At 43.3% G+C, this 71,922-nt stretch overlaps 1 protein-coding gene and 1 long non-coding RNA gene across 4 annotated transcripts in view; both read right to left on the reverse strand.

Annotated features, from left to right (window-relative positions):
• The window catches only part of LOC138716829 (uncharacterized), a 4,862-nt gene extending 148 nt beyond the window's left edge, over positions 1-4,714 (reverse strand). The window contains exons 1-4 of one of the 2 annotated variants that reach the window (XR_011336749.1): positions 4,617-4,714; positions 3,892-4,030; positions 743-2,492; positions 1-464 (exon numbers count right to left, since the gene is read on the reverse strand). The exon at positions 1-464 is cut by the window's left edge and continues 148 nt beyond it. This is a non-coding gene — a long non-coding RNA (uncharacterized lncRNA). Of the gene's footprint in view, positions 2,493-3,891; positions 4,031-4,616 lie in introns of both variants that reach the window. The other variant, XR_011336748.1, reaches the window with a different exon arrangement.
• A 28,713-nt stretch (positions 4,715-33,427) lies between these two features.
• RUBCNL (rubicon like autophagy enhancer) lies at positions 33,428-59,076 on the reverse strand. 2 transcript variants are annotated; one of them, XM_069881123.1, is made up of 16 exons: positions 59,012-59,076; positions 57,556-57,665; positions 55,239-55,347; positions 52,222-52,887; positions 47,088-47,173; positions 44,234-44,441; positions 43,223-43,327; positions 40,898-40,940; positions 40,400-40,532; positions 39,866-40,011; positions 38,993-39,057; positions 37,507-37,745; positions 36,493-36,554; positions 35,118-35,271; positions 34,910-35,000; positions 33,428-34,403 (listed from the first exon to the last, which is right to left on the reverse strand). In XM_069881123.1, exons 2-16 carry the CDS (start codon positions 57,625-57,627, stop codon positions 34,267-34,269), a joined length of 2,316 nt encoding a protein of 771 aa, XP_069737224.1. In that variant the 5' UTR covers positions 57,628-57,665; positions 59,012-59,076; the 3' UTR covers positions 33,428-34,266. The 2 variants fall into 2 exon arrangements, with proteins under 2 accessions (XP_069737224.1, XP_069737233.1); XM_069881132.1 differs by lacking the exon at positions 59,012-59,076 and having other exon boundaries at positions 57,556-58,118.
• Between the last annotated feature and the right edge of the window lie 12,846 nt (positions 59,077-71,922).

The following is a 71,922-nucleotide window of genomic DNA, read 5'->3' on the forward strand; positions in this document are numbered from 1 at the left end:
TTGCGATATATGATATATATTATTTATTTTCTTGTAAATGCAAAGAAGCATTTGTCTGTAGGATACACTGAAATCACATCTTTTGAGCTCTTTCCATAAGCAATAGAAGAAAAATTATATCAACAGCTTTCGAGACAATAATTCGGAGACTTGTTTATGTTAGAGAATGTTCTCATGTATCTTTACATAATCACGAAACAAAGAAGTTGTTTCTAAAATATACTATTCTTAGGTATGTCTTCAGTGATTCAACTTGAGACTTCTGCTTAAGAGCAGACAGTGGGGATGCATTTTTCCTTGTTATTTAACATGATGACCATGTGAAACTACTATAAGAAAAAAAAGAAAAAAAAAGAGGCAGTAACTCGGGTTTTTTCAGATTTTTTTTTCAGTCCATTGCACTCTAACCCAGCACACTGGTTCTCTTTTATTGGTACACACAAGAAAACGAAACTTTTTCTGCCCTGAAAGACACAATCCAACATATTAACAAGCACTTTTAAAAAGTTAACAAAACTGCTTTCATTTCAAGGTTAAGCAACATAACAGCACGGTGACAGGAACTATAATGATGAAAGAATTCCACTTTGCTAAGAAATACAGCTATTTCTTCTCACAGGAACAAAAACATTTTGTAAAATACTCAGGTCTCTGAAACAAATGTTTTCTTACTGCAGTTTTATAGTGCTTTGTCTTTAGGGAAATCAATTCCAGAATGATGCTGACCTACTTTTCCAAAAACTTTCGGACTCACGAATTTAAGTGTGATGTGAAAAGCATGTGCTGCCACTCTGCTGTCCCAAATACTTCAACACTAGAGTTTTAACCATGATTTTTCATCCTGTGCTACTGAAGTTTAAACAGACTGAGAAGAAAGGACTGTGGATATGTTGATTGAAGGGACCTCCAGAATCAATCTACCCAAATCTCATGCTCAGTGAGTTACATTAAAATGCAACGCTACGAGGAAAGAAAATTTTCTGACGTAAAAGCATATATGCTTACCTAGCTCATATGAATGACTGTTCCCAGCTAAAACAGCCCCCTTTCTGCAGGGTAAGGGCTTGCAAGAGCAAAATGAAATGTCTTGACCTTCTTCTGAGATATTCTTTAAAGAAAAAACCCTACAAAACAAATTCAGTGACTTCCTGAAACAGTATTAGTCAAGGGTGTATATTCACAATCTACTTAATAAAGGTCAACTAGTTCTAAAGTATCACAAGAGGAAAGGAAAAATATTGAAGGTTCCATAATGAAAACAAACAAAGATAAATTTTGAACTAGGGAAATGTTAACTGGGTATATTTGTTAAATATTGATTCAGAATAAAACCCCAAAAAAGAAAGTATAAGGACGATCACAATAGAAACAGATTAAATATGACTAAAGCAGATTAAAAAATAAATAAGGTTTATTTAAAATGATTAAGTGTACTAGCAATCTTCCCATAAAAGAATGAAACCGAACTAGTTGTCTTCTCACAAGTGAGGAGGAAATGAATGCACTGTAAATACTAAGGGTCACCAAGTCGCTAAGTATGGCAGGAAGGAAAAGAGGAAGCCTCCAGACATGGGGAATATCCCCCTCCCTAACACTGGGCATCTGACTCAGGCTTCTAAGTCTGCAGCAGGACCAACTTCAGCGCTCCCAAGAGCTGGCTGGGCCAGGGGCTCTGCTCAGGCACTCTCCAGAGGGTCTCTGCCCAGAAGCAGCACAGAGAGAGCCTGAAAAAAGCAAAATACTGAGGGGAAAGAATCAGATGCTTTCTTTGCAGAGTCCACCATCAATTTAGAAATCCATCAGTCAAGTCCACCTTGTACTGCTATTACCAATTTGTGAATATTCCAGCTGTGTGCTCCCTTTGCAGCCAATACCAAAGGTCAGTAGGAGGACTAGCAGCATGGTCCTAGCTTCTTCTTGATGAAATCATTCCATTTTGGCAACCCACACTGTTACAACAGTACTTATTTCATTCAGCCCTCAAAACTGAAACATAGATTCTCTAATAACAAGGGACAGACTATAATTTCTGATGAAAAATTGTATTTTCATGAGAAAAAACTGCAGGTTGTCTGTAAAATCAATAAATATATAAACATATCAGTCTGGTTAGCAATCACACAGGTTACATGTGTGCTTCCAGATGAACAGAAGATATTTATCTCTGAGTTCCTCCTGATCTCCCAGCATGTGGCCCAAATACAACCCTGCCTATGGTTCCTACCTACTCCTTTCTCTGATTTTGCTTGGATGATCAGAAGGTATGAGTTGTCTCAGGACTTATTTTTTAACAAGAGCTACCTGAAGTGTGCATTGAGCATGGAAAAATCCAGGAATTGCAGGTCTGTGATACAGACGGTGATGGAATGAAAGACAAAGCATTAATGGTTAGGAAGCACTGTGTGATGTACTGGTGTGAGAAAGGGAGTTTCATCTGAATTTCATCTCCACCCAGCTGCTGTCACAGCCTCTGTCATTGCTGTGGGAGGGGTCTGGAACAGAAAATGGAAAAGGTTCTTTCCCCACCAGAGAAAACTCACACAAGCCTTTGAGTGAGGTAACAGTGCTAAAGGCACAGCTCTTATAACTCTTATGCTGAAACAAAAAAAGATAGGCTTTGATCTTGCAAACACAAAGGCCACCTTATTCCTCTCATCTGAAAGGAGAAAATGCTCAGTTCCACTGAAGCTGGGAAAAGTTTAGCCAGGAGCTCCCATAACAGCAAAATTCCATCCCACTAGCAGAATACAGAATGTGAAACTTCCTTAGAAGAGGAAGCCTAAATCACACTCTGCTATTTGACGAGTAGGGGTTTCAGTGTGGGGTCCACTTACTATCAAGCACTGGCCCATACAGACAGACTCTGCTGTAGAGCCAGGAGACAGCACTACCAGAGGATACCTGGTAGACGGGATCTGGCCAAGCCCATGTGCAGTATCGTCATCTGCTGTCCCTGTGCCATCCCAGCATTCCACTTGCCAAATCTTTGGCTTTGTCTCTATTCGTGAAACTCCTAATCCTGCTGAAGTCAGTGCTCCAGTGATGAAAATGTAACAATTTTGGCAAGGATTTGTTGGATTATACCTAATGCCCATCACAAAATTCCACATTTACCTCCAAGGGAAGACTACAACCCAATATTTTACTGTAAACAACATGAACACATGCAAAATATTTCAGTAGGAGGATTCTAGTACCCTTCAGGTATCCTTCTAGCCTTCCTCAAGGTGTCATCTTCAGCATACACACCTATACCTGACCCAGGTACTCAGGAGTGTGTGGGGTTCCCAGGTCTGGATGCTCGCCTCAGTTGTACCTTAACTCCAAACCCAAAGTCAAGCATGAACACCCCCATTCTGCCTCCCACAGAAAGGGGTACTGGGGTGGGAAATGGGGTGTCCTGCCAGCCCTGAGCACCACGCAGCGGGTGGCCACACCACAGTGGAAATGCAACCTCTGTTACTGTGCAGAGATGGAGACACCAGTGTCCAAATGATCTTACAGCCTCATGGGGGAGAGCTCACGATTTCGCATGGCGAGCATGTAGCATGTACTTCTTCATTGTGACTTTTTGCTTTGAATCTCACACTGCTAAGCACAAGAGCCAATGATAAAGTAAATCACTTGGGTACAGTATTGATTGTTGAATGATGATTACATAAAAAAAATGTAAATGCCTTGGTGTGTTACATAAATAATTCCCCTCTGGCAGCTGTTACGCACATTGTGGCCATACCTTTAATTTCATTTAGGCAGTATCTTTTGTAGGAAGACATCCAAATTTTTTCCTCAGCCTAGTCCACTCACTACACGCAACGGAATATGTGCAAAGGAAAAGCAGAAGCAGGAGAGGAAAATTGATTGCTGCCAGACTGGTAGGGAAACGTTAACCTTGCAGGCAGGGGACAAACAGCAGAGTCATCTGCAACATGCAAACCAGCTTCTTCACTTCCATAGTGAGTCAAGGGAAATGCCCTTCAGAAATTCTCAAAACTATTACTGCTATAAAGAAGTTGTCTTTAGTGGGACCCTGTGGACACAAAAAAGGAATTTAAAAAACAAATACTACGATTAAATGTACCAGCGAAGCAATTTTTGACGCGGAAAACGATGGTGGGTGGTCAGTGTTCACGTAACACGTATGCAGACTACTCATCAGTCCCTAAATGCAAGCTCACAAGATCATTTTCACCTAACAGAGACGCTAAAGCTGCCTCAGCTCCTGTGTCCCACCCCTCCCAGCCCTCAATTGCCCTTTTCCACATTTCTAAGCCAGTCGCAACAGACTTTACACCCAGCCAAGGTCTCCGCCACTTGATCAAAAGGGCTTTGCTTGAACCGGGACTGCAGCGCCGGGACTATTTCAGCGACTCATGACATCGCCGAGGTTAATTTGAAGAGGTTTGGCTGAGCTCGACCCCGTCTGCAGCCCGAAACGCCAGGTTAACGCCTGCTCTGCCACCCACCCGCGGGGCAGAGGGGCACGGGGGGACCCCCCGCAGCAGCCGAGCCCCGCGCGGCTCCGCGCCCGGACCCCGGCGCCCCCGCCGCCCGTCCCGCTTCAACTTAAGAGGCGATAAATTAGCTGTGAATTAGAATCGTGAGAGAATAGTTACCAGCGAGGCGCGGCGCTGCAACAGGCGATGCCGGCGCGACGCCGCAGACCCCGTCAGGGCTGTCACCGCGCCGGGCGGCACCGCCTGGACACGCCCACAGAGGGCAGGACACGCCCCCTTTGGCTGTGCCACGCCCACTGACGGAGGCCACGCCCCCGCTCTCAGGGTGGCTCTGACTGGTCACGCCTCCTCCCTGGAGGCCACGCCCCCTTCATAGAACCATAGAGTCAGAATCGCCAGGCTGGAAAAGACCCACTGGACCATCGAGTCCAACCATTCCTATCAAACACTCAACCATGCCCCTTAGCACCTCGTCCACCTGTGCCTTAAACACCTCCAGGGAAGGTGACTCAACCACCTCCCTGGGCAGCCTGTTCCAGTGCCCAATGACCCTTTCTGTGAAAAATTTTTTCCTAATGTTCAGCCTAAACCTCCCCCGGTGGAGCTTGAGGCCATTCCCTCTTGTCCTGTCCCCTGTCACTTGGGAGAAGAGGCCAGCACCCTCCTCTCTACAACCTCCTTTCAGGTAGTTGTAGAGAGCAATGAGGTCTCCCCTCAGCCTCCTCTTCTCCAGGCTCAACAACCCCAGCTCTCTCAGCCGTTCCTCATAAGGCCTGTTCTCCAGCCCCTTCACCAGCTTCATTGCTTTTCTCTGTTCACGCTCCAGAGCCTCAACATCCTTCTTGTGGTGAGGGGCCCAGAGCTGAACACAGTATTCGAGCAGCGGTCTCACCAGTTCCGAGTACAGAGGGAGAATAACCTCCCTGGACCTGCTGGTCACACCGTTTCTGATACAAGCCAAGATACCCTTGGCCTTCTTGGCCACCTGGGCACACTGCTGGCTCATGTTCAGTCGCTGTCAACCAACACCCCCAGGTCCCTCTCCTCCAGGCAGCTTTCTAGACAGACTTCCCCTAGTCTGTAGCACTGCACAGGGTTGTTGTGCCCCAAGTGCAGGACCCGGCATTTGGCCTTGTTAAACCTTCGCCTGTTCCACGGCCCAGTCTGATCCACGGCCCAGTGTGACCCGCAGCCACCCCTGCCCACTCCCATGACCCCGCCCCAATGAGCCACACCCACTGATCAGGAGGCCACGCCCCATTCAATCCCCATAGGCCACGCCCCATCGGGAGTCACCGCCCCTGCCCAGTCCAGGGGATCCTAGAGGAGTGTTGGTGCAGGGCTTAGGGAAAGGCTGTAGTGGTGGACTTGGCAGTGCTAAATTAACACTTGGACTTTGTAATATCTTCATCAATGATACAGACGGTGAGATTGAGTGCACCCTCAGCAAGGCTGCAGATGACACCAAGCTGGGTGGTGGAGTTGCCACACCAGAAGGACGGGATGCCATCCAGAGGGACCCGGACAGGCTGAAGAAGTGGGCCTGTGAGAACCTTATGTGGTTCAACATGGCCAAGTGCAAGGTCCTACACCTGGGTTGGGGCAATCCACAATTTCAGTACACGATGGGGTATGATGTGATTGAGAGCTGCCCTGCAGAGAAGGTCTCAGGGTTGCTGATTGAGAAGAAGCTTGACATCAGCCAGCAATGTGTGCTCACAGACCAGAAAGCCAACAATGTCCAGGGCTGCATCAAAAGAAGTGTGGCCAGCAGGGCGAGGGAGGTGATCCTGCCATTCAGCTCCTCTCTCACGAGACCTCACCTGGAGTACCGTGTCTAGTATAAGAAGGATATGGAGCTGTTGTAATGGGTCTAGAGGAGGGCTACAAAGATGATCAGAGGGCTGGAGCACCTCCCATAGGAAGACAGGCTGATAGTTGGACTTGTTCAGTCTAGAGAAGAGAAGGCTCCAAAGAGACCCTATAGTGAACTTCCAGCATCTGAAGGGGCTACAGGAAAGCTGGGGAGGGACTTTTTACAAAGGCTTGTGGTGATAGGACAAGGGGGGATAGGTATAAACTGGAGAGGAGCAGATTTAGACTAGATATAAGGAGGAATTTCTTCGCAATGGGGGTGGTGAGGCACTGGCACAGGTTGCCCAGGGAAGCTGTGTCGACCCCATCCCTGGAGGTGTTCAAGGCGAGGGTGGATGAGGCCTTGGGCAGCCTGGTCTAGTGGGATGTCCCTGCCCATGGCAGTGGGTGTGGAATTAGGTGATCTTTAAGGTCCCTTCCAAACAAAACCGTTCTATGATTCTGTGATTCTATGATTTTAAACATCTTTTGCAATCTAAATTATTCTACAATTCTGTGAATGGATGAACCATAATGAGAAATCCCAGTTGTGTGGACAGCATTCAGAGATGTGTCTCTGATGAGGTGGAGCTGCCCTGTCTGATACCAGAGGCAGGAACTAAGTCTGGTCTAGGTGTCAGACTGTGCTGTGCAAGGCACCTTTTAAACGAGGATGTAAGAATGATGATAAGAAAATTTCCGCTTGAAGGTGGAGAAGATTCAGGGTGAAGAACAAAACCAAGCACGGTGCTGTATATTAGTAGTATTGTGTAGTACACTGTACTGTTGCTATATTGCCCAAGAAAATTAATTTTTAAAAGGGTACATCTGTAAAGATTTTTGTTCTAAGCTGATACACCAAACAGATGCCTTTACCTGTTCAACATTAACCTGGTCTTGATACCATGCAGCTGAAAGTTTCTGATATTTAGCCATCCTTTGAGCAGAATGCAACTGTATCAAGGTTTCTTTTGATCCACATCTGAATTCACTTTGTGCCTCTCTCCCTCTTCATGACGTGTGTTGTAAATTATTTCCTCCCACTCCTTCTGCCCCGGCTTTTACTCTTCTCACATAGCAAGGTCTCTGCCTGGCAAGGTTCATCACTGACACCTCCTTCCTTTACTCCTGCGTCCTTCAGTCTTTGTATTCTCCCAAACTGTTCTGCCCCCAGGTAATTTGCAAAGTTTTCTTCTTAACCAGACCTGTGAACATTTCTCAGCATCCTTGATCAGTCAGCCAATTTCAATGCAGGTTACCTGGAAATCAGAGAAAACAAGAACATTTATCTATCTTTAGATGTGTGCCCTAACCAGATGTGCACTCTATGTCTCGATTTTTTATACAAGGAGGCTCAGAGGTTGCCCAGAAATGTTGAGGGGTCTCCATCCTTGGGTAAAGCTCCGAGTAATCAGCTCAGACCTCACAGTCAACCCTATTGTGAGCAGGAAGTTGGACTAGAGACCTTCTGAGGTATCTTCTAACCTGAATTATTATGCTATGCCCCTGAATTATTATGCTATGCCATGATCTATATGGCAGGTGCCAGAAAACTTTGTCCTGAATAGTAGAAGACTGGAATGATAAGATGCAGTGTATTCAAGGAAGCCCAGGCATAGCTATGGAGTGTTTTGTTCCTGTTCTTGAAACTCATCTTCTTTGGCTTTCTAAGAAGTCCTGCATTGAGGGTGGGGTTTGTTTTGTTCTTGGGTTGTTGTTTTGGGTTTTTTTTCTTAGCATTATTAATATATTCTGTCTTCCTGTGCCTCTATTTTTTTTTTGCAAGGATGCTGTCCCCAGCCTCTGGTTATCATGAACAATTCCAGATTTCAGTTATTTTTGTGTGGTGGTGGCTCATCTTGTTGTGATGTTTGACCATTTATTCAAACTCAGCACAGTTATAATTGAACTCCAGGCTTAATTTTCAATCTTCCCCTGCTTCTTCCTTTCTCTACCCCCTTGTTTAACTGTCATTTAAGGCCACTAGCTAAGTGTCAAATATGAACTCAGTCCTACTTATACACTTCAGGATTGTGTTCATTCTTTACATCACGGTACTTTTTTTCTTTTCATCACAGTTTTATCTTATGCTGCACTTCATTTAAATTAACCCTGTCCACATGTAAAATTACACTGAAATTTCAAGTTTATCTACTTGTCAATTAAATTATTGAAATATTTTTTTCCCTTAGAGATGTCCTTGCCTCTAGCTGTATGTGACAATTTTCTTAATCTTCGTAAATCTTCCTATGATCCATTAGTTTCCTGATGGCACATTCAGTTTCTCTTCAAGGTGACCTTCATCAGTGCCTTCTCTTCTGTGTTTTCCTCCTGATTTCCAGAAGGTCCTAAAAGATGCTAAAGAAAAGACCAAGTCTTTATACTGTGTAATGTTTGACATGGTTTTAGCTCTACACCAAAAAGCCCACCTCAAACTCTGCAATTTAGGATGTAGATAATCTTGGAAATTACTGCGAATCAGAGCTTTGCTAAACTTGGCTACTAATAAGAGGATTTCTGACACCAAATCAGGGAGTCTTTGATCAAAATCGGTATCATTGTATGCATTCATAAACTAATGGGAAGCCAGAAAGAAGGATGAAATTACTACTTGCAGACTTGGCCTTTTACCAGGGTTAAGTGTTGCTCTTATTAAGTCTGTTTATGCAGCAGAAAACACTTTCTGGGAGCTTTCAGAATGCTTGATGTGGGGTGTTTCTCTATTTTACTGTTCATTCTTTGGCTCAGAGATTAAGAAATCCAATTGCTTCACCTTTTGTGACAGAGGTGCTGAAAAGCATTCTTTAATGCAAGTATTTCAAAGTTCAAAGAATAGCTCTTTTCTTTTAATAATGTCACTTATTCATTTACTGAAACACTAACGATAACTGGAAGAACTCTTGAATCCATCACTGAGAGAAAAACTACCATTTTTGGCCATTTCTCCTGTTTTATGATTCTTTTATCACCTGGTTTATCTAAGCAGACATTTTATAATTCAGATCTTGAACTGGAGATTACTATTTATGGCTTGTATCAGAAATGGCATGACCAGCAGGTCCAGGGAGGTTATTCTCCCTCTGTACTCAGCACTGGTGAGGCCGCTCCTCGAATACTGTGTTCAGTTCTGGGCCCCTCACCACAAGAAGGAAGTTGAGGCTCTGGAGCGAGTCCAGAGAAGAGCAACAAAGCTGGTGAGGGGGCTGGAGAGCAGGTCTTATGAGGAGCGGCTGAGAGAGCTGGGGTTGTTTAGCCTGGAGAAGAGGAGGCTGAGGGGAGACCTCATTGCTCTCTACAACTACCTGAAAGGAGGTTGTAGAGAGGAGGGAGCTGGCCTCTTCTCCCAAGTGACAGGGGACAGGACAAGAGGGAATGGCCTCAAGCTCCGACAGGGGAGGTTTAGGCTGGACATTAGGAAAAAATTTTTCACAGAAAGGGTCATTGGGCACTGGAACAGGCTGCCCAGGGAGGGGGTTGAGTCACCTTCCCTGGAGGTGTTTGAGGCACGGGTGGACGAGGTGCTAAGGGACATGGTTTAGTGTTTGATAGGAATGGTTGGACTCGATGATCCGGTGGGTCTCTTCCAACCTGGTTATTCTATGATTCTATGATTCTATTTCTTTTGTTTTGCCTTGTCAACAGGTTTTTCTGATTTTTTTAAATATCTTCAGTCATCTGGCAGAGGCAAAGGCAAAGCAGAAAATGTTTGAGCAGACAAAACGGCTTCATAGACCTCTTCCCCTCAGCTGCCATCTAAGCTGTCTACACCAAGAAAGAATGTTGATAAAGGTAAACTGTACAAAGCAGTTCCTGTAGTGCATAGTTGATTTACACAGAAGAGGACAGATTGAAAGTTAAGCTACTAGTGCAACACAGTGTGATAAGACTGAAGTATGACCTGTGTGACATGTATCTCTTTGGGAAACTCTTCATATGGCTTTAAATTGGAAGGGGGAAGATTTAGACTAGACATAAGGAGGAAATTCTTCATGATGAGGGTAGTGAGACACTGGAACAGGTTGCCGAGGGAAGTCATGGATGCCCCCTCCCTAAAAGTGTTCAAGGATAGGTTGGATGGGGCCTTGAGCAGCCTGATCTAGTGGGATGTGTCCCTACCAATGGCAGGGACCTTGGAACTGGATGATCTTTAAGGTCCCTTCCAACCCGAACTATTCTGTGATTCTATGATATAAATAGTGGAAGAGTCATCAGGGCAGGTGCTGGAACCTGAGTCTTCTACCTATCAGGCTCAAACACTGCCATCTGAATAATACAGGCATTCCCCTTCGCTCATCCAAAAATACGAAGGAGAACTGAAAAACTGCTGGCGTCAGGAAAACTTAAATTAGATCACATGGAGTCAGACCACGGAGGAAGTGAGAGACAACTTTGGTTCAGACAAAATGAAAAAAGTGAGGTTTGAGGGGATGATCCTGCTCTTCTCATCATATACATTCATGTAAAAGATCTATCTTGCCTTATATTATTTTAAAGGCATCAGGGACTTCTAATGTTAAAAAAAAAAGGATTTACAGTGACTTATGGTACAGAAACAACCGGGCATTTTGTGGGCCTCTATATGTGAATGAAAAGCACTTTCCAGTTTATATAAAGCAGCTATTTATTAAATATTTAAGGTCTAATCTTTAAAAATAAAAGTGAAAACCAATGACATGATCAGTAATCAAAATATTTTAAACCTAAGTAATTAAAAAAAAATCTGGAAACTAGGCACCAACCCTGAAGCCAGAGAAAAACCCTGGCATCCGAACAGCTTCACTGACTTCAGTCAAAACTGCCAGACCCCAGGATCAACTGTAGAAGTCCAGCATACAGAACTTTTACAACGTTGAGGTTTTTTTTCACAGAGCAGCACATTAGAATAAAGCGTAGTATGTAAATGTAAAAGTAAACAATGCTGCCTCTATAAACTGCATTGAAGAGACCAAAGCAAGCTTTTCGTTTTTATGTCTAGCTTCTGTAATTCTGTTAGAGTATCAAAATAGCTAAAAATCTCAGTCTTCACATAATTAATAAAGCAGCCTAACAGAAAAAAAAAAATTAAATTATCTTTATGATGTTCGAAATAAATGGTAAGTAATTTGACTTTCTGTTTTCTTTTGGTAATGCTGTCATAGTTTATTTGCTATTATAATTACATAATATCAATTTTAAAGGAACAACAATAATATACTAAAAGTAATAATTTTACAACAGTATTAAAAATAGCAAGAAAAGTTCACTTAAAGAAGTAGGGTTGAAAAGTCAGAAGATATAATTATTGCCCCCTTGAGATTATTAAGCCCTTCTGGCTATTATTTTGAAAGGCTGGTAAAATCTATTTCTGTACCATACATTTCCAGTCTGGTGCTGTCCAAACTGATGTAAATATTTCTGGCTCACTACCAGAACTGTGTTTCAATGATTGAAACCATTTTAAAAGTGATAGATGAGCCTTTCATCCTGAAACAAAGTTCTCTTATGGTGGCTCTCCTTGTAGTAGTGCATATTAGTGATGGATGCTATTTATAGATTATGTATTTAGTAAACCTGACAAGAATCTAAGAGGTGTGCAGTAAAGTTTGTTCAAGGATCATTTCTCCAAACGTAACCCTTACACCTGAAAGATATTTTTACAGCAGCACGCTCATTGATCATCAAGCAATGGTAATTCGATCATCCTGGTTGATGGGATTGTTTTGTGCTTCATGAAGTGTGAGACTGAGACCTGAGAGCAGTAGCCCTGAGCTTGGGAAAAAAAGATAATGTGGTATGGCATAAGTGACTTTTCCCCTGCAGGGGAATATAGAAAGTGAGGATGTAACATACTAAAGCAGTTGAATGAAAAGGCAGCAGAAATGTCAAGGGTGGAGAGTGCCCAGCAGAGGGCTGGAAGCTGTCAGCTGCAGCAGTAGAGGGCAAAAAGGTCAGGGAGGTAAACCAATGGTCCCAGCTTTCTCTGAGAGCTGAGCTGTAGCAGAGAGATATAAAGAGTGACTTCTCCTTCCAGAAGTCCCTGGAAATGAGTCTTCCTAGCAAAGGGAATGGGGCATCAAGCTTGTGGAACTACAAAGGTTAAATGAGGGATAATTTACTAAGTATTTAATTGTTGATAAAAATGTTCAGAACTAAATGTCTGCTGGGTGCAGTACTGTTTGGAAACTGGGGACTAGCTGAAGACCACTATGGACCACCCAAATGAGTTCTTAGGGGATAGTAGTGGCAGCAAAGTGCTGTGTGAGGCGTATGAAATCAACTTATGCCTCAGTGGTGTGGGACACTAGAGGTCAGTGCCATCCCGCCACACACCTGGGAGTGAATAAACTAAGAAAACAGGATTTCTGAGTCTCTTGGTAATCTGTGAAGAGAGGTAAGCAATTTCAGTGAGTTGCTTAGCTGGCTGAAGATCTGGTTCGCCCTCTGAGTAGAGGAATTGTATATCCTGTTGTATTACTTAAAGGATCCAGGACAGGAGCACACAGACTTCTGACTGCGGTGCCTCAGCTGGGTACCTAACAGTAGAAGGATCAATCCAGAACCCAGGGAGTGATAGCAATGCTCCTGCACAGGCGTGATCAGTTCTGTGAAGCTGTCTACTTGGAAAAACATCCTGCCCTCACTTCTGAGACAGTTCCCAGAAGCTGATTCTTATGTTCTTTTCACAGCTTGACTGCAAATGACCTCACTGGTATAATCAAACTTTAAACAAGTCCAATCCATGGTGCTTTTTTGATATGAAAGTTCCCTGAATGTTTGTCCCTTTCCCATTCACTAGGATTAGCCTGAGGTTTAGGTGGTATAGGGAACACTATGGAGCACACAGAGGAACATTCAATGAAGGAGCCCCATCTACTTCTACTGATAGGAATGGATGGACTCGATGATCTGGGTGGTCTTTTCCAACCTAATGATTTTATTTTAACTCTTTTTTAAACTATGTAACTCATCAGGTACTGTGGAAACCTTTCCCTTTCCATCTTGCTTGTTACCAAACTCTTCTACTGCCGTGCTGCGCATCATTCAATACAGTGTGTAGGTGAATCCCATGTGTTGGGGAAAAAAAAACTTAGCATATTTTGTGATTAGCAGTGCTGAGATGCTTAGTCTTAATTGTTTGTGCATTTCCTCTGAACTGGAAGTCTCCATATGGGCATAGAGAATTTGTCACATGAACTTTTTCTCAAAAAGGATGCCAGTGTGCCTCATAAATGTCTTTTCTTTTCCCTCTTGTCTTCAGGAGGCAGTATTTTTGAATAATACCTAACTAAAGTGATAAAGAGTACAAATGATGAAAATGAAAATGAAAAAGGAGTGCATGCTAGTGCTCAAGGGCAAGTCAAGCAGACAGATGCTTCCCTAAGCAGTGATCATATATCCTCCGGTTCAGTGCAAATCCAAGCCAAAGATACATGACTGTCTATTCTTCAGATTTGTCATGGTCAAACACAAAGCCAACTCAAAGCCCCCTTCTTCAGGCTCAGTTCCAGCCTCGCTCTACACAGCCCCAGTATGACTACATTTCTTCTAGCCTAAAACGTTTCCAACACAGATACACGTCTCCTTAATAAGTATAGTAACCATAAGCAAATCCTGTTCCAGCCCAAAACTACAGGTCTCTGTGACCTAAGGAGAGGTTTTGTTCTCTCTGAAGCAAGTTTTCTGACAAAGAAAGCGGAGCCAAAAGAGGTGACAGATATTCTCTTTACCAGGCATTACTGCAAGCAGAGTTTATAAATATGAAATTATTCCTGTCTACACAAGGAACCAAATGCCACACCAAAGCAAAGCAAAAACCTTTTTTTTCTGTCCAAACATGTAGGAGAGCTTTTATTATTACTAAAAATCCTAGTGGGCCTGATAATTTCCCATCTCCCATGATAGATTCTTTCAATATGAAGCAGCGAAAATTGCAGAGCACTGGCCCTGCCCATTTCACTCCTGCATTACTCTGAAAAGTCTCACTGAATATTTATTTTCTCACCCTCTGCCTCTGAAAACAACACTCAAAAAGCCACCTTTTTCCCACTATAACTGCAAAGCCCTCAGTAGCCAGCTAATGACTGAAAAGAAGAACTTTCAGATTGAATTTAATACAGTCATCTTTTCCCATATTGATTCATCATTATTTGAAACAAGAAAGCCTGAGCAACAGATGATCCTGCGTAATTAATATTAAATATCTTAGTACCTTTTTGTTTGTGCAGTATTTTACTGAAAGCTTTTCCTAAGCATGTCTCACACGGAGAAAATAAACCCTTCATTTATGTTTGTATGGGTACTAGAATTTACCCTCATCACTTGAGAAATACACAGAGCAAAATTATAGCTTGTGATAACTAAATGAAATGTCATGTTTTAAGATAACAACAAATGATGATTTAAATGTATGTACTTTATTCTAACTGATGGTACAAAGGAACTGTAAAAAATACCATTCCATAAGACTTTGAAAACCATGGGCCTGTCTATCACCAGATTTAGGAAGGCAATTCTGCCACTTTCATGGGCCTTCGATCTGATCTGCCTGTATCAGACATAGCCAACTAATTGAACGCAAAAAGAGGAACACGTGATTATATTGATTTTTCAGATCTTTGCAACTACTTTAGGTCCTACAAAATCCTTAGTTCACTGGTACTTATGCAGATACATCATCCTGCAGACTGTTACCATATATGTAATGGTTTATGTGTCCCAGCACAGTATTGTAAGTTATCCTGGGTATTTCTTTTTCCCTTCAAGGCAAATACTCTGCAATCAAATTCTTGAGCTCTCCAGCATGCAGGCACCACTGAATCATATTTCCCCCTTTTTTTTTCTAATTAAGTGTGTTAATTTGTGTTGGTAGAAATGCGACCCAACAGAGAGGACGGTTTTCTGTATTGCAATATTTGTAGGAACTTCTGCTTACTAAAAAAATTAAGTTAAATGGCAAATGTTTAAGCATAAGCTTTAGATATTACTTGGTTTTTGCTAATGTTCCATAAAAATGTATTCATACAGATAAAATAATGAGGGTGCTTTAAAAACCAAAACCAAAACAAACTTGTCCTTGTTCTCTTTCCCCCTCATTAGATCATTGTGCATCTTTTTCCCTGTTTGTAAGAAATCAGAATGGGCTGAGACCAGTCTTTTGACCACACTGGGATCCTAATGGGACTCCTAGACTGCAGATAAGTAGTATTTGTACTGTAATGTAGTTTTTCAATGGAAGAAGACTTTTAGTGCCAAGGCAAACTTGCTTGCACTTTGCTTTCATGGCAAAAAAAAACGTTCAGAGAGAATGAGCTTATGTCAAGTTTCAGTAAGACAGGGCTTGCAACACAAACCACACCAAATGCGGCTGGTACTTTATGCTGCTTCTCCAGTCATGGTCTTGCATTATGCAGGTTTAAAAATGCTACTGACATCTTGTTCCTTCCCGGCACAACACTATACTTGTGCTGAAACAAGTATTTTTGTGACCATGCTGCAGACTGGACCAGTAAATTTATCCAGCTTTAAAAAAAATTTTAAAAAACCTGTATTTGTTTAAGTCATGGGGGTGGAAGTGTTTGCCTCATCCTTCTGCTGTGGTGTCCTAGAAGCAGGTGTTACAGCTATTTCTGTACTTCTACTATGTACCATTCACATGGTGGAAATGGTGTTTTGATGTGTGGTAATGATACAAAAGGTGAAAATGCCTACTTGTCAGACTTTGGTTTTATGTGTGCTTTGGCACAGATAATGTGATTCTGTAGCAGTTCTCACTGCTGAAGTGTGGTTCTGTAGCACAGGTTGTACAGGCACAACTTCAAGAGGGCAACCACTCTGCTGTGCTGAGTTAGAGAGATGTGCTGCATCTTGGAAGAAAAAAAAAAACCCAGCATTCAGAGATTTTCTGATGGACAGTAAGGTTTATGGTTCCTAGTTGTATCCAGTGTACTCAAATGTGCGAAAGGCAACATTGTATGGTTGCCACGGACTTTTCTGCTGAATACAGTTTGATCCAGACTCTTTGCATGGGTAGGAATACAGTTGCTGTGTCACCAGGGACTGGAAGAGTGTTTTTAGGAAATGCGTGATAACACGTGGAGGTTTCAACCTACTGAAATTGTGGAAGGTCACTGTAAGATCACCTCATAGCCTTCTCTTCTCCAGACTGAACAAGCCCAACTCTCTCAACCTCTCCTCGTATGGAAGGTGCTCCAGCCCTCGGATCATCTTTGTAGCCCTCCTCTGGACCTGTTCCAACAGTTCCATCTCCTTCTAATGTTGAGGATTCCAGAACTGGACACAATACTCCAGGTGAGGTCTCACAAGAAAGGAATAGAGGGCTAGAATTACCTCCCTCGACCTGCTGGCCACGCTTCTTTTGATGCAGCCCAGGATGCAGTTGGCCTTTTGGGCTGTGAGCACACATTGCTGGCTCATGTCGAGCTTCTCATCGACCAACACCCCCAAGTCCTTCTCTGCAGGGCTGCTCTCAATCACATCATTCCCCATTGTGTACTGAAAACAGGGATTGCCCCAACCCAGGTATAGGACCTTGCACTTGGCCCTGTTGAACTTCATGAGGTTCTCACAGGCCAACTTCTCCAGCCTGTCCAGGTCCCTCTGGATGACATCCCGTCCTTCTGGTGTGGCAACTCCACCACTCAGCTTGGTGTCATCTGCAGCCTTGCTGAGGGTGCACTCAATCTCACTGTCAGTATAATTGATGAAGATATTAAACAGCACTGGTCTCAGTATGGACCACTGAGGGGCACTACTTGTCACGGATCTCCATCTGGACTTTCAAATCAATCTTGATTTGTCATTGAAGTGACAAGTTGAAGGTACAAGACCTAAAACACTCATAAAAAGGTTGCAACTTCTGAACTGGTTTGAGTTGAGTACAGTCCAGTTCAATAACAAGCTTGTAGTGCCTCTAAATGCAAATGGTGACTATGGAGGAAGGCAAACTACTGCCATTACTGTAGACCATAATTCAATTCTACTCACAGACCCCCTTTTTTCTGTACATGAAGACTTATTCTTCTCCTGTCAAAGGAAAAAGAAAGGAAGTGTTTGTAAAGAAACTGCAATCTTCATATCTTTATGCAGATGTATGAGTTAATTGATTATTGTGTGAGAGCTTTGTCTGAGTATAGCAACACAAGATCTCAAGGAATAAATGTAGGAGGTTTGCCAGAGGGTTCTTATTAAATCTTTATTTCCTAATGTTTGCTTTCACCTAAGAAGTTATGTAATGCCTGACATCTTTTTTTCATATCATAGATTCTAACAATGCCCCTGATGGCAATAGTGTGGAGGATGTTTGGGAAACTAATTTCCATTTTATAGCATGCAAGCAAGATGAAGAAGAAAAACTGATGTCTAGGTCCCAAGTGGATACCAGAATATTGCTCTTAGCCTTCAGGTATATTCTTTAAAGATGCATTACTTCTCTTGCTGTGTTTAATAGTCAATATCAGCTTTCTTTCAGTGCATCTTTTGGCTCTATAACCTCATCCATAGAAAAATAATCTTAAATCTCTTACTATACCACTTAAATCACTACTGTACCACTACATGGGCTCAGTGCTGGGTCCAGCCCTGTTTAATGTCTTTATCAATGACCTGGATGAAGGTATCGAGTGCACCCTTAGCAAGTTTGCGGACGACACACTAAGCTGGGTGGAAGTGTCAGTGTGCTGGAGGGTCGGGAGGCTCTGCAAAGGGATCTGGACAGGCTGGACCACTGGGCAGAGTCCAATGGCATGAGGTTTAACAAGGCCAAATGCCGGGTCCTGCACTTGGGGCACAACAACCCTGTGCAGTGCTACAGACTAGGAGAAGTCTGTCTAGAAAGCTGCCTGGAGGAGAGGGACCTGGGGGTGTTGGTTGGCAGCCGACTGAACAGGAGCCAGCAGTGTGCCCAGGTGGCCAAGAAGGCCAATGGTATCTTGGCTTGTATCAGAAATGGCGTGACCAGCAGGTCCAGGGAGGTTATTCTCCCTCTGTACTCGGCACTGGTGAGACCGCTCCTCGAATCCTGTGTTCAGTTCTGGGCCCCTCACCACAAGAAGGATGTTGAGGCTCTGGAACGAGTCCAGAGAAGAGCAACAAAGCTGGTGAGGGGGCTGGAGAGCAGGTCTTATGAGGAGCGGCTGAGAGAGCTTGGGTTGTTTAGCCTGGAGAAGAGGAGGCTGAGGGGAGACCTCATGGCTCTCTATAACTACCTGAAAGGAGGTTGTAGAGAGGAGGGTGATGGCCTTTTCTCCTGAGTGATGGGGGACAGGACAAGATGGAATGGCCTCAAGCTCCGCCAGGGGAGGTTTAGGCTGGACATTAGGAAAAAATTCTTCACAGAAAGGGTCATTGGTCACTGGAACAGGCTGCCCAGGGAGGTGGTTGAGTCACCTTCCCTGGAGGTGTTTAAGGGATGGGTGGATGAGGTGCTAAGGGGCATGGTTTAGTGTTTGATAGGAATGGTTGGACTCGATGATCCGGTGGGTCTCTTCCAACCTGGTTATTCTATGATTCTATGATTCTATAAAAAAGAAGTGTTCAGAATGATTTAAAACTCTTTTGTTAACATCAGAGTAGCTGTAGAGATAAGGAATTTACATGCTTTTCTTCTATAGTTCCTTTACCTTAGATTGTTTCTTTCTTCTTTTCTTCTGCCTCACTTTCTTTCACCATTTCCTTGGTACTTTTACAGTGTCTCACTTTCTTTCTGAAGCATCCTGCATAGTTTTCATGGCAACTACTCAGCCCTGTACCTATTGCCAAAGTGTGATTCAGCTCAGGTTATGTCAGCACCATACAAAGTACTTGTCAGATGTGGAAAATGAGTGCTTACTTTTGGTAAGGAACTAGAGGTTTAATATTTCATGGTTTCTGGGAATTTGCCTGCTGATCTGAATTTTGTCTTTTGGCTGGTCTGAACCAGCAGTTTAGTATCCTAGCTGAGCAAGCCAGAGGAAACTTCACCCAAACTCCCCTGTGGGATCCCTTGCCAGAATTTATGTTTCTGCCTTCATGGAGGAGAGGACACAAAACCCCACCAGGTGGCCTGAGGCAATGGTTTCCTAAGTCACCTTTATATAAATGGTTTGCGGACTTCATCCAACTATTCCACTTGACTGGAGGCTGGATGATGTTGTGCCCACATACAAGAAGGGTCAGAGGGAGGGCCCAGGGAACTACAGGCTTGTCAGTCTGACCTCAGTGCCAGGGAAAGTCATGGAACAGGTGATCTTGAGTGCTATCATACAGCATGTGCAAGAGAACCAGGTGATCAGGCCCAGTCAACACCGGTTCATGAAAGGCAGGTCTTGCCAAACTAACCTGATCGCCTTCTATGACAAAGTGACCCAGCTACTGGACAAGGGAAAGGCTGTGGATGTGGTCTTCTTGGACTTCAGTAAAGCTTTTGACACCATTTCTCGCAGCATTTTGCTTGGGAAACTGTCAGCCTGTGGCCTGGACAGGTGCACACTCTCCTGGGTGGAAAACTGGTTGGATGGCCGGGCCCAGAGAGTGGTGGTAAATGGAGAGAATTCCAGCTGGAGGCCAGTGACAAGTGGGGTTCCCCAGGGCTCGGTGCTGGGTCCAGCCGTGTACAATGTCTTTATCAATGACCTGGATGAAGGAGGGTGCTCCCCAGCAGAGCTTGAGGCCATTCCCTCTTGTCCTGTCCCCTGGCACTTGGGAGAAGAGGTCAGCACCCTCCTCTCCACAACCTCCTTTCAGGTAGTTATAGAGAGCAATGAGGTCTCCCCTCAGCCTCCTCTTCTCCAGGCTAAACAACCCCAGCTTTCTCAGCCGTTCCTCATAAGGCCTGTTCTCCAAAACATATATGGATAGATGGCCCTAATCAGTACAAAAATAGTGAAACTCAACTTCCATTTTAATAAACAAAACTCAAAAAGGCACCCCCCTGTTTTTATTATCACTCACTTAACAAGACAGATGAAAAATTATTAAATGTAAAAGATTTTCATTTATTTTGGTTAAGTGGCAAAAATCCAGCATTTTTTTTCATGGCTATACTTCAAGAATTATCTTCCTATTTCTATAACAACTGTTCCGCTTGTGCCTGTTCCAAGGCAAACATTTATTATGTTCAAGGATTTTTATCATGGGACTGTTACAGACTTTGTAGCCTCATGCATTGAAGTCAGTGCCTGAGTCTTCCCTGACTGTGAAACACCTGCAGCTACTACCTGGACTGAACAGGGAAAAGGGACTGTTGCCTTATCTTCCTGGTGTGAATCAATGGGACTTGCTCAACACCTGATGTTTTCACAGCCTTTAGCTGGAAGTGCCTTGAATTTGTTGTGTGTCTTAAGAGCCATTCCATATTGTGTGACTTGAGGTTGGAAAGACTGGTAATGGCTTTTCATATAAGTTCTATTAAAAACACCACAAAGGCAGTTGGGACACAGAGACAGAAGAGGGAAATGCCATGAGAGAGATGAAAACCTGATGTACTTTGTGCCCAAGCACTCCTATGGACAGATGGACACTTCTGATCCAGTGATGAGAACCCAGAATTTGTCGCCAAATAGTTGTTGGATAAATTGCATCATTAACATTAGGAAAAAATTTTTCACAGAAAGGGTCATTGGGCACTGGAACAGGCTGCCCAGGGAGGTGGTTGATTCACATTCCCTGGAAGTGTTTAAGGCACGGGTGGACGAGGTGCTGAGGGGCATGGTTTAGTGTTTGATAGGAACGGTTGGACTCGATGATCCGGTGGGTCTCTTCCAACCTGGTGATTCTATGATTCTATGATTCTATGATTCTATGATTCTATGATTCTATGATTCTATGATTGATTAACATCCAGGGCAGTGCACAACACACGGACCTCCTGCTCCTATGAGTGTTGGGCCACAAAGGCATGTGCTTTCGGCTGACTTCTCTTGCTCTGGCCCCATGAATCTTGCGTGCCTGATGACATCTATGTAGCTATACAGTCCAGATGATTTTGTGCATGCTGAAGAGCCCATGACTGAAATTTAAAACAATTTCAGAGCATCAACAAATCCAGGAATTACGAAGAACCCCAGCAAACTTACCAGCATCCTTTGGCTTTCTCTCACCTGTTCCCGGCTGCTGACAGCGAGGAAAATTAACTCTGGCAAAGTACAGTAGGGATTTCTGCGGGGGGGGGGTACAGAAACATGTAAACATGTACGACCTGTGCTCTGGTCTTGGAGCTGCCAGCAGAAGAGCTCTGAACTATAGTTACATTGTCTTCCATTGTTATTATTATTACTACTACTACTACTACTCAGAGCTACACTGCTTCACTCTCTGGCTTCCAAGTGAAAGCTGGGTTGTGCCAGGCTAGCATGGAAGAGGTGGGATGTGTCAGTTCCTGCCTGATCAGATATGCCTTCAAGGAACAGTAGTCTTGCGTCTTCCAAAGAAAAAACCTTCACTAACATTTTAGAAATGGCTGTAAAGCTTCCCGGGACTAATTAAGAGAAAGTGTCTCCAGACTGAAAGAGCTCCAAATGCCATCAGGGTTTCTGGACCAGACTCACAGCCTCTGCACCAGGCTCCAGGGGCAGAAGGCTGTGCTCTCTGCAGTGCTAACTTGGCAGCAGCAGAGAGCTGGCACTTGGAATGTCTTTCAAAAAGAATGAATAGGAAGAGGAGCTAAGGGAATACAGGAATACAAGTGGACGAGCTCAGAGATTGTCTGAACTAGGAGTCATAGCCTGAAGCGAACACACTGCAGCTGCGTTCTGCATATACTAGAACTGCAGGTGCGTGTCGGCATTGCTTCTTTGGGATGAATGTTTGCTCATCTCCAGCTTGGGGTGGATTTGCAGGCACACTTTTGGAGAAGAGAGCAGCATGAACACGGCAATGCAACATTGCACTCCTGGTTCTGGGCAGGTTTTGCAGTTTATGTGTCTACAGCTGCACTGATTGAACAGTCCAGTGGTTCCCATCACACACCTGCCATGGCATTGAGCACCAAGAATAGAAATTGAGTCGTGTGCAACCAGCCCCCTCTAGCGGTACTTCTCCCCGTGAAGTTTTAATGCTTTGTGGAATCGAGTTGGCTTTTAGAATTTATTTTATAACGTGGTGTGACGAGATGGTGACAGGATCAAGGTTTAAATTGCTAGCAGTCTCTCTTACCCTGCAGAGCAAGGCATCTGGAGCAAGTCACTTTCTGAAGTTTATGTGATGGAGTGAAATGAAAATTACAGTCAAACTGTTCAAATGTGAACAAAGCTGCTGCTTGGGAACATGCAGCTTTTCAGTGTGACACTAATGCTTCTCTCACCACCTCTGTGAAAGTCTTCAAGCCTCATTTGCCTCCCTCTTCACCTCTAAACATACCTTTAAATGTAAAGCTAGGATTCGAGGAAATCCATCCCCTCAAACTACACTTCAGCATTTTCCTAGCAGTGTTTAATGCAGTGTAACTTCAGGCAACTAACCCTCATGCTGGAATATAGGCTTCGTGTTTTACTGTGACAGCTTACATACAGAGCTCATGCTTACACATTTCTCAGAGAGAGTACTGGAAAAGCATAAAATTACAGACAGATTGTTCTGGGGGCCTCAGTTTGATCTCCCCACTAAGGATTTTGAAATCGTGTACCCTGGAGACAGAGGGTAATGCTTCAGTGAGGTTAGAAGAAAAATCGTTACCTTGTTTTATCAAAAGATCGTTAAAAATATAACACTGACTTTCATGTCATGTTTAGACAGCACAGCAATGGTTTCTTACTGGGTGATCAATACACAGCATTCCTGCTGCTCAGATGTGGCCTGATTTGGAGACATGATGTAAAATTTTGCATTTTTTATGGGTTTGCCTTGGGCCAGGCTCTTTGTGTGTGTGTGTCTGTGTTTTGTGTGTGTATAAGGAGGTGTGTGTGGACATAACTGTATAGGTGGGCAGAGTCAGATGAGAAGGAACCATTGCATTGCAAGTTCTTTCTCGATTCGTTGCTCCAATCAGCATGCAGGTAATATGGACAGTGTAACGAGACACTCCGAAAGCTCTTGCCTTTGCATGAGAGGAGGATAAGGCAGCTATGATCAACACACACCCATGCACTGATATTGCTCAGCCAGTGGGGAGGATTTGGACCACAGATAGTAACTGACAGGGATGTCTCTCCTGTTGCTTACAGAGGAAAAGACAATTGATTGAGGACTATACTGCATTCCTTGGTTGTGTGGCTTCACCTGTGGTATGCTACAGACTAGGAGAAGTCTGTCTAGAAAGCTGCCTGGAGGAGAGGGACCTGGGGGTGTTGGTTGACAGCCGACTGAACAGGAGCCAGCAGTGTGCCCAGGTGGCCAAGAAGGCCAATGGCATCTTGGCTTGTATCAGAAACGGCGTGACCAGCAGGTCCAGGGAGGTTATCCTCCCTCTGTACTCGGCACTGGTGAGACCACACCTCGAATCCTGTGTTCAGCCCTGGGCTCCTCACCATAAGAAGGATGTTGAGGCTCTGGAACGAGTCCAGAGAAGAGCAACAAAGCTGGTGAGGGGGCTGGAGAACAGGTCTTATGAGGAGCAGATGAGAGAGCTGGGGTTGTTTAGCCTGGAGAAGAGGAGGCTGAGGGGAGACCTCATTGCTCTTTATAACTACCTGAAAGGAGGTTGTAGAGAGGAGGGTGCTGGCCTCTTCTCCCAAGTGACGGGGGACAGGACAAGAGGGAATGGCCTCAAGCTCCGTCAGGGGAGGTTTAGGCTGGACATTAGGAAAAAAATTTTCATGGAAAGGGTCATTGGTCACTGGCAGAGGCTGCCCAGGGAGGTGGTTGATTCACATTCCCTGGAGGTGTTTAAGGGACGGGTGGACGAGGCGCTAAGGCGCATGGTTTAGTGTTTGATAGGAATGGTTGGACTTGATGATCTGGTGGGTCTCTTCCAACCTGGTTATTCTATGATTCTATAATTTTATACCTGTAAAACACAGACAGGTTTCTAGGCCAACACGCAGGGCTGGGTGATGGAGAAACTGGAGCATGTGGTGCAGTCACCTGGAGCGTCTATTCTGGACCGTGTCCTCCTCTCAAGGAACAACCATTTGCCTCAGCCAAGTTGTGCATTAGGCAATCACAGGAAAGATGTGTGCTCAGGGGGAATGAAGTGAGGCTTACAACAGGAAAAATTGCAATGATCTGTTCTTAACAAGCACCATACTGTTACTCCATCCAATTTACAAAACTTCTAATGGGCTTGCTCCTGCTGTTCTGAGCTTTTGCTTTTCACTTTTATCTGCTCCGCCTAAGCACACTTAGATACTTTCTCAGCTATTTCTATCCCCTTCAAAAGCCCCATCTCCTATGCCATCTACACTGAGATGTCTCTTGGAGTCCAGCTGAGCAAGCATCTTGCACGTCTCACAGTGAAAGGAAAACTGAGATTTCTGGTTTATTGATTGAGACTTCAAGGAAAAGAGGTGGTGAATAGATACAAACCACTGCTCCTCTCTGCCTTCCTGCCTGTGCCAAAATCCTTTGCAGGGCAGTGCACATCTTTCTGATCAGCATGTGCAGTATGCCCTTCTACATTCCTTTCTTGCCCCTCATCTTGGCTTAGAGCAAAGTCCTTAGGCAGTCCACAGGGCAAAACTTAAGTGGTGTCTTATTTTTCAGTGTCCACTTGCCTGTGGCTGATAAGCACAGGACCAGGCACAATGACGTACTTACTTCCACAGGCACGTAGCTGACCATCAAGTACCAGACTGGCCACCTGGGGTTTCCACAAGAAGCTTACAAGCATCACATGTAACTAGAAGCTCAAGCTTACGTACAAATTTCACAATTTCCTGCAGCCTTAGTGCATAAACTGCCACATGGTTGGTCATATGCCATGCCAGAGCCTTTTGCTTGAGTGGCATTGTGGCACTTTTACTGCTCAGCTTCAGCGCGACCATGGGACCAATTTCCCATTCTGTGACTCCCAAGTGCCAGACTGCATGTCACAGTGCAAATGCAGGGATCAACACCACCCCCAGCCCCACAATTCTGATGCCTGCTTAGTAGAGGGGGGGACAAAGATTTTTTTTGCAAAACGCAGGAAATTCCTGGGTCAGCTTCTATTACACTGGGGTAGAAAGAAAAATGATTCAGCATCAGCAGTTTTCCTCTTGTTCCCCTGAGTCAGGCAGAACTCTGGAGAGAAGTCCTGTGTAGCCACAAGCCATCTACTCATTAGACAGGGATTTGTACAACATACTCGGTCAGTCAGGATGAGTTAGCAGCAAACAGGAAATACCAGCTGCCTCTGTCCCTGCATGAGCACTGCTGGAAATGAACACGCAGCAGAATGGCAGGACCAGTAGGTAGGTTTTGTGTCACCTGCTGTCAACTCCTGGATTATAAAATATAAGGACTTATAATCAATTCTTTTCTGAGAAAGAAAAAAAAGCATGTGCTTGTGTTCCGTTCTCAATAGTATGTAGGAAGCAAAAGTGTGAGTTACCTCAGTCTTATACCATCAGGAAAAGTTTTTGCCTGTGAGCTTAACTGGAATTCTGAATTCCTTGGACTTGGAATTTATGTAGGTGAACAAGGATCAACAGGAAACGGAGTCATAGTTCAGTTGTTGAAAAGGTGTTTCATACTTCACTGGCAGTCAGGTCAAGTTGGAAGAAAGGACGAGTAGTGAAAATGTATCTGGCAGAGAGTAGTGGAGATTTCAGTCACTGAGAAAGTTAAGTCTCTCAGTAGGAGTCGAGGACTAATTCATGTGATGTGCTCTGGAAAACTAGAGTTCTTCAGGTTGCCTCTCTGGGACAGAGAGCACAGAAGTACTAGGGCCTGAGATGAGTGCCCAGGAGAGACAGTGGCTGGAGGTAATAAGCTGTGGGGACCAAGGTGCACATTCTTGCAGGTAAAGGTGTGAAGGAAGGAATGCTGAAGGCTCCAGACAACAACAGGTAACAGATGCTAGAGGAAGAGGGAGGGACATGCTAGAGGGAAAACGTATGGCTGTGAAAGCTAGAAACCCTTGGGGAGGTAGGGGTGAACAATGTGTCTGCAGGAACTCTGAGAGGAAAGGATGAGAGTAGGATGTCTTGATAAGTTTCCCCATGGAAAGGAGATCTGGGAAGATGAAAATGTGAGGGAAATTGCTGGGAAAATATGGGAGTAAGACAATCATGTTCCTTTGGTAAAAGCACAGTGGAGAGACAAGACCCGTCATGGAAATAAGCCCTGGACCTAGCACCAGAGGCTAGATCCAGAACTAGTAGATGGGCTGTTCATGGATTTCCCCATCTCCTGGCAGGAGCAACTGGAAGGTTGACCTGGGGAAGTGTTATAGCCATCAGCCAGCACCTGCTGGAGTAGCAGTTGTGCACACGTGCTCTGTAAAAGAGGAAGTGCATGTGCTAACTAGTCAGAAAGCACTTTCGAAATAGGAAGTCTGTAGGACATGCTGGTAGTTATTTCTGCTTTCCCATCCACCTGTCAAATACAGAAATCCTGGGAATCAGGGTTGGGGTGAGGGTCAGCCTGTCTGACTCTGGTACAGGCCTTGTGCCTGACCACTGGGACCCTGCTAACGTGAGCACACTGCTCTTCAACAAAGGGAGAGAGCTACATATCTTTGAAGAAATTTAGAGTGGAGTCTGGGGCAACCAGATCCTTCCCATTAAGCAGATTCTGAAAGGGAAGGTTGTTGAGTGTTGTTGTTAATGCGTTGTCTAATAAACTGATGAAACCTAAGAGAATCAGACTTTTCTTCATAATGGGAAACAGACAGGGCATCTTCGCCCTTCTCTGTGCATGACATCCTTCCCGAGAAAGTCAGCCTCCATCACTGTTGTCTCAAATTTAGAAAAGGTGCTCCTCTCCTCAGGATACTGGTCTAGATCTGGGGTGTACTTCCATCTGTAGCGCCAACTTCCTCAGGGCTATTTCAGCCTCAGCTTGCCTGTGTTTTGCTATCCACAAAATCATGCGAACATTTGCTATCCAAAAATTATGCATCACTTCAGTGATGTCTCAAATCTTCTGCTAAACTTCTAAGTAGCCCTGGGGCTTTGCTTCAGTGATAGACCCAAAGACTCTTTTCTAGCATGACATTGCACAACATGCTGGTCATGTTAGTGCTGTGCTGGCACAGGAAAATGCTGTGCCAAGGCATTTTCCTGTGACAGTTACACTGCTATTACAGCCAGATGTTCCTAAATTAGCTTAGGAAAACCTGTTACAGAAGCATGGGCATATCCTCAGTGTTGTGCTAGCACATAAGTTACTATTCACATTAATTTGTTTCATCAATGAAATGTGTAGGAGCCCTGAAAACATACCCTATTCCATTAAGAACATTCCAGCTTTGATTTAGTTTCACCTTTCGAGAAATCAGGGAGGGGAAATTTGATTTACAGTAACTGTTGGCCCAAGATGAGAGCGCAGTCAAATGGCTCCCAGTTCCAGGTGAGGTAAATAAATTCTCCTTACCCATACCATGCTCCTTGATGCACAACAGCAACATTTCAGCAGTCACCAGTTTCCTTTGAAGTGACCACAACAGCACATTCTTTCTTCTTATGCAAGGCACTGTGATTGCTTCCAAGGAATGCTTCTTTGTGTTTACTCCTAAAGCAGCAGGCAGGTCTGCAGGCACCCCTCTGTGCTACTCTAGAACACTTTTTCTTCAGACTGATAGCACTTTGATGAATTTGCTTCCCCTTTTTTTGCTATCATCTTCTTCAGTATCAATCCTTAGGTTATGGAATAGCAAAAGTATTTTATTATATTTGGTTTATCCTAAGCAGCACAGCTCAAAGTAATTCCTCTGGGCTGTAAAGAGGGAACAATGGTTTAAAAAGCAAATAAAACAGGCCGAGGAGGAGAAGGGTTGGTAAAATTGGAGGTTAACCTCTCAGTTTAATTTTGTTTCTATGGACAACTGGAAAGGCCTTGAGTGAAATAGCAGAAAAAGGAATCCAAGAGGGCTGCTGCTACTTGGGGAAGTAAGGCAAATATGATCATTTCAGATAAGTTAGAGAGGGACTGCGGGAGCAGCTGTCAAAAATCAGTCCAGCTCAGCTCCTACATATGTCCATTGTCCAAACAGCTCTGGGTGTGCCCAGATCCTGCACTGTTTGCAACATCAGCAGCACAGTGCTGGGGCGCAGGACAGGCACATGAATTAATTACATTTCCAGCTAAGAGCTGACGTTGAAAGATGATCCACAAGAATTTTATTCCATTTCCTGAGCTCTCTCTCGCAGCAAGCATCTATCATTCAGGCAGAACTCCCCATTTCCAAATCCCAGGCAGAAAACTAGAATCAAAACAAGGGCAATTCTGGGCCTGAGGAGAAAACCTCTATGGAAAAATTTTTTACCATTGAATTAAGGCCCCTATAAGACCGCAATTTTTAAGTCAGTTCCTCCTTAATGTTGATTTCAGGACTTTTTATGTGCCAGGCCATTGGTGTCTGGCTTCCTTTGCATTGTACCAGGAGGCAGGTGCCCACCCCAGATCCATGGAACAGGCATTATCACATGAAAATCCATGCCATGGATATAGTCCCCATAGCTGGACACTCAGTTTGTCTGACTCTTGCTGCTTTCCTGTGTCAGATTTCTCTGCTTGTGTGGTGATCTGCTTATACTCTGTGCCTGCACCTACACAGGCACTGCACGGTTTTTCCACAGGTACTCACCCTTAGGCCCATAAAGATCACAGAGAATCTGTCTCCTGCTCAACAGAACCAGTTGGGCAATTCCTGAACTGCCTAAATTCTTCATATAAACCAGCTGGTTTTTCATAGAATCATAGAATCATAGAATCACTAGGTTGGAAAGGACCCACTGGATCCTGGAGTCCAACCATTCCTATCAGTCACTAAACTGTGCCCCTCAGCACCTCATCCACCCATCTTTTAAACATCTCCAGGCAGAAGGTGCTTTGGACTCTCCCCTGGTACATCCAGCACACTCAGGGCAACTGATTTGGTCCCCAAATGCCCCTGCTGTCCAGCCCCACCCTTGGAGCAGTTATTAGGCTGGCAATGCATTTGGTTTGGTTACAAATACATGCACCTTAAATCATACACTGAGGGGAAATCTGCATAATGGGGAAAACGAAAAAAATACTTCATTTTTCTTCTGCCTCAAGACATACTCCATCAAAAGCTCCAAAATAAACAAACCTTAAGCAACCTGGGGGGAGGAACTTAGGAAGATGCTATCATTTTGTGGAAGGTGAAGAACTGACAGCTACAAGCTGTCGACTCTCCTAAGCACACAAGTGGTTACACCAAACAATGACAGCCATATGCTTTTTTTTTTTCTAATTAAATCATGGACAGCTGCACTAGCAAACCGTTAAGATTAAATGTAGCACAGTTTTAGCCCATGATGGTAAAAACAGATCAGGAGTTAGCATGGAAATTCATAATGAGTATGTTGGATTTGGCGAGCCCAAGGAAGTATGGAGTACTTGAATTTGGCCCATCTTGTACCATCTCCCCTCAGTACCAGAGACTTGTTCTGGGCAAGTTTAATTTACTGAAAACAGATTTAACCTGCATTTTTATTTTCAATCTAGTCAAATGTAAAATATCATCATCCTTTGTAGACAGAATAGATGATTCATTCGGTGCAAAGCTTCTTTTACTGCCACCGGTCTTGCTCAGCTCTCTCCACACTCCACTAAAGCGTACACTACTCAAGCCTCTCTTACACATCTATTCCCTACTCTTCCCTTTCCTCCTGTACTGATTAAATTTCCCTTAATGACCTTCTGTTTCTGCAACGTTTGGAAAACTTTTCAGTCTGTGGTCAGACAGACACACAATGAGTGATCAAACGCGGTGCTTACATGTACAAAATTAAAGGGCCACATAGCTTTGTTCGGAATCATGAGGGAGGGCAAGTACACATGACCAAAGGATATCAACAATTAGGTCAGTGCTGCTCCACATAAGTAGAAGTGATATGTTAGATACAAGACTAAGTGTTTTCCAGAGTATTCAGATTGTTTGCCTAAAGGAAAACTCTACCGAGCAGCAGTCACAGAGCAAATGTGGGGAAATAGAGATGAATTTCCTTTGAAAAAAATAAAAACATTGATAGGCACAACAAGCGATGAAAGGCTTCTGCTGAAGGAGTACTCTGTGTACAAGACCAGACAAAATATCATTTCTCATAAAACACAGATATTTTGTTCTCTTGAAGTGAATGGGTGTGAAGACATCCCTGGAATTATACAGGCCCATAAGACTACTTAATTACTTGGCATACTTACTGACAGTTGCAACAAGACCTGTATTTGTGAGTCTATACTACACCTGGCAATTATTCTATTATTTACAGTAACAGTTGTATGATGTATCATGAGAGATCCTGGCTGCAACACACTGTACAAAGTCTGAGCAAAGCACTTGAACCTCCAGACAATTCACAACTGAAACCAAGAGGAAAAATCCAACAAATCGGTATAAAGAAATAAAGTAGTGGAAAACCAGGTAAAACTGTTAGCAGTAAGAGTGAGAATTTTAGTACTGTGTTTCTTCCAAAACCTGCTCCTATGGAAATTACTAATAAAACTGTCTTGACCTGAATTCTGCCTGTGGAGCGAGGCAGGCAGTTAACTAGAACAGGTTTTTCTGCCGGTTATGTCCCTAAGAGTGATCCAACAGAGGGTCCTCAGACATGCTCTTGTTGCATCCACACAGCATTATGGAAACCCACCATCAGGAATGAACATTGATCCTCATTGCTTAGGCAAACAGAAAGGTGTGACCATTCCTTTTTTCCCCTAGCTGAAAAGTCATGTCTCTTGTCACTGTTCTCTGAGCAAAATGTTCAGCTTTCTAGCTAGCAGGCAACTTATTTTGAACTGGCCCAACTCCTTGGTAAGACAGTATAACCTTTTTATGTCTACTCTTCTCAAATAATTTAGAGCTTCCACATTTAGGATTTTACTTCTTTCAAACAAATTCATTGTAGGCATATAGCTTTTGTTTCTTGAGAAGTTCTTATCTTGGATCTGACTTATCTGGTTTAACCTCAGAAATGATCCAACTCAGTACCTACCCATACAGATATACTCAGGAAGAGCACAGTATTGATCTAAGCAGCTTAATGAGTCTCAAAATGTGATTAAAAGAACACAGCTGCTCCATAAAGACACCTGGAGGGTTTGTAGCATGGAAGTCGCCCCCCTCCCATCCAGCCCCCTTTCTCACCAAATACAGAAAGACACAACACACGCTTTCAGTTTTATCATGTTTCCTTCATGCTATCCCAGGATAGTGGCTGATAAAAAACTCTCACCTCAGTAACACTGACAACACCTTGTAGCTACAGATCTAGTCACTTACGTCTTGCTTCTCACCACAAAAGAGGCTCAGGCTGAATGCCCTCAGCATGTTCCTGTGGCATCTTGTGCTGACACCAGCACCCAAGAATGTGGTTTTTGTTTGACCCTCCTCCAGACCTAGCAGTCAAGAGCACCACACACTCAAAAGCAGCAAATATCAGCCTCCGTTAGACCTTCCTATCTCTGGCCAACCAGTTGACACCTCACAACTTGGTCCTTCAGCAGCAGCAGAGCATTTTAACTAGGGTTTACTTGAATTACAAGCATGCTGATACTCTTGGGTCTTCTGCTTTCCATCAGCTACTCAAACACATTAAGGATCTTCCCTTGCTGCGAAGCACATTGTGGTACGTGGCAATTAGTCAGGATAAGCTATACAAGCTCTATGGAAACTTGGACTGAACAGCTGATGAATGAGACTCGCTCTCCATCACTCCCCCTCCTGCATGCCACTACTGTTTAGTGAGACTTTAACATTTGTGAAAAGCACAGCCAGAAAGCAGATCAGCTCTTCTGAAGTCATGAATAATGAAAAAGATGTATTCAGTTGCCCTGCAGGTTATCCCACGGAAGAATTATTCAAGTGAGCTCCTTCATAAGCAGAAAATCCCTAGGGCAAAGCCCTTCATGTGATTCAGTTAGCCATGCACCCAACTTAAGCGAGAATTTTCTCTTGCATAACATTAAATGCAGTCAGCTGTATAAGCAGGCTCTTTCTCACCATGTCTTAAACCCTGTCTCGGTATCCGTTTGATGATCTTGAGTAAGATATTACAATCTTGCTTCTGAGCAGTAAGTAGGTAAGCTGTTTTCAGCCACAGAAAAAACAGCTAAGTGGAAGAGTTAGTGGGCTTAATAGTACTGTGAGCATTAGAGTGGAGGTGAACTTGTAGCAGACAGCTAACCTTTTCCTTGCTAAAAGCTGGAGGTAGCAGGTGAGGAAAGGAAGAACAAAGCACAAAATGAGAACAACAAACTCAAAATATTAACAGCTCCCCATTTCAGAGATCAGAACGTTGGTATGTGCTTTCTTTCAAGTTCTGGGGCTTCTCTGTTCATTGGTACTTCTATATGTGGCACAAATAGAAAAAAATGTTTTATGGGTTAAAGCAGCCACTCTGGGTTTCTGAGGGTTAGGGGCCACTTCCTCAGCCAGTTTCATCAGAAGTAACCAACCAGGCTGGGAAAGAAAGCTGCTTTCATCTTCCAACACTTCACCTTTAGGCAAGGACCCTATCTGCAAGCATGAGAGATTTAAATGGGAGCATCTTTTCTGCTCACTTACTGTCTCTCCTTACATTTCTAAGTGCTCTGGAAAGAAACTTCTAGAGCGATGAACTGGGTGTACGTGGTGAGGTGTTGGCAGTGGAGGGCTGCAGGGTGGGCTTTGTGTGAAGAGGCCAGGACTGCCCCATGACAGACACAACCGCCAGCAGCCAGCTCCAATGGACCTGCTGAAGGACACAGCTGAGCACCTCAGCCAAGGTGGTGGAACCTCTGAGGAAATGCATTTAACAAGGTGCAAAACACCACACTGGTGGGGAGAAACAACAGTACAAATAAAAGGGTAGTGAAGAAGTTGGAGGGAGAGGTGCTGCAGGCCCTGCAGCACACAGAAAGGAGCCCCCCTGGAGCACGTGTAGTTCCTTCAGGAAATATCCATCTCCTGGAAAGCCCATGCAGGAGCAGGTTTATCCTGAAGGACTGTAGCCCATAGGCAGGTCCCACACTGGAGCAGAGTGAGGAGGAAGGAGCAGCAGAGAGGAACTGTTATGAACTGACTGCAACCCCTATTTCCCATTCCCTATTCCCCCTCAACTACTCGGGGCAGGGGAGAAGGCAGAAGAGTTGGAAATGAAGAAGTAAAGCTTACAAAAACGATGGGTGAGGTAGGGGGAAGTTGTTGGTTTAGTCTTTGTTTCTCACCACCCTACTCAATCTCTAATTGGCAATGAATTTTCCCCAATTTGAGTCTATTTTGTCCATGATAGTAGTTGAAAAGTGATCTCCCAGTCTTGAACTCAGGCTACGAGCACTCTCATCTCATTTTCTCCTGTTGTCCTGTTGAGGAGGAGCAGTGAAATCAGCTGGGTGGGCACCTAACACAGGTGAGGGTCAACCCACCACAAACTGTTGCACACATCTGTTTAAAAGAAACCTAAAATCCAGAAAAAAAACCCTTATTTACCAGAACAGAATTCCAGATCAGCATCTGCCCAAAGCTTGCAGATGAGCTTTTCCTATGGTATAGCTTTTTAGACAATGATTGCAGACTACCACTTTTTCCTATTGCCAAAATCCAACACAGGCAAGGATTTCTGACACTCATTTACTGTCCGTAGAATTTGCAGAATTACAGAGAAGAATAGTTTTTATATGGAAAAAAATAATATTAAACACTTACATACAAGGACAAAACATAGCAACAAAAGGCTGCTCACAGAATTAGTATCTAGTTTTTCTGTAACCACTAAAGATGAAACTCCCTTAGGGTAAGTTTTCACGATGATATTAATGTCTTTTTTTTGTTTGTTTGTTTTTTTGTTTTACCCCCTCATAAAGGAGACAGACATTAAAAATAGTAATGTCTAAAACAACATTATTTAATTCTTGGTCAGGAACCTGAAGATTTGGCTTTGAACATCTTCTGACATCAACAGTCAGAGGAATCCAGTTTCATGGAGGCACCAGTAGCAGATGTTTCTGAAAGTGTCCTCCGGGCTGCGATTCGCAGACATTTAGGGCAACCTCCAGACTTGAAGCATGCTTTGTGGAAGCAGGTTTTGCACTCTGTTTAAATACACAACAAGAAGTTTAACATTCAGAGGACAAAAAAACCAACCAACAAACAAAAAACAAATTAAAAAATGTGTTCCTTGATTGATGTTCTATCTAGTCCACCCAAGTTAAATTATGTAAACAAGGCTAGGGCAACCACTAGGAACTATGACGAAGCATTTTGGTAAGATTTGCAGGATTGACAATGGATGTCAGCAAGATCTGATTTAGCAGCAGTATAGAACTGTCCCAGGCACTTTCTTATGTGCAGACCCAAACAAATAGCCTCCTCCTGCAGCCATAATTATGTTCAGGCAAGTACCTGGTTTTGCTGTCTGAATTCACTGATGCAAGGCAGCAGACACAGGCTGGTTTTCAAAGATAAAGGCGATCTATGGTTTTCAACTACATGTTTTCCATGAAGCAAGTTCTTAATGGCTTCCTAAATTAAGTGTGAACAGCTCTACACACCCACGTCTCCCCAAGGAAGAAAGAAAAACGTTTGGTCTGGAACATACCTGTGCACCTTGTACATTTGGCAGTCTGATACGGAAAGAGCAGATCTGCACTCTGACAGAATTCACAGATAAACCCCTTTGCTTGACAGAGCTGCAAGGACAGCAAAGGAATTGATTTAATCTAGGAAAAAATTATTTGGGAACATCACCAGGGATATTCCTCACACTAGCAGCTGCAAGGACACCAAGAGGCCTGGCTTTTTCTTACCTCACAACTGTCCACGTGGGAGGTGGAGCTCTTCAAAATATCTTTAAGAAGAGGCAGTAACTGCCCACGTTTAATCTTCACCAGATCATCCAGGGAGAAGAGATGTAGCTCCTCTGTCAGATGGCTGGGGACGTGTTCAAATTCTTTCAGTACACTGTAAAGAGAAAGAGAAAACAAATCAAGTTACAAAAAGCTGCTTTTCAAGCGTATTTGAAGAATAAGCCTCTTTCAGACACACAGGGATCATACAAGGCAAGTTCATACTAAATCCTACCTCCCTTCCGAATTTGAAATCACATTAACAAAAACTGTAGGATTTGGGATTTAGAATAAAATGTGTGCTTTGAACATGCATTCCTTGGGCACTGGAGTTGCCATGTGCAGTTATTCCAGCAGTTCTTTAATAATGTGTAAAGGGGTTCTCTCCTACCTCAGGAAGAGTAGTTAAATCTTATATATGATCTAATGCTATAAGCTAGGGTTTATTTATTTTTTTTGCAAAGAGAACTTTGAAGGTTTTTATCTTGCATGGGTCACTTGGGTGAAATTATGTTTGTACTGAGGTGGTGAACATTGAAAATGTAGCTATTATTTTTAAAATACCACCGATATACAAGGTACAGTGAGGATCCTAATGCTTATTTCTATAATGGAATCACAGGTGGTTTTCCAGAAAAGACATTAAAATATGTTTCTCTTATTTTGGTGAACAACACATAAGAGAGTCCCACGTCAAAGAACAGAACCTACTTTCAAAGCTTATTTTGCTTATGTCTGTTTTTAAAAAGGTCAGCAATTCTGCAATCAAAGTTTTATCATTCAGATGTCTTAGTTATGACCATAGTCTGGGAAGGCTAATACAGAAAGTCTTCAATTTGCAGCAACAAGCAAGGTCATATTTTGATATTTGTCACTTTGGGTTACTATTTTATAAACATAATCAGATAAAAATAAACTGAACTGAGAATTATGACAGATTTCTGGAAAAAAAAATCTTTAAGCCCTCAAGGAACACATTGTTAATTTTATTTTTTTTAAAAGACAAATCATCTCAGAGACATACATAAGTATATTCAACCCTCTAAGAATAAGTGAGAACCTTACAGAGATAGAGTAGGAAAAAATACACACCTAAAAAAGTCATTCAGCATTTCAAACCAAATCTCTAAGTATGTTTAACAGTAAACAGAAAGCTACCACGTAAAACCTGTTCCTCACTCAACATCTTCATGTAATAGAAGGAAGTTTTGTTATCACGGTTTTCTCTAATAATATTAACTCCTTTAAAACTCGACTTAAATGTCTCTAGAGAAGGCTCTGTAAGCACCTTGTGTACATTTTAATACATTTTTTCATGCATGACCATGGCCCATACCTTTCACCAAACCTGCAGGTTCTCAAAAGCTTTTTTAAATGAAAAAGCTGTTCTTGCACCTCCTAAAAGACAAAAGGGAAAAACAAAAACCAAAACAATTTTTAAATGAAAAGCGTTGCATTTCTGTATTTACAAGTGAGGAACTATTTGAGTCAGCAACCCTCGTCAGTACATCAAACCACACCTAAAAATAGGAACTTCACACTCAACACAAAAATAAACAAATGGATTTTCTCATGCACAAAAGGCCAAGGAAGGTAAAAGTTACTTTTATTAACTGACAAGGGAAGCAGTTCTCAATGCTACATAGGGTTCCATGTCAGCACACCAAGATGCTAGACCCAAAACTGTGTAAGAACAGGTAAGTGTCTCCTCAGCCAAGAGGGCAGCACATGGCAACTTGTAATCTCCAGCAGAGCATCCTTCCTCAAGCTGTAGGAGGCACAGACCTTAGATGAGCTAAGATGTAGTGGCCTACAAAATGAAGGAGTCACTCAAAACTTCTGGAGCTTTCCAACAGTCAATTGCCAACCACAAGTAAATACTGACTGCAGCAGCCCAGCTGCTCTCCATGAACTAAAATGGGAAACCTATAACAAAATGCCTCACAAAGACAAGGGCAGGGACACAAGACCTCTAGCACAGGTTGGAAACTTAGAATCGTAGAATCATAGAAGCATCAGGTTGGAAAAGATCCATCGGATCACCGAGTCCAACCATTCCTATCAAACACTAAACCATGCCCCTCAGCACCTCGTCCACCTGTCCCTTAAACAGCTCCAGGGACGGTGACTCAGCCACCTCCCTGGGCAGCCTGTTACTTCTCCCTCCTTTCCCTTCATCTGAGGGGAGAGGGGGGCAAGTCCCAGAATCGGCAGTGGGACAAGTTTAAGCACAGAGAATCCAACTCTGACTCCTTCCCCCATACACATATGGCAAAGGACAACCTGCCCTAAGGGGTTTTTCCCAAAAGTCTCAGACCCACGAATTCCCAATAAAAGAAAGGACACTTACCCTCACCCTGTCCATGTCTTTACTTTTCATGTAGAGGGCTTTGTTAATACATGACACATTGAAAATGGGGTGCTGCCATATGCTGTCCAGTAGGTGTTTGGAGAAGTTGCATACATAGTACTTCTTGAAGTCCCACTTCAAAAGTATTCGGGCAGGAATGGAAGACTGGGCATAGTTGTGGCAGCACTCACAAAAGTATTTCCCCAGATAGTCACAATAGCGAAGTCTCCCGATATATTCTGCAGGTAGATAGCAATAAAACTGTGAATATTTGTAATACCTTATGGGGTCTATCTCTTGTTTTTATTCTGTATGCCTATTATGTCTAAGTAACTCCTATTGCCTAGAGTGAGGGGCATATGTAAGGGGGTTCATTATTGTGGTAAACACATGCACAAGCTTGTATTTTGCATTAGTAGAGAAACCTTTACTCATTTCCATATTTGTCAAACTGAACTGATTATATTTATAGAACCACAGAACAGTTTGGATTGGAAGGGATCTTGGAGATCATTTAGTCCCAACCCCTCTGCCGTGGGCAGCAACACCTTCCACTAGATCAGGCTGCCCAAGGCCCCATACAACTTGGCCTTGAACATTTCCAGGGATGGGGCAGCCATGACTTCTCTGAGTAACCTGTTCCATATGCGATCTTAGAGAAACCATTGTTGCTTTACTCCCAAAAAAAGATACACAAGATAAACCACACAAAATACTTCCACCAAATGGAAAGACAAGCTGATCTTGGAGTCACACTTCTATAATACTTTTTAATATAAGGATATTTGTGGGTTTTTTTCCAGCTATGTTGGCACTCAGGTTTGCTCAAGCTAATGTGCAATCTTTCTACAGGTAATCACAAATGTTGCTTTTTTGTAAAGCAGACTCAGAAGTAGTCCCTGAAAGCCATCTCAAGGATGTCTTGGGTAAGGTCTGGTTGTCAGACCTGTAAATCATGATGCTTTCAGGCAGTTTTCACCAAGTATCACAAATCAAACGCAGGCAGGATTTTGTGATCAAAGTTCAAAGAAAAAGTTTTTAAAAGATTTCCAGAAAAGCAAAATGCATTCCATAAGCTTGCACAAAACTTCTGTGAAGTTTCAAAACCAAAACTTTTGCAAATGTGTAAATCAGCAGAGAAAAAATTATTGAAAGAAACCATTTGAAGATGTAAAGCCAGGACTTTCCAGCCTAGAAATTTCGGGTTTTTAAATAGCTTTTCCTGGTTTTTTATTGACTGTCAGGCATTTTCACTGTGTATACAAGAAGGACAAGTATCATGCATTGTATTCTGTCCGCAAGGAGAAATTCCAGGTAGCAGTCAAGACCCCACTCTCCGTTTCCTTATTGCAGGCACATCCAACCAGGAGATTTTCCTTCAAGCTCAGATTATTTCAGAATTGTGGTACATCTATGTTGGTGAAGATTATAGTCTGATTACTAGTAAAGGGTTAATTAGTTTTTTTTCCCTTTTGGTACTACTTACTGCTTTCAATCGGGGTTCCACAACCAACACATGTAAAGTTTTGGGCAGCCATCACTACATCTCTCCTGCATAGAAAGCCAAATAGTTAGATCTTTCAGCATCTAAAACACAGTTTAGTTAACATTCTCCCAAAGTGCAAGACAGCTACACTGACGTCAGTGAAAATGTCCAAATTAGGAGCTGACTCCTATTCCTCCATATAAAGAAGGGTGTTCTGGAAAGATATGCAGATTATTATTGTAGTAGGAGTCTCTAAGCTATCCTGTGGAGAATATTCCATCAATTTCTGCTTCTAAATACTGCTTGCTGCAAGATTTAAATTATTTTCCATTTCTTAAGGTGGCATCAGTATCAACGGGAGGGAGGGAAATCCATATCAGCAACTGAAAAAGCAACTGGATCTGCAGCAACACAGGCAATTTAGTGAGTTCGCCTACTGTGTGCATTTAACAGCACTTTATTCAGAGTAACACAGTAGTTTCCCCAAACGCAACCTGTTTTCTCCCTTCTTTCTTAAAACCTACTATCCCATAAATTATCAGCAGGGAAATGGGGAAACTCTTAAGAATATTCTCCAGTTAGTTTCACAAAATGAAGTTTTTAGGAGCCCAGCTAAGCACGCTGCCACAGTACGTGCGTTATTGCATGTACAAGTGCACGTGCTGTGTTTACCAGAATGTGCCAAGAGAGGGGAAAAGTTGCCATCTGCTTTCTAACAAAGCTGGTGACAGACACTGCAGAAGGCTGTGCCAGGCACTAGCTCTAACCTTAGGTTCTGCTAAATCACCCAGGCTCCTTCCATCAACTTCAGCAGGTTTTAGCCCAATCCCCATGCTGTACAAAACAACAACAGTCAGATCCCTTAAGACTTACTTGACTGAAGGGTGAATATTAAATATAATCTCTGATTTAGGTGGGGCCCAGCCAGAAGATCCTCTTAATTTGGATATGATCTTTATTTCTTCAGCCAAACTGAAACTGGACTCAAGCTCTCTTGGAATTTCTTCTTTCAGCATAGACTGTTGGGAAAGAAACTTAAAGATGTTTTCTGCCCATCAGCTGGACATATCTTAAATGCTATGAAACATCTCCCTTTATAGTCCAGGATTTTAAAGTTCAGTTTTCACCTGCATACAAGTCCACCCCCAATTAAACTCGTTCGTATCAGTCCTAGAAGAAAGTACACCCTGATTGTTCACAATCGTACATCTTAAATGTGCTGAAAATTTATCTGAAGTGAACTCATAAACTGCAAGCACTCATCTGTATTTCTTCTTTTTTGGTTTTTTTTTTGTTTTTTTTTTTAATTGCAGCTTCCCCCTTTCCCTAAGAGTGAAACAGCTGCAGTGAAACAATGATTATTTGGGGAACCAAATAAAGAGCCTCCTGTTTTCAGCTCAGACTCACTCTCTGCTTAGACGAGCTCAGGCAACCAGACAGCTGAACTGCAGGGTTTGTCTGCAACCAGTGCTTTCTGAAAGCTCTGCACAACTCCTGGGCTGTCGCTTCAGCAGAATTGCTGCCTGGTTCAAAAGATGATCTGAAAGTTAAGCAATACAGGCAAGTGAAAAACAGCAGCATGTCATCAGCAGCTCTGCTGCCTCTTCTGCAACCCTGAAAAGTTCTCTTCCATCTTTTCATTCCTATCCCATTGCTTTGATACACCCAAGCTCTTGTAGAGCAGCAGCCATCACCCTCTAGCAAGACTCCAGGACCAGAGAAACGCTCTGCTAAGCCAAGAGCCACAGACGTTTGCTGTCAAGCAGCATTCCTTCTCCTTCCTTTGGAGGACCAAATTTACCACTCCCACACCTCTCCCCGCCCCAGCCAGAAGAGTCACCAAAAGCTAGTTGAGCAGAAAAGGTAGAGCCACTGGGTTACTACAGTAAAGATTCACAGTATTACCTTTCATCTGGGGTGACAGACAGATTTTCAAGGTCTTCAAGTTCTGCAGAAAGGAGAAAATTTTATCAGGCCTTTTAAGAAACAAAGCTTCTGTTACTCAGCACTGTTTTAAATCTACCTTCTGCATTACCACAGAGACGGTTTCAAATATATTCATCTTCACAACACCCTTGCTGGATGTGGGAAACAACCTCTGCCCTGGCTGTAAAATAGGCATAAGGAGTCTTATCTCTTCTGCAGATCTCCAACAGCCACTGATGAGGAGTAAGATGCACAGCTGTTAGGGACTAGCAGCTGCCTTCCTTGAAGAGCAGGAGAATCAGTAAGGAGAGACTAAGTGCCGGCTAGTCGAGGTTCAGTCAGAAGGCACTAGACACAAGTTATAATATGCAGAACCAATAGAGTGCACATTAATTTTTTGGACATTGACAGATATATGGAAATGCTGACAGATATTTGGAGACACTGATTACAAACATGCCAATTAATGCTATAAACAAATTAGTAACAGGCAAGATGGATGGAACTGAAGCAGCTTCGTTATGTTTATACAGACAAAATATGCATATGCAGACAAGGTGTTCACACAGGTAGCATTAGGTTTTGCCATGCATATTGTTCAAGACAAATGCTTCCCCACGCATACACGTCAAAATAACTCTTCCTACTAGAAACGCAGTTTAGGGACCTAGTTCTTCATTCTTAGATTAGCAAAAGAGGAGTTGACAAAAACAGTGAATCTCTAAATCCAAAGGGAGCAATAAAGTGCATTTGTTAACATGAAAATATAAGGTATAGGTTAAATGCTGTTCAGGCTACTTCTAAGGGTTTCTGTTTCTGTGTATGTAAAAACAGAAGCTAACCAAAGAAACTCAGGATGTCCTGAAGAGAAGCAGAACACTGATAATTAAAGGGGACAGAGACATTCTGCTCTAGCCCTGAAAGAGAGGGAGGGCTCCCTAAAACCTAATCAGCCTTTCCAATTAGGAAACAATCGTATACTAAATTCTCTCAAACAATGCTGATATAGTTGGCTGAGGCTGTGCCAGTTTCACGCTTTGCTCATGCACATTCACCAGGTTTAATCCTTAGACATAATTTCAGTCCAGGTACTGGGTTTGTGTGGCAATGTTTTGGTAGCAGCAGGGTTACAGGGGTGTCTTCTGTAAGCCTCTAGAAGTTTCCTCCACATGACAGCTGGCTCCAAGACATCCACCACTGGCCAAGGCTGAGCCTACCTGCGATGGTGGCAGCACCTCTGGGATAACAGATTTCAGAACACAAAAAAAACTGCACAACTTCAGGCAGAAAGAGAAGTGGGAATAGGTGAAACAGCTCTGCATACCCCAAGGCTGGTGAAGAAGGAAGAGGAGGAGGTGCTCTAGGTGCTGGAGCAGAGATTCCCCTGCAGCCTGTGGTGAAGATGATGGTGAGGCAGGTTGTCCCCCTGCAGCTCTTGGAGTTAACTGTGGAGTGAATATATACCTGCAGCTTTTGTAGGGACCTACACTGGAGCGAGTGGATGAGCCTGAAAAAGGCTGTGATCCCATTGGAAGCCCACACTTGGAGCAGGCTCCTATCAGGACCTGCAGACTCATGGAGAGAAGAGCCCATGCTAGAGCAGGACTTGTGACCCTGTGGGGGACCCACACTGGAGCAGTTCGTGAAGAACTACAGCCTGTGGGAAGGACTCACGTTGGAAAAGTTCATGGAGAGACCCCATGCTGGAGCAGGGGAAGAGTGTGAGGAGACTTCCTCCTGAGGAGTAAGGAGAAGCAGGGATGTATGATGAACTGCCTGCAATCTCCATTCCTCATCGCCTTGCACTGCTCGGCCGGGAGGCAGGGAAACTAGGAGTGAAGCCCAAAAAGAAAGGTGTGGGGGAAACTTTCTTATTCCCCCTACTCTGATTTGAATGGTAAACTAATTTCCCCAAGTCGAGTCTGTTTTGCATGTGACGGTAATTAGTGAGTGATCTCCCCCTGTCCTTATCTCAGCCCACGAGCCTTTCATTATATTTTCTCTACCCTGTCCAGCTCAGGATGGAAGTAATAGAATGGCTTGGTGAGCACCTGGCATCCAGCCAGGGTCATCCCATCACGCCCTCAAGCCAGCAAAGATATTCTTTTGTAGAAAGGAAAGCCTGCACCAGTCTGGTATTGCTGCATGTGTTCTAATAAGGAGTCATGCATACATCATTCTTTCCATTTACTCACATTATTTCTCATGCAATAACATCTACTAAGTCAACAGATATTCCAAATGATGAAATAGATTCAGCTGAACAATGGAGCTGTTTCTACAATTATAATTTTAACCTCTTACCAATAATTACATATTCATCCTCTGAGTCACTGTGGCAATGAAATCGGGTAACCTCATGATGTGACGGCAGATGCAACGGGGAGCTGAGAGGCAGCAGAGCGCAGCCTGTCCAGAACAAGGACAACACCAGTTAAGCTTTTCCAGAATTTATACAGTAGCTGCAGTTGTTTATTTATATTTTTCTTTGCTTACCAAAACTTTAGTACACAGCCTGTGTTTACAGAAAAATTTAATTTATTTACTTTTATACACTCACACAGAAAGCCTACTCTTGGGAGTCTGTCATACAGCAGTTTCTTAGGAAGAAGCTTCTAGAGACCAAATAGTTTTATATTATCAGTGGTCTCTCCCCTTCTCAGGTGCTAGCACACCATTTATTTTTCCCCAGAAGTTACATTGTTTAGACATCAGTCTTAAATTCCATTGCTAAGATATGTATTACTCAAGAGACCAAAATCTATTAAAAAAATGCATGTGCTAATTCAAGCATTATAGTGCCAGAAGCATTTATTATCTTGCTGCAAACTACATGTGAATGAACACTTTGAGCAGTTTCACTCAAATTGGTTGCATGGTCTGATCTGCAAACTGCAGAAGTAAACATAGAAGGAAAGAGCCATGCTTCAAAAACGGGATTTAAGCAGAGAGAAAACCAGCCAACTATAGGCACATTCTATGGAGAGTTGTGCTTGGCATGTGGCACTTTAACCTTATATTTTCATGTAAAAAAAAATCTATTAATTATTATATTTTATATAATATATTTTATATAATTATTATAACAAATATTATAAACAAAGCAGAGATGTGAGCGTTCAAAAGGAAGAACTTGACCCCCAGGGAAAACACTTGTGGCATACTGATACTCAGGGAACACAACTCTTGAGAGACTCAAAGAAGGTAACAGAGGATTTGGTTCCAAGCAATGCTTAATTAATTTAGTATTTTCTTGCACAAAAGTCAACAGCAAAGGCTGTCAGAAAAGGTTGTATTATAGACTAAGTAACTTGCCTTCATAACCACTGTCTGAAGAGGCAACAGAAGAATCAGACTTTTTCTCTCTGGAGTAAGTAGATAACTCTGAATCAGTGTGATAGCTGCCATCTGATCCACTTGTTTCCTCCATGCTCCAGGACTCTGCTTGTTGGCTTAGGATATTACATTTCATTTTTTCTAGCGACGCTATAATCATATCAGCAACAAAGAAGTGCGCATTTTCCTGGATGAAAGATTGGAACACTCATTAATACACAGCATATTTGATAGTTACATAAGATGAAGTGAAATACATAATTTTTACCTGTACATTTTCAACTCATGAAAACGTTTAGGCAATCTCAGCTTTCATTTAAACACCAAAAAAAACCCAAAAATTCCCAAAAGGGCGATTCAGATACTACTGTGAAAGGCAACTGCCCAGACAATTGCAAGTGTCTCACTGTCTCACTCCTAATCAAAACATGCAATTTACATTTATCTTACCCATCTATTAGATAAAAAGAAACTTGATTACATGCCTAATTAATGAATATGTATGTATTTTAGGGATGCAGTCTTCTAGTGACACTGCGTTATTTAGTATGCAAGCATGAATCCATGTAACCTATTTAATTGGATGTAACTTCAAGTCAGTGTGTACAAGAAGTTTTGCACACATGCTAACTTGGATAGGGCCAGAAGCGGAAAGTCTGGAAGGGATTGTAGATCTTTAGGTGGTGGGTAGGATAGAAATTAATGAAAAGCTTTTAATGTGTTAAGAGTTAAGGCAGTGAAGTAGGGAACAGGCAGCAAGATAGCTCACATGGTCAACTCAGTATCTAAGGCAAGATATTCTGATAGCAGAATAATTAAAGTTTTATAGAATGGGCCTTATGCTTTCAGTCTCCTAAACCACACCACTCAATGTCAGTATTCGTGATGTCCCCTACACGGAAACATGAAGAACAACATCAGTGTTTAAATCCCATGAGCATGTCAGGCATCACTGCTTTCTTATCATCCACAGCCAAATGCTTTTAGAAGAGATTAATCTCAACATTAGATAGAATCCACAAGTCGCTGTAGCTGTTTGAAGATAATTTTATCTTTTTCCTAACACTGATTAACATCCCTTGCTTGGTTTACAGTTTCTCCAGAGATAACTTTCCATGAACCTCAGGACACGCTATTAGCAAATGAAAGAATTAAACAGCCTTTTTCCTTTTGGGAGATAAAGAAGACATCTGAAGATTCAAAAAGCCTGTGCAGCACTGGTTAACCCCAAGTTAGTGGCAGAGCACAGCATATCAGCAAGTCCTGCTGATATAAGCAATTATGCGCGTATCAGAACTGCGTTGCCAAAAGATGGAACAGGATACAGGCACTCCTGTACTATCAGCTTTCAACTCTGCCTCCTGCTAGCTCATCACCCTAGGAAGTGGCCCCAACTCAGCGATGACACATCAACCTCATTTCTCTTCTCTCCCTCTCGCATCAGTGGAAAGTCCCTCTAGATTATCTGGCCCATCTCCTTCCTGGCACACGACTGCAACTCTCAGACTTGCTGACACTACATGTACCTTAGTTTTCAGTCTCCTAAATTTCAAAGAGCTTATTTCACAACACGAAAGTGTTTTGTGGTTTTGGGTTTTGTTTGTTTCTTTTTTATTGTGAGAGTCATTCACAACAGACTGAGTTCTCGCTATCTTTCAACCAGTAATGACACCAGCCCCCAGTCATCTGCACAGGGGAAGTAGCTGATGCTGTCTTGTCTCTCTTCAATAGTTCTCAGACCAGTTTCTAATTGAGATATCTAATCACTGGTGCCTTGGAGAGTGAAGGCAAATTACTTTGGTTTTGGTTCCCACATTACAGACAGAAAAAAATCATCTCCTTTCTAAAACACCTTTCACAAAAAAGGCAACACAACAAGCTGGTTCACAAGTTTGTTGGGGTTTGGTTTGTGATTTATTGGTTGGAGTTTGGTTTTATTTTGGTTTGCTTTATTTTTATTTTAAATGCTCCTTAGGGACAGAGCTTTGAATCAAATGCAGAACTGGCCGCTCCAGTAAGACCAGTGCTGTGAACAAGGACGATTACCTGTCAGGCACAGGACATGGGACCACGTGCACATCCATAGTACAGCAAAAAGAAAAAAAAATAAATTGCCTTTTCTAGGCACATTTTTAAAGCTCTTTTGTATTAAATCCTACTCATTCCAATAACTAATTAGAACATTAACCCCTCTTTTCCAATTGTTAGAAGATATTAATATCTAGCATGGAGTTACGCGTGGCAGCACTACCTTCTGATCTTTATCTCTGTTCATAAGCTCAAATAGGCTGCATATCTGTCAACACATCTAAGACAATTTGGGCCCCTTACACAAATTTGAAACCATGAGAAATGGTTTAAATTACTACAGATGTTACAGTTACTGTGCTTGTTATTAACATTGTAATTCTCTTACAGCCATCTCACATGCTCATCATCGGCACACACAAAAAAACCCCAACAACTTCCCACTATCTCCTGATGGTAAAAGCATGAACTAAATCTCATCCATATGTGCACAGATGCAATAGATTTTATGTAACTTTAAAGTTACAGTAACAATCTTCAAGTTTGGTCTCAAACAGTGTGTGGGAAAAGGATGGCATAAAAAGTAGAAATTAAAATAATTAATGGATTGAGAGTAAAAACAAAGAAATAGACAGTTTAGGTTTGTAAGTTCACACACAGAGGGGAAGAAGAGGGGAAATACATTACTTGTAAAGATTAGTCCATCTTATCAGAAAGTTCTGTTACTGAGAAATTCCTTCTGCCATTTGGTTTCATCACTATAAAATGGAAAAAGCATTATGACAATAGTCTGTGTTGTCCTCACCTTTTCCACATCTTCTGGAAGCATGCGGATATCCTGCAATGAACGATTCAAAGGTATAGAACTTACGTTCAAAGGAGAAGCAGAACCTGTAGGTATAAAAAGAATTTTTACTAGTTTATTCTTTCTGTGCAGCTCAGAGGATGCATGCAAGGTGTCTTCCAGAAAGCAAAGCAAATTTTCATTCCCAAAACTGAACACCACTGAGAGTAGAAGTTGCGCTGGAAATTAAGGAGGAGGAGACAGAAACGTGAGGAACATGTTGGCATCTGAACTACCATAGCAACCTGAAGCATAAGTATCAGTTAGCAAGGAAACACAGTTTAAATGCCCTGTGGTGACAGCACCACTGGGGACAGCCACGGACAGAACCTCAGGCTGGGATTACAAAGACGCTCTGCAGTTTGTAACACAGCCAACACGGCTCTCTGCTCACTCACAGTCGCTGGAGGAAAAAGAAATCAGTGTTGTCTGGACAAGCCGAGAGATGGATGAGCTTCAGAAGATTCCCTGATTCACTGCTGGTAATTGTGTGACTACAGCAAACTTGGAAAAAACTTGGCCATACCTCGAGGCAATCTCCGTGTTTCCAAATGCAACCCCTACTGCACAGTAATGTGTACAATATGGGGTGGATGCATTAGCTGCAGTAATCCCTGTTTCCCAGAACAGCAGTTCTGTTTTCCTGGCATATCTCTCTTTCCCATTTAGAATTTGCCCTATGCAGCAGAACATGCATCTGGTTTTCTATCGATGTACCATGGATTGCTTTTTTTATATATAAATTATATATATTTATGCATAAATATATATATACATTTATACATATATATGTACATATATACAGTGTCACAATCATCTTTCCCAGAAAACTGAAGGTATAAGATCATTTGTTTTCAAAGCACTCACAACCACCACAAGAAATTTGCTGGATGGATGACAGGAATTATAAATACAGAATCACCGAACAGTTTCATTTGGAAAAGACCTTTAAGATGATTGAGTCCACCCCAGCCCTGCTAAGCATGCCACTAGACAGTGTCCCCAAGTAGGATATCTACTAGACTTTTAAGTACCTCCAGAAACAGTGACTCAGTTACCTCCCTGAACAGCCTCTTCCAGTGCTTGACAATCCTTTCAGTAAAAAAATTCCTCCTAATACTCAACCCATATCTTCTCCTCTGGCACATATTAAGGCTATTTCCTCTTCTCCTGTCACTAGCTACCAGTCAGAAGAGACCAATCTCCACCTCACTACAACCTCCTTTTAGGTAGTTGTAGAGAGCAATAAGGTCTCGCCTCAGTCTCTTCTCCACACTAAAAGACCCCAGATCCTTCAGCTGCTCTTCATAAGGCTTGTGCTCTAAACCCTCCACCAGCTTTGCTGCCCTTCTCTGGACATGCTCCAGCATCTCAATGTCCTTCTTGTAGTAAGGGGCCCAAAACTAAACACAGTATTTGAGGTGTAGCTTCACCAGCACCAAGTACAGGGAAAGGATCGCTTCCTTAGTCCTGCTGGTCACACTGTTTCTGATGCAGGGCAAGATGCTGTTGGCCTTCTTGGCCACCTGGGCACACCTGGGTTCATATTCAGCCAACTATCAACCAACGATCCAGGTCCTTCTCCTCCAGGCAGCTCTCCAACCACTTCTTTCCAAGTCTGTACCAATGCATGGGGTTGTTGTGACCCAAATGCAGGACCCGGCACTTCACCTTATTTAACCTCGTGCTACTGGCCTCAGCCCACTGATCCAGCCTGTCCCTCTATAGAGCCTGCCAACCTTCAGGCAGACCAACAATCAACTTAATATCATCTGCAAACTTACTGAGGGTGCACTCGATTCCTTCATTGATAAAGATATTAAACAGAACAGAACCCAGCACTGAACCCTGGGGAACACCACTTGTGACTGGCCACCAGCTGGATTTAACTCCATTCACCACAACCCTTTGTGCCCGGCCATCCAGCCAGTGTTTCACCTAGGGAAGCGTATGCCCATTCAAGTCATGGGCTAAAGGGCACTCTCAGCCTAGTTTAGTTTCTCGACAGCACCTTATTTACTGAAACCATGTTACACTTCCCCGAGCATTGGTGACATCAGACTAGAAAGTCAATATTATGCTCGAGCATAGCAAGACAAATGTAGTTGTTTTGTACAGAATTATTAATATCTCCATTGTGCACACCATGGAAAAAAAGTGGCAAGGCTGAGGAGCTGACTTTTCAAAGCAATTTCATCACCAGATTAGGTTATTTTCATAGAATCATAGAATGCTTTGAGTTGGAAGGGACCTTAAAGATCATCCAGTTCCAACCCCTCTGCCTTAGGCAAGGACACCTCCCACCAGCCCAGGCTGCCCAAGGCCCCACCTAACCTGGCCTTGAACACCTCCAGGGATGGCGCAGCCACAACTTCCCTGGGCAACCTGTGCCAGTGCTTCACCACCCCTCTTGTGAAGAATTTCCAGCTTATGTCTAGTCTAAATCTGCCCCTTTCAAATTTCTAGCCATTCTCGCTAGTCCCATCAGTACAAGACTTTGTAAACAGTTCCTCCCCAGCTTTCTTATAGTCCCTTTCAGGTACTGGAAGGTCGCTACAACATCTTTTATCCTTATCTGACGATTCATCCTGCCGGATAAGCAGTGTGTGGGGAATAGAGGTTAAGTGCTTGATAAAAGCCTATATTCTCATCAGTTAAGGTCACAAAAACTACTCTCTGAACTAAGAACAAGCAAAATTAAGGAAATGGGAAAATTATTTCTTTCTCTTTAAAATACAAGATGCAAATAATCTTAAACATCATTTTGAAATCTCATGGGAGCTCTCTTTTGCTTACCTCTTGCAATCCACTTGCATCTTTATATAAATATATATAATATAAAGTGAGAAGGAGCCCAGCACATCCAACAATAGGATGCACCTCTGAGTCTGGTGCAAAAAACAACCTTTTGCCTTTCCGCTCCTGAGGACTGTTTCCTGGAGGACGGTGGGGCTGGAGAAAGAACCTCGCAAAAGCCACAGAAAGAAGTGACTTTGATGCACTCACAAAGCTGAAAGCAAAAACAAGCCCTGTGAACCACCAGTGACACACCAGCCACAACAAAGCCCTCAGATAACACCAATACAACCTCTTTATTAGCAATGATGGAGCCTTTTCAGAAGAAGGTTGCATGAGGCCACCAGAGAATGGCCCTTAGAAGTACGAACAAGACCTAGAAAGAGTCTCACAGGAGAAGCAGAATACCCCACTGAAAAAAATGTTAAATCTGACTGAAATAAATATTTATTCTCATTTAAGCCATCGTGTCATTTTCTTATGTCTTGTGCATCCCTCACCAATTCTCCTGCAAGAAACAACAGTGAGAAATCACCACCTCCGAGACAGCAATGGAAAGGATGGCAAGCCAGGAGACGCTTTTGTGTAATTCCTGCCTTCAAGTAGGGCATTTTATTCCTTCTTTTTCAGTCTGTCACTTGTTTTTCCTGCCCTCACAGTCCTGCACAACACAGGGGAGAACGAGACCTCACTTCCCCTGCCACACAGTACCCATCAGAGAGCTAAATGGCTGGAAGCAACAACGAGCAATAAAATGGAGAAACTTTCACTTTGTACAGAGCAGATCACTGTTCAGTGCAGATAGAGCCCACTACACAGCACAGAGTCTATCAGGATTCCAGCTCCCAAGAGAAGTAAAATCCAAGACACTGTTTCTTCAGTCACCTGGCCGCTCTATTCCTCCGTTTGCTTGCTGGAGAGCCAGCAGCATTTCTGACCCAATATAAGGTTGTGACACATCTAACTCGTGCCAGAAGATCGAGTCACACACACGATTTATTTGTTCTTACACACGTGCCTTGCGGTCCCTGAGAGCCTGGGCTGTGTTTTCCAGACCCAACTACCCAAACCTGCGCAACCGGCCCCAGCCAGCTCCAACCACAGTTTCCTTCTCCCTGTCGGGCACCTCTCAAATACATCGGGCCAACAAAACACCTGGCAGAAGGAAACAATCATAATTGTTGCCATACTAACTGCTGACAACATCCTACCCCAGATGACAGGGTTATTACTGTTAAAAGCTCCCAGCCCTGCAACAGTACGTGCAGAGGTCTCTGCTCACCTGAGGCTTTGGAAAGGTTCTGGGTGAAGAGCTAGGGAGGATCAGAGCTTGAAAGCAGAGCTCAACAGAGTGACCAAAGGGAGAAGGAAAAAAAAACCACCACCAGCCTTCGCCATTTTTACTGAGGCTCAGTATACAGTAAGAATAAGCCCTTAGATATTGATAACACCTCTATAAATAAAATAAAAATGCTTCATCTCACGATAGCAAAGGCTGTTCATATCACTGTTAGCTGTTAAACACTAAGGGAACGTTCCGTTGCCCCAGCAGAGGGGCAGGGGCTCTGGCTCATAGCCCAGGAAAGCCAACACACCTCATGGAGTTACACACATCCCCATGCCCACGCTAGTCACTCTGCAAGCCGTCTCGTGGGTGCCAAGCTGAACAGGTCCTTGCCTACAGCCCTGGGCTGCCCTGAGCCCCCCGCACCGCTGCAGCAACAGGAGAGACACCCTTTGCAAGCAACCCTCAGTCTGCATCTCTTCCCAGACCACATGCAGGGTATCCATATGGTCAGAAACTGGAGCGTGGTCAGAAGATGCTGGTGGGACTATATTGAGGTAGTGGGTGCACTTGGGAAGAGCAAAACCAGTCCCGCTCCCTCTCCTGCTGCTCACATCAAACAAAAGGAGCCCACATCAACGAACCACAGACCTACACTACCTGCCTTCAGGAGAAGGGGAACAGTGAAGACAAGACAAAGATGGTGTAAGCCTCATCCAATTCTATATTGCTCATAGTTCAGCAATTTTTACATTTTATTAAAGAAGCATTTCTGTATCATGAGACAGAGTACTACTGTAAGTATGAGTGTCTCCTGTTCCACCAAGCCCAACGCTTTGGTCCTCCTTCACTTTTAAGCTCTCTCTTTCTCCCTTCTCTCCTGTTTTGAATGATAGCATTTGTCTAATTTACAATCACCGTAAACAAGGTCCATTTCAATTACAGCTGTCCTTCCTAGCACAGAAATCCTAAAAAAAAAAATAAAGAAAAGAAAAAGAGGACCTATAGAGTTACCTGTTCGACTGACTGGCTCTGACTGGGAAAGCGCACTGGGAGAATTGCTGTCATTGATGCTGACGGGGGCAGGCTCCAAAGCTTCAGGGTATTTCAACAGATCTGCTGGCTTACTAACAGCCGAATTGGGAAAAAACCTTGTGAAAGTCAAGTCTTGCTCAGGGGAGGGATAATGTTCTTTTCCAGAATGCACAACAGCTGATGTGACAGTGGCTCCTGTTAATGTCACCTGGGTAAAGCAGTCCCGCTTCAGAGGGGACATGTCCGAAAGAGTGAAACCATTCAAGGAAGAAGCAGCAGGATCCCCTTCAGGGTAATGGGGAGAAAAAGTACCCAGTGAAGGTTTAGGGGAATCGCAGCACGTGTTGTCCCAACATGCCCGATGCCTTGTAAACCGAATGTCTGTTTGTGTGCAGGCAGTGTTGTGATGTGCAGAATCGCTGTCGCTGTCGTCATGGCTGTCCCCATCACTGCTTTCTTCCCACTGTTCCATGTCACTGTCCAGATGCTCAGCTCCCTGCATGGTGGTCCGTTCCACCACTAAAGAGGACTTCAAACCAGATGCATTTAAAACAGACATCAGAATATCTTTGATAGCTTCAGCACTGTCTGGATATGATCCAAAACTTCCAGCATGTCCAATCACTGCTGGCCTTGAGTATTCATCTGCTCAGAAAAGGTAAGAAAATGAGAGGTTAGGAAACAACCCTAAAAAAAAGAGATTACAACTTTAGTTTAGAACACAAATAAATCGTGCATTTTCATGTTATTTTTAACATGCGTGTATGAGAAGAAAGGGAAGAACTGAATCCATATATCACTCTCTGCTGCCTCTTCTTGAAAGAAAGCTCTTGCTTTCTGCAGTCAGGAAGCAATTTTGTCATTGATAAGGCTAGGTAATAAACCAACAGTAAAGTATGCTGCTGCTAGCCAAACACAATAGGCTCAGACTTTAATGGTGACCAATTGTCAGCATGCTTGAAAGTATCTTTGTTCTACAAACCTGGATGGGATACAGTTACTGATATAGAGATTAGTCTGGTTCTATAGCCATTAAAAGAGAAGGTCACATTATAGCAAGACATACGGAGAATCAATACAGCAGGAAGAAAAAACCCCATACACTTAATAATGAAAGGTCACAAGTTTGCGTGTTTCAGTTCAGTCAGACACTCCTCCTCATGTGGAAAAGGCTGAAGTAACTTTCAGTCCATTATTCACAAGGATGACAATATTTATGTAAACCCATAAAGAAAATCAGCCCTGCCATGGGGAGTTCATTGGAATGTGTTTGAAGGAATTAAAAGTACTGCCTACCAAGATCCTACACAACCTACTGCAAAAATAGAGTTCGATAGAAAAATGGAAAAACTGCTTTTAGTGGTGAACACGGCAACATTAGTGTGATGCAGAAGTGGCATAATGCAACCAGTAGCTGTTCAAGAATAAATTGAATTCCTGTACCTTGAACGAAAAGCCTCGCAGGAACTGCTGTCACCCAAGCAATAGAGAGATACACAAAGTCTGTCTTCAAGAAGAAACTAACAACCACATTTTGCCAATTAAGATAACAACTGTATTCTTTGGGGAAGATAAGTTGGTTGTAAAATGCTAAGAATAGTCACAAGAAGACTCATTTCCAGAGCAAAGAACTCTTAGTTAGGACGACCAGGAATGTTAAACACTACCGGTGAAAAAAGCAGCAAGTCTTGCAGACTTTGCCCAGAAGTTGCTCTCCTTCCACATATCTCACTAGAAAACAGTAAACCTTTCCACGGGTCATTCACCTGGAAGCTGCTCAAAACTGCCTGATAAGAAAGTTTACTAATAAAGCGATCAGAACAAAAACAATCACCCCCACATACTTCGGAAAAGCAAGTCTATAAAGAGCAGTCCTCACTACAAGAAAGCTGAAGAAGTTGATAAGAACACCACATGTAAGTTGTGCTGCAAGAGCTGATAGCAATACTGTAAAGCCAAGTCAAAACTAGATTAAGAGTTCATCAGTAATTGGGACCAGCCACCTACCACTTATCAGGACAAAATCCTTGCAGAAACAGCAGCAAAACTGGACATTTTACTGGCTGCATTTGCAAAGAAACACCTTGAAAGCTTTGCCAGCCATGGCAGTGTAATGCCAGGAACAGATAAATGAACGCTAGATTACTTTTAAACAAACATCCTTAGGTTTTTCAGGAAAAGAAAGCAATTTTGGTAACTACTGACACTTCAGTTGCACAGATATATCTTAACCTGGGCTGAAAACAGCATATTTTCTGTGCGAGACAAAACATTTAGTCTTACTATCTTCAACTCTCCCGCTCTGCACTCTTATTGCAAAGCCCATCCCAACCGCCTTTTCCTTCTCTCTCATCCTTCAGCAGCGCCACTATACCAGCATCATGGAGCATCTCTAGCACTGATCATATCTATGCTGACTTACTCTGTTAAATATTTGTTCTTAATGGATTGCAAGAGAAAAAAGAACAAGTTTTAAAAATTTAACTCATGCTTCTGCTTCGTCAATCTTAAACAAATAAAAAAACTAACACAAAACCAGAAAAAAGTCTCCAAAAGAAACCAAAACCCAAATATAAGCTACTGCCAGAAATAGGTTAGTTCCAGTAAAACAAAAGAAAAAACCTCAAGTTCAGTTTTGCAACCAATACTCATGTGAGTAATTAGGGTAATCTGCTAAAATCCAAGAAACTATTTCTTGAATGAACAAGGAATTAACCTGCTAAGTATGATCCGAATAGTTCAAGCATTTTACTCCCTGAGCACCCAAATGCCAGCATAACCAAAATGGCCAAATTACCATTTAGAAGGGAAAAACTCCTTATTTTCAAAGTGTATAATATACTCTGATGTCATCCCATCTTCAAAGCCGATAAACAAAGTTCTCTCTCCAATCAGACTACGTTGTCTAGTACACACAATCATCGATGGCTTTTGCTAGCGCTACAAGTACCAGCTAAGTTCCCCAGAGGGAGGCATTTCAGAACAAGTTGGCGTACCTGAGAGAACGGAGATTTGCGGTGTCGGAGCAAGGCAGCTAATCCTCACTGAGGGATTTGAAGAGTATGCTGACTTGGTGAAAGCCACTTTTATTTTTTCACGGCTTACCTAGAACAAGAACGCACAGGCAGACAATTTGGTTACAAGACAACGGTACTCCGGTAATGATACCCTCAGTCTCATGGTCATCCCAGAAGGAAAAACACTGTGCTAAGGCCTGTCAGCAGTCACCTAACCACTGCCTATAGGCCTGGTTGTCTGAAAATGTCCCTAGAAGAATTTAGCATCTGAAGAGCACTGGCATGTCAACTCTGCAACTTGCATTTCACTGTAGAAGGCAGCCAACCAAAGGAATTCTCCACAGCAGGAGAATTAAACACACGCATAAGGCATAAACGAAACAAAATGCTGAATCATATGTCTATGTACCTGTCAAAACAGCTGCAATGAAGTGGAAAAGTATTCAAGGAGCCACTAATCTGTTCTATTCCTGGAAGCACAGGACTGTTTAGATGTATAAAAGCTACAAACTAAGTCTATGAGGCCTTGACTCCACAAGGACTTGATGCGTGTGCTCCTTGATGTCCCAGCTGTATTGACTGGGAGCAAGTGTGGTCACATAATCACATCGGCCTAATCTGATAGAATGTCGCACACGGGGTTCACATCAGCAATGTGATTGACCCAGCATAAAGTACAAAGCAACACAAATAGATAATAGTTGACCTGGCATATGGCCAGCCAGCATAAGCCAACAAAAAATTTGGGATTCATTTGAATTGACTGAGCAGGTTCACACCAGAACAGGCTTTTGCTTTGTGTGGTCAAGCTGCTTCCAGTTTGGTATTTTGAACCAAGATTTACCATATTGTAAACCCAGTGTTAAGATGAACCAGGGCAAACAGTCTAGCACAGATACCAAGGGTCCAATTCCAGCAAGGAAGCAAGATACACTCAGGACAGCAAAACAACAGGTCTCCTCCCCAAGCTCACAAATTCCTCATGAGGGTCACACATTCATCTCCCACCCCTGTCCACTGCCTCAAGTATTTCATGGACCTACAGAGTTCATCACAGAAACCAGGGAAATCAAAGGGCTACCCTGCTCTCATGGGTGCATCACCGGAAGGCACTCAACTCAAGGTGCATCTTGTGCCATGTCTCCACAAAGAAGTTTCCCCAGGATTCCTATCACCCTCCCCTGCATCCATCATCCCATACAAAGAGAAGGGAGTTAAAAGGTGTGCTGTCCTCTTACACCCTGTGTTGACCTCTACATTGCCGACAAGCGTCTGTGGGAGAGTGAGGTGACTCATGGAACAGATCTAGAACAGATATCCTTCAGACTCAGGGAAAGCAGTAGCAATTAAATCCCACAAAGAATTTCCCTTTTAACTGGAGAATATTTCAGGCCAAAAATACAGCAGTATGCTGAATTGCAAATATTTACTGTTTGACTATGTCAGTGCTTAGAAAAACACATCTAAGAGTGCTTTCTTTTTTTCCCTTCTGCACTAACGTAGAGAAACCACCGTGAGGATAGGCCTTATATGAGTAACTATCATACTGTGAATATTACTGGATAAAGTTGTTCTTACAGGAACTCATTTTTACTAATCACAGTAATTTTTTACATTTTTTAACAGCAACTAACAGACAGTAACACTTAGGATGGAAGTATCATAATTGCCTGACACCAGAGTGAACACCAAGAATGCAAGTGTAAATATTAGAGTGCAAAGTTTTAAAGTTTTATCTCTTTCAAAACACCTTTTAGTTCTTATCAGAAGAAACGGTGTTCTCCAAATTCAGATAAAAGAACTCCATTTAATTTTAAGATGTTATGATTTCAACTATATCACAGACTGGGAACGGGCTCCTTTAGTATCAAACTGAAGAAAACAAGGAGCAATTGAAGAGCACTTATAAGGAAATAAGACTGATCATAGTGGAAGGTGGTCCTGTCCATCCATCCAGTTGGAACTGTATGATCTTCAAGGTCCCTTCCAACTCAAACCTTTCTATGATTCTATAAAATATAACAGAGGCCCATGAAATGCTCCACAACACACTGTGACAACCAATAAAATCCACTAAATGTCTGACAGCTTACACAGCATTCATGAATCAGCCCTTCCCTCCCCCTACCCCCAATATTTGGACTGCATTTACAAAATTAACTCTGTAATAAAACTGCCAGCATTTAAAAACACAGTATTTGCCACAACCACTGAGAACTAAAAGCAGAGTTTTTCGAAAAAGGTTTCCCCAGCTAAGGAAAGCACGCAGCCAACACTTGGATCCTTCCCTGCTCACCTGTTTGGAGCGGGGGTGCCCAAAAGCTTCTGTTGCACTGCAGCTGGCCAGAGCTACTGCATGGAGAGACATGATGAAAAAACGTTCATTTTTTTGTTGCTTTTAACTGCCTGGAAGCGATAAAGAAAGAATTACAATCACCACCGCGTTACCCACAGTAGTTGATGGTGTTTTGCAGACTCCACATTTAATGTTCTCAACTGTTTTCGGTCTTGACCTCGCATCCTAGACTTAAGGAAGAATTTCTCTAGACATAAGGAGGAATTTCTTCACTTAGAGGGTGGTGAGGCCCTGGCACAGGTTGCCCAGGGAAGCTGTGGCTGCCCCATCCCTGGAGGTGTCCAAGGCCAGGTTGGATGGAGCAGCCTGATCTAGTGAGATGTCCCTGCCCATGGCAGGGGAGCTGGAACTAGATGATCTTTAAGGTCCCTTCCAATCCAAACTATTCTAATGATTCTATGATCCTTATGACTTTGCTGAAGAGCAGAACGCAGCAATAACGGGAAATTATGTTAGAAAATGCCTCGTTTAGCGAATTCATTGAAACAACATCACGGGACCGCCTACCAGAGGCACAAGAGCAGTTTATGTATCTGCTGTGCCCCGCATCTCACTGCACCGCGGGGAGAGCGGGCGGACCCGGAGGCACCGAAGCCTCCGCGCAGAGATGCTGCTGCGGTGCCGGGCAGGGAAAGGCTCCAGCGGGGAATAAACCCCGGCGACCTCCTGCCTGCACGGCGCTGCCAAGCCCCGCAGCCCTTCGCACGGCACAGCCCGGCCTGCCGGGCAGCGCTAGCGCGGAGAGAGATACCGAGCCGAGACAACCCACCGAGCCGAGACATCCCACCGGGCCGAGACATCCCACCGGGCCGAGACATCCCACCGGGCCGAGCCGAGACATCCCACCGGGCCGAGACATCCCACCGGGCCGAGACATCCCACCGGGCCGAGACGTCCCACCGAGCCGAGACATCGCGTCCCACCGAGCCGAGACATCGCATCCCACCGAGCCGAGCCGAGCCATCCCACCGAGCCGAGCCGAGCCATCCCACCGAGCCGAGCCATCCCACCGAGCCGAACCGAGCCATCCCACCGAGTGGAACCGAGCCATCCCACCGAGCCGAACCGAGCCATCCCACCGAGCCGAAACGAGCCATCCCACCGAGTCGAACCGAGCCATCCCATCGAGCCGAGCCGAGCCGAGCCATCCCACCGAACCGAACTGAGCCCTCCCACCGAAGCGCACCATCCCACCGAGTCGAACCGAGCCGTCCCCGCCACCCCCCGCATCCCACCGAACCGAGCCATCCCTCCCATCCCATCCCACCGCACCGAACCGTCGCATCTCACCGAACCGACACATCCCACCGCAACGAGTCATCGCTTCCCACCGCATCGAACCGAGCCATCCCCACCGCTCCACCGCATCCCACCGCACCGAGCCATCCCACCGTACCGAACCATCGGTGCCCGCCGCGCTCCCCGCGCTCCCCGCGCCGCCGCCGCCGCCGCGCTCAGCGCGCTCCCCGCCGCCCCCGAGCCACCGCCTCCCGCGGGGCGGGACCGCGTCGCTCCGCCCGGGAGGCGGGGGGAGCGGGGCCCGGGGGGGGGGACCCGGCTGGGAGAAAACAAAACCCAATCAAAAGAACCCAAACGAACCCAAACAAACCCAAACAACAACAAAAAACACCCGCGCGGAGCGCGCCCGAGCACTCGGCGTTTGTCCTGTTTGGAGAAAAAGAATCAGAGAATCCCTAGGTTGGAAAAGACCTTTGAGATCATCAGCTCCAAACGTACCTGTCCACAACTGAACCGTATCCTTAAGCACTTCCATCTACCCGTTTTTTAAATACCCCCAGGGATGGTGACTCCACCGCCTCCCTGCGCAGCCTGTGCCAGGGTTCGATAACCCTTTCGGTGAAGAAATTTTTCCTAATGTGCAATCTGAACCTCCCCTGACGCAACTTGAGGCCATTCCCCCCCGTCCCATCACCTGCCGCTTGCGAGAAGACATGAAGATCCACTTCACCGCAGTTTCCCGAGGAGGGGGACAGGACAAGAGGGAATGGCCTCAAGCTCCGCCAGGGGAGATTTAGGCTGGACATTAGGAAAAACTTTTTCACAGAAAGGGTCATTGGGCACTGGAACAGGCTGCCCAGGGAGGGGGTTGAGTCACCTTCCCTGGAGGGGTTTAAGGCACGGGTGGACGAGGTGCTGAGGGGCATGGTTTAGTGTTTGATAGGAATGGTTGGACTCGATCACCCAGTGGGTCTTTTCCAACCTGGTGATTCTATGATTCTGTGATTCTTCTCGGAGACGACGACCTCTTCTCCCTGTCATCCAGTGCCAGGATGCGTGGGAACACCTCAAAGCATCATTTCTCTACTCAGAAACGCTGGCACAGGCTTCCTGGAGATGTGGCCGATGCCTCAAGCCTCTCGGTGCTTAGGACACATTTGGACGATGCCCTTTAACAACGCGCTTTAGCTTTTAATGAGCCGTGAATTGCTGAGGATGGTTGTAGATCCCTTCCAACTGAAGCAGTCTGTTCTATTCTATCCTGTTTTATAACCAAGATAAATCAATTAGGAGCGAATGGAGGGTCTTATCTCAATCAGGGTGGAGGATGCTGAGGCTCCAACACACCTCACGTGTCACCTGTATGTGAAGATTTGCAACCAGCTGTCCTGTTAGAAATGACAAAGGCTCATTCTCGCTTGACTTTAGAAAGGCGCTGAGCCACCCTCCAGGCTGATCTCTGAATCAGCTGCCTTAGGAGGCTCAAAGCTAGCAAGCTCCAGTTTGGGCTGAAAATACAGAAATCCCGTGCTGTATTCGTGGAAGTAGCAATTTGCTGATTGTCCATAAAATGAAAAAAAAATATGTGCAGGCATTTCAGAAACTGTAAACCATGAGGAAGTAGAATCCAGATGGTACCATGCAGAAATAAGGAGAAGCAGTAAAGAGAATGCAGCACAGAGCTGCAGCTGCAAATGTGGCTGTGGGATGCTCTGTGGTTAAGCAGAGATGATGACTTGGCCAGTAAAGAGAGGAATGGAAAACTGTGGAAACTTACGGGTATCCACTGGCTGGGCTGCAGAGTTTTGTGAACTTGGTCTGAATGTTATCTTGTAGCTGGTGTTTCAAATTCCCAGCTATAAAATGGTAATTTCACATGATTATGTGTAAAAAATGAATTCTAATTTTGAGAAATAGGCATATTCATGTGGGGAAGAATTACGCAGTGAGGTGGGATAAGCTACAGATTATTTATATTTCTACTGGGTTTCTTACTAAAGGCTGGCAAAAATCAAGGGAATTTGTGCTTCATTCCCAAAAAGTTTTCCGAAATTCTTATGTGAAAAACATTATATAAATGCAAAATATTCAATACATCTGAAAGCGATACTTCCCAAAAAGAGTGGGGTAGCACTTCAAAGACTTTTATATCCCTGCAGTGGTTGATTTTTCTTCTCTCCATGCTGTTTTCTTTATGCATCTGTGTATTATCAGGAACCCTTATGTTGTGTCAGACCCTGTGCTTGGGATGTGATAGAAGCCTCCCTACTTTTTGCAGATGTCACAAGCAGAAATATTAGGAAACTGGACAGATGCAGAATCACAAGGAAAAAAAGGAATGTAATGGCCACCTATTTCTAAAGTTGACACGGTGCAAACTCAACAAGACCAGCATCTTGCTTTAATACTAGAATGACCATGTTGGTTTAGGAAGAGTCAAAACCCGAGCTATTTCATCTAGTGTGTAGGCCAAAATTAAAAGCATCAGCAAAAACCTGCCCCAGAACCTTCCAGCAGAATGTAAAAAAAACCCAGAAGAATGAGGTTGGGAGCAGAGGTGGTAGATTAAGAGCTTCTGTAGAAAACTCTTCCTGCATTCTACATCTTGGGTGTGGAAGTAAATGGTTTGTAACCAAGCAGTAACCAAGATATACACCACACGGATGTCTTTGAGCTACAAAAGGTTATGCTGGAGGGAACTGAAAGCAATGTCCCCTGTGTCTATAATAAACATTTAAACACATTCAAGGCGTTATTCCTGACAAGGGCCTGAGATAGTGCTGACCTTGTACTGTTTACACCAAATTGCATGAAAAAAACAGGCACACTTTTTAAATCAGGGAAAGGAGTATTTTCAATCGCACAACTAAAATAGTTCAACCTTGGCAATTATTTGGACAACTTCTACAGAGAAGCCCCTAAGACTTTTTTTTTTAAAGTTTTAAGACTAATATTTTAGAATGACTGAATTCCACCCTTTGTAAAAATCATTAGTCTTAATTCTCAAGGAAAGAGCTACCCAGCACAGCTTAAAGTAAAAAAATATCATAAATATGCTGAAAGCAGGAAGTATATAAATAATTGCATGTAAACCCAAAATAATTACAAGGATAGGATAACTATCCCAAGCCAAACATACATCCAGGAAATTGGTGGCCAACTGACCCTCTAAAGAATTCCAGACATGCTGATTTACAAGCATCCAGTCAAAATACAAAACATGTCAAGATGCTGGTACCCTGGCAGAAGACAACAGCTTGCGACAGTGTCCTCAGCTTCCCACTCAACTGCTGGGCCAAGCTCCTCCCAAGGGAGCTATCAAAGCCTGGGTTTGCTGGTAGAACTTATGGTGCTGTGGCACATCCCCACCAGAGCAATGCACATCCTGCTATGTTCTGGGGAGTATTTCTTTATAAATATGTAGTCAGTGCTAATACAGCTGAAGACCATAATTTCTGTGACAACATCATTTGACGGCTCTCTCATGAGTGGCTCAGCAACCCAAGTTGGAAAGGAGACTGAAGGCACTTCAGCCATTTCTGTCTCTAAGCATTGCAACTCCCATAATTAACACACATTCATGTCTTAGATGAGATTAAGCCCTTCTGAGAGTAATTATTGTCCACCCATCCTTTTACGGAGTGTAAAGAAAGGGATAGAAGAGGACAGATTGGAGCTCATCTTGTGAGGAAGAGCTGGACTCAGGAGGTCGAGGAAAGAAAAATTAAAAGACCTTGCAATTTCCCATTAAAAACAGTCTGTAAAGGTTTTCCTATATTGTCCATTTCAAGGCAGATGGGAAAACTTGTATCTTGAGAAAAGGCTAAGTCATACAGCTATAAACTGAACATCAGAAACAGCTGAAAAACTATCATTTTTGGATATTTTTAATAATAAACTCTGTACAAATACAATTGCTGAGGCAAGGACTTTAAACTCAGTAAAATACCATACGTGCATATTTAAGTAACTTCTGATTTTAACCTATTGCATAGCACAGAAGGCAACTATTCTTTATGAATATGACTAAAAAAAACCCACCCCTGATAATTAAGAAGCAGGATTTGCATAGCAATTTCTGAAATGAAGCCATGGGGAAGGGTGATTAAGTAGAAAAAGGGAGAAGAGTGAATCACAGGAGTCTAAAGGCACAGGAAATGGAAACATTCAAAAACTGTCGACTGCATTAAGTTCTCTTTACATGGAGTGGAGCTGAGGTCACACACTGCTTGCTGATGGCAGTGGAGTTTCTTGGCATGAATTTGTGGCAGAGAGAGAACAGGTACTGTTAACATGGACTGTACCTCTCCATATCCCATCTGGGTACATGCATCATGTATTTTCTCTGACTTAAGAAGTTCTTGTCCTTGCTGCCACCTGTCTTGTCCATAGCTATGGGTTCCCATATCAGCTCTGCAGTTCATTTTTCCTTCAGTTGCCAGTACCACTGGCAACTGTAATATAGTAATTTGGACTATACATTAAAAGGGGAAAAAAATACAGGGATATTATAGCTTATAATTAATTTCAATTATCTGGCATTCCAATGTTTAACACAGCCCCAAAAGATTGATACAGATGAAAAAGTCTGTGTGTGAGAGAAGAAAAAGCAGATGGAGGCAAAGAATGGAGCTGATTGCTTGCTAAACCAGCTTTGCCACAAAAGAAAATGGATCGAGAAGCTACAACTATATCACTAGATCAGCTGTTTATAGAAAGTAGGTTTTTTTCTATTTTCTTCTGCCCATCACAGCTGATGAAGAACTTGCTGCCAGTAAAAAAAATGTTGTTCTAACAAAACTTCTGTAGCATATAAAATTATTCACCAGCATTAAAAAATGCTGGAAGGCACTCAAAATAAAAATGGTGAGAGCCATAGTTGCAATTAGAGAAAGTAGAAGATCAAGCGGGGTTAGTCACTGCAACTTGTTAAATTAGATGAGGCTGATAGACACAGGTTTTTTCCTCCATTCTTTGCTGGGACATTTGGGAAAACTATGTGAATCAAATGAAAATATGAAGTCTGTGCACGAAATTTACATGAAGGGGTCACCTTCATTTAAACAGAACAAGAAAGCTTTTCTCTATTCAAGCATTCAGTGCCCAGCTGATAGGTGATAAATATTTTATTCCCAGAATCACAAGTTTGACTTCTGACGTCCTAACAGTGTAACTGCTGCATTGGGGAGCTACATGATGAGGAAGTGATGTTTCATCTGTTCTGGTGAGAAGCGGTTCCCAGGCAATGTGCTGAAAGAACTGAGTGTTTTCACGGGATGTCTTAGGCTGCTAAATGTTACAGTGGCTGCTGAGAGACATCCACTTGCCAGAGGCAGACCCTTGAAAGCTTCCGTATCCTAACGCTGGACATTATTCTGTAGTGTCCAGTCATGCCATTTCCAAAGCCTACACTGCTGCTGCTTAAAAGATCAATTTCTAAAATAAGTCCTGGTGACATCAAAATATAAAAGCATCATGAAAAAAAATCACTGCTGAATGGATGAGCAGCAGAAGCAAGAAAAGCAACATAAGATTACAAAATATTTTCACTTGCTTCAAACTACTTGCTGCTGGCTCTGTCATCAAGCTTCTAGCTCATTACCTGCATGGAAGAGTACACCAAATGTATACCAGTTCGACACAAAAGTTCTTTTTTCCTCCAAGCATTTTGTCTTTGCAGTAGCTAGTAAAGTAATTACAGTTGGTACATTTCATCACAGTTAACAACGTTGATGGAAATGCAGATATTCGCAGTTCAGCATCTTTGAAACAGATGACTAGTCATTCACTTACTTCTGCCTTCCAATTTTAAACAGTTCTGCTATTTAGACATCCACTGTCGTTTCAACTGTAACATGAACCAATCCATGCGCTAAGGTTATTTTATTAACTTCTGCTTTTCAGTATTTGCAACACTAAACTGTTAACGAGATAAACCTTGCAAAAGCAGCTGAACATTATCTTCAGGACAGTTGTGCATTTGTTAATTAGACTGACTTGCAAACTTGTGTGGTGCTTGTATTGCAGGCAGAGCCAGAAATCTCATTTCTGGAATAGTGTTCGCACACATGGAGTCAGGAGTGTATGGAGGCATCGATGTCCACCCAGGCAAACCCAGTGAGAGCAATCCAGGTGAAGGCTCTTTCCCAGAGAAGTCTTTTCACTGTGGTACAACAGGCTTATATATATAATGAACACATTCTGCTTACACACTGTTTTGGTGATAGAGAGAAATGTCGAGATACTCTTCCAGAGAGGAAAACTTTTGAACTGCCAAGTGTTTAGAAGAGAGGCAATGCCTACAGTGAGGGGTAATATCTTTTCTTAGACCAAATGATGCAGTGGTGAAGAACAGGCTGGCTTTCATGAACACAAGAAGCTCTTTGTCTTATCAAGGGTGGAGGCCCAGTTCATGGAGCCTGAATTCCATACAAGGCCATGGTTCCATGAGATGAGAAATTGGGTCCTAGAGCACAAAATAGTGGATCAAAACACTGCAGGTACTTGACACAAAGTGGTACAAACTCATAACGTCAATTGAAGTGTAATACATATTTTGCAGAGACAATTTTGTCCAAGGAGATTTTATGGTGGATCAGGGATCATCTTCCAGTCCCTGGGGTCCATAACACTGTTGCAAACAAAATCTTTGACATGACAGAAGTGCTGTTGTGTGCTTATACTTCATACAGATGAAATTTACTTTTAGGTGACACTATAGTAAAAATCTGTTACTACTGAATTAGAAAACACAGTATAAACTAAAAGTACTTGTTTAAAATTACCTGTTATTTATGAAAGGTTTTCATTCTAAACAGATGAAAAATGCACATGGAGGCAATGAAATCCGGTGATAATTCTCAGTGAAGTGCTGGTTTAAAAAAAAAAAAAGAAAAATAAACCCCCAAACACCCACAATGTCAGGAATATGCCGAAACTTTTCCGTTCTAAATAGGAATGGAAAAACAGCCTTGTGACCATCACTGAGTTTAGAATGATGGAGAAAGTCAGTTTTTGGCACAGAACAAAAGAAACACATTTAGTGAAATTCATACAGTGAATTTCCTACATGGGAAAATTTACTAGTACATCCGAACTGGCCTAGTTATAAGTATAGAGGGAGAAAATTGCAGCAGAATAGTATAATCAGAATTGTTACGGAGATGAAGTCCTCCCACATAGACAGGCACATTTATACGATCTAGGCTAATGAATGTGCTCCTATCTGCCTTGAATGACAATTAAATGCTCCTGAAGGAGGAGAAGAAAAATTCAGAATTATCAAAGAATTCAGAATTCCAGAAGGGTGGTCTCAAGGAGGAACTGTATGGATACACCTGAATTTAAATTTTTTCAGCCTTGTTCCAGTCTGTATTTTTCCAGTGGGGAAAGGGTAGGATTTGCTAGTTCCCATCACAGGGAAACCACCCATGTGGTTTCAGTTACAGGGATTCATTAATTTATTGATTTACTGATGTCACATAATCACCTGATAATCAGTAGTCTACACATTCAAGATTGGAAACAGATAATCTGGAAAGGTAATAAATACTTACAAATGCCTGAACACCCTTTTATTAATAACTTCCCAAATTTTAACCTGCTCCCATGTGCCTAGAGCTACAGGCACCCATAACTCATGTAACCCATGCTGATGGGATGATGTTTCACATTGTCAGGCCACGTTTCTACCCCCTCATCATGAACTCATACGCTTTGTTTAGACTTCTTTTGAAGCTGACTCTTGTTTTCTTCTTTTCTTTTCTTTTTTTTTTTTTTTTTCAGAAGTCTCTTGGTGATTTCCTGGTTACTGTTTAATCCAGCTGATGGCTGTCTCTTAAACAAACTTCATTATTGTTATTTTCTTCTTTAGTGGATCTGCTTTGGGACAAACACCCTCACAGGCAGTTTTGGAGACTCTTTCACTCACATTTTTCCCACTTGCATCCTGTCACACCAGTGGCTGTTACCCACTCCACAGCACCAAGACAGGAGCCATGGGCATTGCTCTCATCTCCAAGATGTTTCACCTAACACTTCCATCCCTGCTTCTGAGCTGGTCATCTGCAGCCAGGCTGGTGCTCATACATATCTAGGATGTGATTCAGTTCCTCCTAAGAGGACACAGCTAAAAAAAAATCAAGAAACCTACACTGTCGACGTCTAAATTAGAGTCTCAGCTCTGGCCCTTAAAGAATCAATTCTTTGTTTAAAACATTTTACTGTACAGGAAAGTAGAAACAAGGATGTCCTGTCCTGTCATGCATGGACAAAGTTAATTGCAAAAAGTGCGTCAGCTGCAGGCTTTGTGGTGTCTCTCCCTTACCAAGATACATCATGAGAACTTCCTGAAGTTGCTTATGTAATGACCTAACTTCACCTAATTTACTTACAGCTCTGATTCCCCCCACTTTTCTTTGTGTGGCCCAAGGACTTATCAAAAACGTATGTGAGGGATTTGGGCTTTGGTCTTAAAGTGTCCTGCACGTGGCTGAGTCTGTGCCAGGGGTTTGTAAGCCAGCCCTTGTTTGCATGCTATTGTGGCTCCCTCCATCTCCTTGCAGCACCTACAGTGTCACACCTTAGTTTCACATTTGGTGGTAGCGATGCCTAAACTACTTTACCAGCTCAGTTCTTGTCTCCCCATTCACGACTACTTGTTCCCATCAGCTCACCGAACCACCCTTGCAGCAGCCTGCACAGCTAGGTGGTGAATCAAGCAGTTGAACTGGGACACCCTGGAATGATTTAGCCTGGAGGAGGCTGAGGGGAGACCTCATCACTCTCTACAACTGCCTGAAAGGAGGTTGTGGAGAGAGGGTGCTGGCCTCTTCTCCCAAGTGACAGGGGACAGGATGAGAGGGAATGGCCTCAAGCTCCGCCAGAGGAGGTTTAGGCTGGGCATTAGGAAAAAATTTTTCACAGAAAGGGTCATTGGGCACTGGAAGAGGCTGCCCAGGGAGGTGGTTGAGTCACCTTCCCTGGAGGTGTTTAAGGGATGGGTGGATGAGGTGCTGAGGGGCATGGTTTAGTGTTTGATAGGAATGGTTGGACTCAATGATCCGGTGGGTCTCTTCCAACCTGGTGATTCTATGACTCAGGAAACAAGAGGTTGCTTTTCAGCCATATCAGTTTACCATGTGGCTGCACACACACACATCTGATTTGCCTCCATAAGGGATAACACAGGTGTGAGAATATGGGAGCTCCATAAGGCACTACTGCCATCTAAAACAACGTCTGTGCAACCATACCCTCTGAGGCCATACATTCTTCACCAGTTGTGAATGCTCCATCCCTGGAGGTGTTTAAGGCCAGGCTGGATGGGGCAGCCTGATCTAGTGGGACATCCCTGCCCATGGCAGGGAGATTGGAGCTAGATGATCTTTAAGGTCCCTTCCAGCCCAAACTATTCTATGATTAACTTAAATGAATGAGAAAATCTTGCTAAGGACATCTCTCAGGTACTGCATACCTGTTGTCGAAGCTCCAGCTGTGCCTGCGGGATGAAAGATACAGCATTTTTCAGCCCCCAAACATCTGGAAGAGCCACTGGAGAAGTCTGGTCCTGCACAGCTCTTGGGTTCTCAGTCCTGCTCCTTTCAGGAGGAGCTGAGATTTTGTGGTACTTCTTGGATGGTGACTCTCTTCTCAGGGCTCAGATGCTAAACTTAATCCTGGGAGTGTACAGCCATCAGGTGACACATGGGAAACCCAGTTCATGTGCTCTGGAAAAAGGGGATGTAGTGGTATACGGCAAATGAACTTTGCAGAAGCCATACACTTACATAAGCAGCCTTGGGCCTGAGCCTTTATTGTTTCACTGCTTCCTATAAAACATATTTATAACTGTTGCCTCAGTATTTACTCTTGTTTGACCACATTAAATCCATTGGAGACCTGAGCTGTAACTCAAAATCATCACATGCCCTGTAAAAGATCACTTTTTTATGTATCACTGACACATTCTCTTAAATTCAGAGCTACATATCAGTGGGTAAATATTGAGCAGCAGCAGCCTTCTGCTTTCCTCCCTTAAATAGGTACATCATCCTCCCTTAAATATGGATACCATTTTGTTGCTAATTTGGGCAGGTCAGAGTAGTTTTCCGTATGTATTATTTTCTTTCCAAAATCCCCTCTATCAAAACAAAATAATTTCCATGATATGGCAGTTTTGATAGCAAATTACTTGCCTTTTTGTAGAAGGAAAACAAAGAACAAGGACTATAAAAATTTCAATTTAATACTATCAAGATAGCATATTAGGTACTACTGTGCGTACTACCACATCAAATTATTTTCTTTTTCTTTTACTGCAAAAATGAGAATATCAGCTGGTTTTAATATTGTTGCATGAGGCTACATTACTTTTCCAAGATATTAAAACCAGCTGGTTTTTGGGCCAGGTCTGTAGCTGAAAAAAAATGCTGAAATATTAGATGGGTACAGTTGAGCTGAAGAAAATTTCCTACTGTGTGTGCGACTTATACCAGTGAAACCAAATCCTAGCACACACCACCTATTTCAGACCCTAAACGTTAGAGAACTGTTTACATGCTGACCCGGAACAAGCTAAATTTAAGAATTTAAGAAAAAAGATTTCAGACTAGCCCACCCTACTGTATTTTCACTCCTTGTGTTAATCAGTGTTTGTGTCGCTGCTTCTCACTGCAATGTCTCCTACCACTTTCCACAGCTGCTTCAAGGTACCTTTCTGGGCAGCTATTCAAAACTACCGGCAGAAACCTGTGCTAGCAGGACTTCAGCTGGCAAAATCTTTTAATCCAGATAAAATCTAAAGTGCCTGTAAGATGTAGGGCAACCGGTTATGAGAAAGGCAGTTTCTTTCACAACACAGAAAAGAGAATCCGGGTGTCTACTTAGTTATTCGTCAATTAGACACCAATTTGTAAATCCACAGTGGGCGGTGGGTGGCAGGAGTTGGAAGAGTAAAATACTGGGTGTGCCCAGGTGGCCAGGTGGGTTTGGATTTGAGGTTGTTTTCAAGTACAAACTTGTCACTGAGCTTCACTGTGTGCACACAAGTTCAGAGTTTATCCTGTCTCTGGAGTCTGCTGGAAACAGAATTTAAACAGATCCAAACTCTTATTAATAAGATCTATGCAAATGGCCAAAATCCAAACCAAATCAGCTCTTCATTTCACAGTGTCAGCCAGCAGTCAGACTTGCAATGAGTTTCATCTTACAGGAGCTGGGGAACACGTGCAAATAAAAATGGATAAGCAGCAGCTGATAGCTCTCCTGGGGGAAAACTTATTCAAAATATGTGTATTGTAGCCTGGTTCTCTCCTTAGTTACAATGGCTTGATGCATGTATGGGTTCACTGAGCAATCTAGAGCTGTAGGGCTTGTAGTACTGCAGAACACCACTAAATAGGGAAGAAAACTTTGTGAAGGAAGGTTTGAGGTTGTGTTACTTTCAGAGCATTTAACATTTAGTGTGCGTGAGCTTGGGCTACCGATAGGATTTCATAGAAGTGTCTCACCACATTCAATGTAAAAAATGTCTTCCTTATGTCCAATCTAAACCTACCCTCTTTCAGTTTAAAGCCATTGCTCTTTGTCCTATCACTAGAGGCCATGATGAAAACCCTTTCTTATAACCACTCTTTATGGATTGAAGAGCTATAATAAGGTTACCCTTGAGCCTTCTCTTCTCCAGGCAGAACAACCTCAGCTCTCTCACCCTTTCTTCATAGAAGAGTTGTTCCAGCCCTCTGACCATTTTCGTGTCCCTCCTCTGCATCTGCTTCAGCAGGTCCATGTTTTTCCTGTGCTAAGAAATCCAGAGCTGGACACAGTACTCCAGATGGAGTCTCACCAGAGCAGAGTAGAGGAGCAGAATCACCTCGCTTGACCTGCTGGCCACATTTTTTTTTTTTCATGCAGCTGATATTAGGGTTGACTTTCTGAACTGCAAGTGCATATTGATGACTCATGTCGTTTTCTCTTATCCACCAGCCCCTCTAAATGCTTCTCTTCAGGGCTGCTCTCAATCCCTTCATCCTCTAGTCTATGTTGATGCTGGGTATTGCCTTGACAGAGTTGCAGGACCTTCAGCTTAGCCTTGTTGAAGTTCACATGGGCCCACTCCTTGAACAGACCTTTGTCTCCCATGAGTCTGGTGATGTTTTCACATAATTCTTAAGAATCAGTTCATAAAGAAAGTAAATTACTGACTGGATACCAGAAGTGATTTACTGAGCAGGGAGGGGACACCACCTCATTATGTACAGTGTGATTATAGTCGAAACTTAACAGTGTTTTCTCTAAAATGAGCTGTTAGCAGCTACTAAGAAGCTCCACATTTTGCAAGAGGAAAGGATGAAGGGAGGGGCATGTTTCATGGACCGTTAGGACAACTGCCATTATCTGGAAAGAAAACAGGAAACCTTTTGCATTTCTAGTCTTTTATCAGTTCTCAAAGATATACTGCAACACTGCAACGTGTGTTGAATGCATTAACCACAAGTGGTTTTGTGTAAATAACTGAAACCTTTGAAAGTACAAATTTACAGCTGATTGACATCTGGGTAGGACTATTAGAAAAATTTTCTTTTGGCTGCGCATTCGAACAGCTGAAAAAACAAAAGTAACAGTCGTACCTTTTCTGTCAAAACCATAAATGTTAATAAACCAGTTTTGCTTTGCTTCCCCTCCTGGGAACTGGAGAAAATGCTACCTTTCAGTTGTGGGGAATCGAGGAGCTAGGCTCTCTGAAAGAGGTCATGGTCTCCGGTACAGTCCTTACTGAGGAGGCTGTGGGCTTGGTGGCTGCAGTTCCTTCCTCCTTGTGAAAAATCTCACACACTGTGCTTAGCTTTAAGCAAGGGGCCTTCAGCACCAGGGGCTGGGTTGCTCTGATCTGTGTGTGCTTGGCCTCCTTCTAGATGAAGACATAATGTGAAGCAATTATTTATTAAAAGCTCCAAAAGAGAACAAGCCAAGTATGCAGCTTAGCTGCGGGGCCATTCACACAAGGGAGGGGATATCGAGAGCCAGGATTTGCTTTGAACTATACTTAGTGTAAACTACTTTTGCCAA

Source organism: Phaenicophaeus curvirostris, chromosome 1 (assembly GCF_032191515.1).
Source record: "Phaenicophaeus curvirostris isolate KB17595 chromosome 1, BPBGC_Pcur_1.0, whole genome shotgun sequence".
NCBI lineage: Eukaryota > Metazoa > Chordata > Aves > Cuculiformes > Cuculidae > Phaenicophaeus > Phaenicophaeus curvirostris.

Excerpts from the sequence above, each read along its gene's own strand:
- RUBCNL (XM_069881123.1), bottom strand. The coding sequence starts at position 57,627 with ATGTCTCTCCATGCAGTAGCTCTGGCCAGCTGCAGTGCAACAGAAGCT. Across the intron at positions 39,058-39,865 it reads AATATTCACCCTTCAGTCAA|GAGAGATGTAGTGATGGCTG; the intron begins GTAAGTCTTAAG and ends CTTTCTATGCAG. Across the intron at positions 34,404-34,909 it reads CAAATGTACAAGGTGCACAG|AGTGCAAAACCTGCTTCCAC; the intron begins GTATGTTCCAGA and ends GTATTTAAACAG.